The 72,089-nt window shown below is 34.7% G+C and overlaps 1 protein-coding gene, 1 long non-coding RNA gene and 1 other non-coding gene across 8 annotated transcripts; 2 read left to right on the top strand and 1 right to left on the bottom strand.

Moving 5' to 3' along the window:
- Nucleotides 1-16,819: 16,819 nt before the first annotated feature.
- Nucleotides 16,820-16,901, bottom strand: Trnas-uga (transfer RNA serine (anticodon UGA)). The gene has a single exon. It is a non-coding gene; the product is annotated as a tRNA-Ser (tRNA).
- Nucleotides 16,902-25,760: 8,859 nt separating this feature from the next.
- On the top strand, nucleotides 25,761-28,267 carry LOC127865270 (uncharacterized). The gene is made up of 3 exons (XR_008042560.1): nucleotides 25,761-25,821; nucleotides 26,972-27,108; nucleotides 27,923-28,267. It is a non-coding gene; the product is annotated as an uncharacterized LOC127865270 (long non-coding RNA).
- Nucleotides 28,268-45,189: 16,922 nt separating this feature from the next.
- LOC127865246 (uncharacterized) lies at nucleotides 45,190-67,793 on the top strand. 6 transcript variants are annotated; one of them, XR_008042524.1, is made up of 4 exons: nucleotides 57,524-57,602; nucleotides 59,935-60,089; nucleotides 64,046-64,171; nucleotides 67,336-67,793. XR_008042524.1 is itself a non-coding variant. In XM_052405286.1 (3 exons), exons 1-3 carry the CDS (start codon nucleotides 45,447-45,449, stop codon nucleotides 67,402-67,404), a joined length of 321 nt encoding a protein of 106 aa, XP_052261246.1. In that variant the 5' UTR covers nucleotides 45,190-45,446; the 3' UTR covers nucleotides 67,405-67,793. The 6 variants fall into 6 exon arrangements, 2 of the variants coding, with proteins under 2 accessions (XP_052261246.1, XP_052261245.1); XR_008042522.1 differs by lacking the exon at nucleotides 57,524-57,602 and adding an exon at nucleotides 57,609-57,823; XR_008042525.1 differs by lacking the exon at nucleotides 57,524-57,602 and adding an exon at nucleotides 59,023-59,148 and having other exon boundaries at nucleotides 59,837-60,089.
- Nucleotides 67,794-72,089: the final 4,296 nt, after the last annotated feature.

Here is a 72,089-nt window from a genome sequence, read left to right as displayed (position 1 = left end):
TATCAAGGAGGAGCTGTGTCCCAGCAACCCGTTTCCCTAAAGTCAAGCACTCCTCGGAGTTTTTTTTAAGAACCACATATAAAGCTCGAAGCGCAACACGTATTACTATCCAGGTGGTATGGGCCCTTTAGCATTATCCGACCATTACGTCCATAGTTATCTTCCTTAGAATTTGAGAAATTTTTAAATCGTTGTTCGAAGTCCAAAATTTTCATCCGATTGTTCCCAAACTTGCACAGGTTTTTTTTTATCAATGAGGACCCAACCCAAACTCTATATGAGCAATATCGGACCATAAGTCCAGAATTATGTCTCTTTGAATTTAAAAATAAAAGTGAAAAACTGCTTGGTTAGGTGATTATGTCAACATTTTCATCAGATTCTTTTCAAACTTACAGTGTCTTCATATCAATGAGCATTTTTACCTCATTTAAAATGAGAAACATCGGGACAATAAGTCCAAAATGTTTTTCTATAAAATTTGACAAAATAAACAATTTCCACTTGTGTAAAAGATTTCACAACTTTCGTCTGAATCTTTCCAAACTTGTTAAGTGTTTTTATATCAGTATTACTCGAACCCTATTGAAAATGATGAATATCGGAGCAATAATTCTATTATGATCTTTTTACTGAATTTCAAAGTATTGTGAAATGCAGCTTCGTCATGCAATTTACAGTTTTCCTTCTTTTTTTTGAAACTTTTACAGTGTTTCCATATCAATGAGTACTCAACCCCTATCGTAAATGAGCAACGTACGCATAAGTTCAGAATCATCTCCCATTGAAGTTGAAAAAAAAAAATGAAATTACGCTTACAAGATGAAGCAGATTTTTTAAAACCTACACAGTTCTGTTCCATTAATGAAAACTGCACACGGATGCCAGTAAAAAAGGAAACCAAAGTAAATAAAATGAACTATGAAATATTTGGGGATTACAACACAAAATCATAGATAATGGTTATTTAGGGGTTATAACACAACATCATAAATAATGTTTATTTTGGGGTTATAACACAAAATTATAGATAATGGTTTTACCAGTATCTTTTTCTATTTTGTTTAATATAATCGACCAAAATATTAATATTTACAGTAGAAAACAAATCGTTCCATGTAACTTCACTGAGTGCCTTTTACACTGAAACTCCCGACGCCCTTTGATGCTTTGCATCAATACTTATCTTGTATCAAATCCATATGAAAAAATGTCGATGAACATTAATCCGGTGTTAATTTTGAAAATATTGAGGCGTTCATTAATTATGGATTTAAAACGGAGCATTAATCGGCATATAAAAAAACACCGGGCGTATTGCATATAGTTCGGAGACATGAAATTATTTTGAAAGAAAGCAATACGAGGTTCAATTCTATATGAGCAAGTCTCGCTGCGCAAGTTTACACTCTTACTTCTCGTATATATTTGACTCTTATGAATCTTGGCAAATACCTAGTGTTTTATCTTGCTTAATCTAAATTAAGTTATGCATCTATATGTACTTTAAGCTGCATAACATGACTTCCAAATGACCAACAGCTATTTCATATGTGAAAGAGATTGACACGAAATACCTACCCATCTATAATAAAGTTTATATGTGTACTTTAATATTAATGTTTTATAACATTTTATGTGGTGCAATGTAAGTGTTTTCTTAATCATTTTACTGTAGAATTATAAAAATGCTGTACAAAAAAAACTGCCGACCAACTGAAACAATTCACCAATTTTTAAAGAAGATGGGTTGTGGGGTAGCTGATGTACGAGACAATGGAATGTTTATCAGCCCTTTCAGTAATTTTTTTTAAATTAATTAAAGGTATTTTATGACGTGTCGACCTTATTCTGATATTAAATTTTCTTTAACCATTCTTTTACTGTCTTTTCAGATGATGAAGGTTAAAGGGCGATAATAAGTGCATCTTTCGTTGCAGTATATGTCATTAGGAATTTAAAATTAGCGGAGGACTGGGCTACCATTCCCCATTCATGGACCACATTAGTTTAAATGTAGAATATGCAAGAGAGAGTCCTTCAACAGAGCCGGACTAAAACAGCAAATAAAACAAACGAACCAAACAAAAAATGTACAGCTAATGTATTATGTGTTTTTTATTTGTTTTATTTTATTATTTCTACATAGACAAGTCTGACATATAATTGCTATGAGTGCTACTTAATTACACGTTTAGTTCCGTATATGTCATAATGCTAGTTTTTCACTTTTTTATGAAAATAAACCATTATCTGTGTTACGTCATTTCTTCCTACGATGTCTCTGCATATATTTTCAATTGTATTCAGCACTTACATACATGATACAAAAAAAATACATGTATACAGTATATTGATCACTTCTACTGAAATCATATCGTGTATTGCATTTGCACAAATCTTTCTATTCTCTACAAATTCCCTTTTTGCGATTATAATATAGTGACCAACTCAGAACTGGTTTAAAAGAAGGTCGTCCAAAATGTGTCACATCAAAGTCACATACATGTATCAGTATCGTTATGGTAAAACGCGTCAAATGTCATTGTATTAAATAAATAACTAATATTTAAGTTTTTATACAAAAACATCCACAGATATGCATCTTTTAAGCAGGTGTCAGGTATTCCAAATTGCTTCATGTATTCCAAATCGCAACAATGGCAGTATTTGGTTACAGCAACCTTATAGTAGTATCGAACCGGCTTTACCCTTTCTGTTTTTCATTACACTTAAAGTGCAAGTATATGTGATTGTTTGGCGTGGTACTTCGACGTAATCTTTTTTGTTTGATTGGTGGATTTTCATGTACCTATCGCTTTCTAGAGCAGTACACACTTCGTTACGCCGTCATTTTTAATCTTGGTATCCACAACATATATAACTGGCGTCTTTATATATATGGAAATAGTAAGCATAGTATTCCGTTTAGTAGGCATAGCATTCCGTTTGATGCATATTCAAACATAAGTATGCCCATATGTGTTAAAATAAACAGGTAAGAATTACACTGTGTTAATAATACCGTCGAATGTCTTATATTACACACACTAAATGTTAGATTTCCTCAAGTGAAAATGTTTTCCAAAACATTCGCACCAATGCGGAATTCATTCACGAAAGTTATTTCGCATAAAACCTTCTAACATAGGAAAGAGCTGGTTATCATTTGGAAGTCAGGTCCCAAAATGTGCTTAAAAGGAAGTTTAGTTCCAAAAATGGGGGTTAAACCGTTATAATTCGGCATCAAATGAATGAATAGACATAAAAACGATTAACATTTTACTTTATCATAATAATTCGGATGTATATACATCCGAATTACTATGATAAAGTAAAATGTTAATCGTACTCGTAATCGCAATGATCTGTATTTCTCTGTATATTGTAATGTTTATTTCGTCTCTTACGATGTTCATTTGTGGATGTAAATTGTTTCGTTGCGAGTCTACGTTTTGTAATGGCGTCTCTTTCAGATTTTGTTATATATTTTTCATTAGATTCACCTTGAACCAGAGGACAACGGCGTGATACAATCATCGACATGTCAATGTCCAATGAGGGAATTCAAATGTCATCATGTGGCTGCTGCTTTACTGTTTGGTAATGCATAAAATTACATATATTTGTATTGTTTATGTTTGAAACAGGTTGTTAATATACTAAGAGAAAATAATTATCTGTTTACTATTCATGATACTTTTTTCAGCTAACAATTACATTTGTCCTCACAGGGAATGTAGAAGCAAATGCTTATGTGTTACTAGAAGTATTAAGTATGTCCTGTATGTATTAAAGCTTTTAAAAGTTGTTATTAAATTAATTCAGATACAAGAGAGCGAGCAAAACTGACATTAAGTGTTCCTGGATCAAGCGTCTGAAATCCGCACCACCCAAGAAAACTGTGACGATGGCGAAAATGTATCCACCAAATCAGCCTGGATACAGGTAAAGAGCAAAATAATTTTAAAATGATTAAAAAAATGTCATCTCGAAGCTTTTATTTTGAAATAAAAAAAATTGTGTACTCTTTATAATTCTTATTCGAACCATACTAGATCTATTCATAAACTCATGAGAATAATTGTCTTCATAATTATTTCTTAATGCAATGTACCTTTTTTACACGTTACTCAGGTCTCTAAACAGATCTGTCTCAGAATATGACAGAACTTTTATTTATAAACAACTTGGACAGTTGGGTCGCTTTACAGGTTCGCATAAGTGGTCCCTGTTAGAATGTTTTGTTCCTGTTATCATGATTTTTTCCTGTTAGCATTTTGGGTTACTGTTGAGTGGTTCCTGTTAGTATGAGTATTTCAGGTATGTGCTTTAAAGCGTTTGAATATATATGTATATGTTAAGCAATGATTTTCATGTAAAAAATGATGCTGTACAAATAGTGAGATATTACTTATTAAGCTATCTCATTGGCAATTATGTAGTTGTGATAGTATGACTTATTATTAATAATTCCAAAAAATCCTTGGTATGTCAAAAATTATCAATACCACATGGTCTTGTTTATTTTTCAAAAATCATGAGTATTATTTTAATGGTCGTTTGCTAATATTTGATCTGTTCTTTTTTATGTTTGAAGCTCTGCATTGGGTTATGGCATAGGAGCCACAGACACCAGATGTACCAGTGCCTCTCCTGGATGACTTGATGATCCATCCTGTTTATCTGGGAGCTGAGGACCCCCGCACATGGTTGAGACGACAGTTGCTGGTGTCGCACGAAAAAGTCAAACCAAGTCAACTATTGGCCAGAGGGAAAATGCCTTATGGGCAGCTGTTCGCAAGCTGAGATTAACCGCCTCTTTCTTCGGAAATATCTTGTCAGCGTTTAACAAAAAAAAAATAAGTGCTAGTATATATTGTTATAATTTTAATATATATGACGCACATGTCTTCATGTTATGTGAGTTAATATAAATTTAAACTGGGTGGTCAATATGAACTCCTAATATATATTTCTCGACATTAAAAAATAGACTTGCTTTACTTTTTCTGCTATGTTTTCGATGCATTGCAGTCACTTATACTGTTGTTTATTTGTAAATAAACATACAAGATAAATAAGTGTTTTTATATGTTTTTCAAGACTGACAGTGTCTTTGAAAATAAAACTTCTGAGCGCGTATAACCTGGAAAAAAGGGCACCTGTGCAGTGGGGAGTAACACATGAGCAGGTGTGCATAGCTGTATACTGTGAGGTTGGAGGAGTCGCTGTACGCCCGACAGGCAAGTGGAAAATGTGTTTTTTATAAGTTTGAATTGATCTTTAGTTGTAACACATCGCTTGTTTTTATAAGTTTTCATTTGGTTATGTTGTAATTAATGCATGCCTTTCAACAGCAGCTTTATCATGGTCAACTGAGTTGCCATTATCAATAAAATGTAATTGTTTTTATTTGGTTCATTGTGTGTTATGCCCCTTGAATATACCATCTGTCCATCTGTTAGATGTTTATGAAACTTTCCATCTGTTAGATGTTTATGAAATAAAAATACAGAACAACAACCAAATGTGCATGATTTGTTATTTAAACAATACACACAAAAGTTCACAAAAATACAAGCATTCCATATACAATCGGCATAAGCATATGCTAAAATTAGAAATACAAATTATGCCTCCGATAGGGTGGAATATACCAGTCATACTTTCTGTCTGTTAGATGTTTATGGAATAAAAATACAGAACAACCAAATGTGCATGATTTGTGATTTAAACAATACACACACAAATTTACAAGCATACAAGCATTCCATATAAAATTGGCATAAGCATATGCTAAAATTAGATATACAAATTGCCAACTAAAATGTAATAACCATTCCTCTGCACTGTCTTCAGAGTGTCTGAAGAGGATCGCTACTTTCAACTTCTATGCTAGCTAGACTGAAACTTGCCTCAGCATAAAGGATCAACTCTTTATGGTACATACAAGTCACAACTAAATCCATTCTTTTTACAAAAAGATTGAGGAATACAGCATCATATACACGAAATATTGTTTGAAGGAATTTTACAGGTACACAAAGTAGGTCAAGTAGTTTTCATCCGATCTTCACCAAACTTGGTCAGAAGTTGTATCTAGATGATGTCTAGATCAAGTTTGAATATGGATTATGCCGGATCAAAAACTAGGTAATTGGGCCATTTAGTGCGTTTTAAACATTCATCATGTTGTCTGCTCTCTAATTCAAGTAGTTTTCATCCAATATCTTTACCAAACTTGGTCAGAAGTTTTATGATCTCTACGCCAAGTTTGAATATGGGCCATGCTGAGCCAAAAACTAGGTCACAGAGTCACTTAGTGCGTTATTTAACATTCAGCATGATGTCCGCTCTCTTATTCAAGTAGTTTTCACCCGATCTTCACCAAACTTGGTCAGAAGTTTTTTCTAGATGATGTGAAGGTCATGTTCGAACATGGGACATGTCGGGTCAAAAACTAGGTCATTGGGTCACTTAGTGCGTTTTAAACATTGAGCATGTTGTCGGCTGTTTTTTTGTGAAGACAAGAGGCAAAATAGTCTGTGTCAATGCGGCATGTGGGGGTATTCGTAACGTCTGTGACACAGCTCTAGTTTGAATCAATTTCATATTTATCTGCTATTTCCTTTAACAATTGTGCCTGAAGATTAACAAGACAACACAATTGAATTTTTTTTTCGTCGCTAAATGTCTGTAATGTGCAGGAATATGATCTTAAATATCATAACTTTTTATCCTTTTATTTGCCTTTTCTACGTGAATTCGGCTCCTTCCAATTTTAAAGCAAAGTAAAGCTTCCTCTTTTGTGAAATGACCTTTACTTGAAAGAAAAGGAGGAATGTTTAAAGAAACTCCAGCACGAAGTTTATCAAAAATATTGAAGCCCTTATCAGCCAAAATCAAGTCACCTGGTTTAAGTTGCTCTAATATTTTCGAGTGATCAACAATAGCTGCATCTGATGTAGAGCCTAGATAAAGATCTGAACAAAAAACTAATGCACCATTTGGAGCAACACATGTAACAGCTTTTACAATATGTCTACTTTTATAATTACTATAAGAAGGTGTTTGATGGTTCATGTTACAAGGAACATCCTGCACAATTTCTGTAGCATCCGTTGCAATTCTTGCAGAACTAGAGTCTTCAAATGACTTTCGCATGGATGCCTTGCATTTGATTGGCTTGGAATTCCTACTTTAAGTAAAATTCCTTCAAACAATATTTCATGAAGCACAGAAATATATGTATTTATAATGTTCGAAACAGTTCCTCTGCTTGTATCGAATCTAAATGCCAAATCTAAGTCCTTACAATTCAGACGTAATTTCATAAGGGTGAATAATAGTTGATCCTCTAGGCTGAAGCAGGCTACAGTGCAGCCAGCATAGTAGTTGAAAGGATTTAACCTCTTCAGAACACCCGCCATGACTTGGAAGACATCGACAGGAAAAGATGTGTAGAGCAGCATCTGAAATAAAACAGTGTGACATGAACAGATTGAGTTGTGAGTGAGCAATGTTTTAACTGCGGTAGGAAATAAAAAGGATTAGAAATTATATACAAATAAAGCTACATTAATACAATCAACATTACATAGTTACTCCACTGACTTTACTCCATAATTTGTGTAACAAAAAATCATTCGGATTCAGTGATATAATTATTCTATATGTTCCAACTTAAAAAGAAAAGCAATTAGCCACTTATAAGTATACAAGAGATGTGTTCGTCAGAAACACAATGCCCCCTACTGTGCCGTTTTGAAATATTTTATTTATTTTTTACCTTTGACCTCGAAGGATGACCTTGAACTTCCACCACACAAAATGTGTTAACAATCCGACACGTATCATATCCGAAAGCGTTCACACTTATCAAGGGTAAACAAACTGGTTTGTGATTGTGCAAACAAAATCACTATTCCTGCATCTATCAACCCATTTCTTCTTCTCCTTTGGGTTTATGGGGAACCTGAACAGACGTCAGGTTCCATTGCCCCCAGTCCTGTGCACACAATGAATGGCAAAGTAATACACCATTTCAATGCTATAGCTGATGTACCCGGAAGTTCAAAAGCGAAAGTGAAAGTAAACGAGACTTACATACCCTGAAACAAACAACCGAGGGGAGCACAAACACCGTAGAGCCGAAAGGGCTTATTTATTTAAAAGAAATGTAAATATAACTGGCTTACCGGGTGAAAATATCCGCTACTTCTTCAAGAGAACACTAAAACGACGCCATCTTTGAAGTTTTGCTCCAACTTTCTCACTTAAACGCGGTAAGCTCCCGTATGCGCATGCCCCTCTGTCTTGTGGTCTCTAGTTCTTCACGGGGTGCAGGATCACGTGACTTTTGAAGTTCCACCTTTTAACTTTTTTGGATATACATAAACACGACGGTAAGTGGTGCTTTATGTCAATTAATTTTAAAAACAAGTTAAGAATTTCAACGAGTGCATAAGACAGATTTCTATGCTGCTTATGGCAATGTGAAATACATCAGAATTACTTAATAAGCATGTGTTCTTGTTCAGAAATTCCATTTTACAGCATCCATTGATGCACTGTGTGTTTTGACAATGTATTTCAATGACTTGAGTTATTTGCAAAAATTAAGTTCTTAACGGTGTGTTTACATGCTGTCCAACCCGCGTGTAAATCCCTGAAAACACCGTCGATTATGCACCCGGTCATCTTGAATGCTTTGGGCTTGTATGAGTACATACGAAGGGTTAGAAGGTCGGAGTTTGATCATTGCAACTATTGTCGTGTCTGCATTTTATACAGCCCCATCTAAAAACTCTCAGAGCTTAATAATGTGATGTTTACTCTTAAGTGACTGCTGTCTACATCGAGGGAGACACAGATTTTTGTATTATTTAAATTTGCAAGCGTTTAAAAATTATGAATACGCGGCAAGCGAGGCGCATTTACATTAGTCGCACTTTATGCTTACTAAAAGAGATGTAATATGATACACTGGATATACCTTGTATGACTCCGCTCTAAGTGTTCATAATCCTACATATTACACGCTTCGTTCTACGCTAGGGGTACATGTTATTCGATCAGTCGTATAAAGGTGTCACAAATACATAGGTGATGTATGTTTTTCTTGCTTTTATGTGTAATTGTAAATGGATTTATTTGAAATTTTAGTAAATAGTATCTCTTATTATTCTGAATTTGGTAAAGTTTTTGTTGCTGGCGATCTCAATAGTAGAGTTGGTAATAAATGTGATTATATTGTACATGATAGAATTAATACTGTTAATGATGATGTAGATTACTACCCAGACAACGCCTCTGTTAGGGCCTCAGTAGATAGTTCATTGAATAATCATGTAGTAAAATTACTATATTTATGTAAATCCACATGTATGCGTATTGTTAATGGTAGAGTTGGGAATAGCTGTAGGCTTACTTTTTATTCAACTAACGGTACTTCTGTAATCGATTATTTTTTGGCAAATGAATACAGGTTTACAAGTATTTCAGATTTTACCGTGCATGATTTTAACGTATTTAGTGATCACGCCCCATTACAGTTTTAATTATTATGTAATAACGCATCGTCTGAGTATAAGTCTTACACCGATGTTAAATATAATTGGAACGATGCGTTACGTAGCCAATTTCGTTCAGGTATTATTTGTATGTTACCTGTATCTAATTCTATTGTAGAAAATATTGATTGTTCAAGTAGAGCGTCAATTAATGACATTTTAAATAGATTTACTGAAACAATCCGCAGTGTTGCTGATCCGTTATTCTTTAAAACATGTGTTTACAAAACAAATCCTAGTTTCCGTGCAAATAGAACAGAACAGAACAGAACAGAACAGATATTTATTACGACTTGTACATAGTACATCGTCAGTGTTAACCATACTATAATAGATATATCAATAGGTCACGTGAAAAGTAAGTGATAATACAGAATTTAGTAATGAACATATATAAAACATAATACATGACAGTAGTGGGAATACCTTAACAAACGGTGATCACATTTTACAACAAAAAATATGCGAAAGGGTGGCAATCAGCTATTATGCTGTTAACATATATGAAAATGGACTAAATACAAATTAGTCATTTTAAGTATTTAATTTGCGCTGTTATGCTATTTAATAGAAGGAAATAGCCAACATATATTGCACTGGCTATATAAGGCAGCAACATGTATAATGAAACATGTCTGTTACACATTTATAGAGATACATTTTTAGTTCCGTACAATAAATGTTAACAATAGAGTTTCTAAAAAATAAATAACATAAAGCTATACATAGGTATTGAGCATTATGCTTATTATATTAGAAGTATTTGTGCAAATTTGATATAAAATATTATATACATACCATTAAACAAACAATTGCACACACAAACATACAATAGAACCGGAGGATATTGGCACTCAGTTGGTTGTATTTGTATTCTGAACAATATTCAATATGGACTTTCTGATCAACAGTGCTTCTTTAACAAAAACAGATAATTTAATAGCTTCTTCTTTTTTACACAGTCTCATAAGGCTTAGGAATTTATACACTGATGGTCGCTTGAAAAAATAAGGTTTTATGTATTTTTTCCTGATATCGTTATAACAAGGGCATATTAAAATTAAATGATATTCGTCCTCTATATCACGTGAGCTACAACAAATGCAATATCTTTCTTCCCTAGCAATTCGATTAGTACTAAACCTACCCGTTTGGATTCTTAGTGGGTGACTAGACATTCGTAATCTACAGAAGTAAAATCTGAGACTTTTAGGTAAAACATCTAGGTATTTTTCATATTCAAACGTTAATTTAAATTCTTTGTACAACATTAAAACAGGACTTTCAAGCGAGCGTAACCAATCTTGTTTAAAACAATCTATGACTCGGCATTTAAATTCAGCCAAGAAAGCGTTTTTGTTAATATACTGATAATTTTCGAACACGTATGCGAACCCATAATCATTTAGGAGATGTTTTACATTTGTTACCCAATTTCTTTTCCCGTTAATACAATCTTTGAGAGCCTAGTTATAAACAACATTTAATATAATATTATCACTGTGTTTGATATTAAACCAATATTTAATTATTCTAATGTATCTATGGATATAGAGTGGATATCTGCCCAGCTCACCATAGACTGCAGCAGAACACGTATTGCTGTTTACTCTTAATAGTTGTTTACAAAATTTAAGGTGAATTCTTTCTATTTCCTTTGATTTGGTATAACCCCAAACTTCACAAGAATAGTTAAGTATGGGTGTTACAAATGCATCGAACAGTTGGCAAAATATTTTGGGCGAAAGGTCAAAGTCGTTGCATTTGCAAACTAGAACATTTAAAGCTTTTAACGCCGTTCCATTGAGATGTTCAATGTTTTTACAAAAGTTTCCAGTGTAATTAAATACAGTACCTAGGTAGTTAAAATCATCAACAACTTCAATTGGTTGGCTATTATAGGTCCATTTTTCGTTTGCTAATAGCGCCCCACGTTTTCGAAAGACCATTATTTTCGTTTTTGTTATATTTACAGTTAGACCCCACGTACAGCAATATGAATACAAAAGATCTAAATGTTTCTGAGTTTCATCAGGAGTTTTACCTATAATAGCCATATCATCAGCAAACAACAACAAAATCACAATTAAATCATCAATACTTAAGCCTGCATCAATATTGTACTGCAAATAAAGCTCTAAATCTTTAACAAATAATGAAAATAATAGAGGTGACATAACCTCTCCTTGGCGTAAACCAATAGCGTAATTAAAGTATTCAGAAAAGGAAGAGCATAATTTAACACAAGATTTAACTTTTTGGTACATGTCTTTAACAATTCTAAGTAGTTTTCCATCGATACCAGTTTTGAACATTTTTAAACCACAGTGCATTTCTATAAATAGAATCAAAGCATTTCATCATGTCCACGTATATTACATAGAGCCTCGTATTTTGATTAAGATATTTTTGGACAAGAGAATGTAAAATAAAAATTGGGTCTACTGTTGAACGCCTTTTACGAAATCCGAATTGCGCATCCGAAATACTGTTATTGTCCGAGCAGAAATTTTCTATACGTTTATTCAATACTGTGGTAAATAGCTTAGACAGGCAACTAACGAGAGTAATACCACGGTAATTATTTACATCATCTTAGTGGCCTTTTTTATGTAACGGAATTATCAAGCCTTCCATCCAGCTTTCTGGGAAGTAACCTAATTTTAAATACCGTTAAAAAGATCACATAAATGACCAATCTCTTGCACGACGGTCACATTACATTCACCTCTGTGTTGGGCTCAGAACGGACTATTGTTATGAAAGCGTCTCATTCATGTCATGATCATTCCAAGCGTTCATCATTGAGGTTACAGTATACTAAACAATCTCTTGCACGACGGTTACATTGCATTAACTGCATTAAAGAAAACCATCTCATACCATGATATCTTATATCAGTCTTAATTAATTATTATAAAATTGATATGTTTTTTTATGTTAAGAAACCAACATACATAAATACGTCGAAACAATGCCTAACGTCACTCAATAAAAAATATGTACAATTGTTTACATTTGTGAAGTGCGTGGAATGATTACATCTGTGTAAATGGGCAATATAATAGTTCCAAAGAGTTGCATTAAAACTCACAAGTTTTTGCACGATTTATCGTACATTTAAAAGTCATATTTCTTAATTAAATGCATGCGATCTTAAATATCCACACAAATATACATTGTATGCGTGTGTTCGGTTTGAGCTATTTGGTAGACAAAATGGCGTGCTGAGCCTTATGCAGAGTTGTATGTGAGAGCAAGGAACGACAACTATGCGTGGAGATTGATAAATGACTAGCAAGGATATCAATACATTCCACGAAATACTCGTTTAATAATTGATCATTGCCAGGAGCTTTGTTACGCTTGAGCGATTTAACTGCACTGTGAATTTCACTTACGGTAATAGGCTAGTCAAATTCAGTATAAAATGTGGATAAATTATTAAAATCATGATGTGTACAAAAATATTCCGCGTCTTCGTTGTAGCAGTTAGATAAATCATTACTCAGATTAGCAAAGTGTTCTTTAAATGCATCAATAGAAATACCAGCATAGTCTGGTTTTTGCTTACTTTTAAAATATTTCCAGAATTCTTTGGGTTTACATCTTTTTAGACCTTAAATTTCTTTCATTTTTTGTTTGTAACTGGCATTTTTACATTTCCTTAAGATTTTCTTGTAAGATGATTTACGTTCTATTAGGAGTACCCTATTTGCGCTATTTTGATCTGAATTGAACATGCGTAGTGCTTGCATATGTGATTCTCGCGCAGAATGACATTCTTCATTAAACCAATCTGCGTGTTTTAGAACAGTATCCTTTGAGAAAAAAGGTTTGTTATTGAAAAAAAAGCACTTAGAAAACAACGGATTAGCCACGGCCCTAATAGTTTCAGAAAACTCTTCAACAGTTTTATTTATAGATTCCCTGCAAGAGATATCGATATTTTGGGTAATATTGTTAAAACGCGGTAAAAATCCTATAATGCCTATACGAAAGCGCTCCGCGTTTGCCTCGTTCCATTAGTATTTGATTTCGCACTGTGGATTATCTTTCTGAACAGGTTTTGGGCATAATAATGAAAAACGCAACGGTGCGTGGTCACTCCATTCATTAAATGGTTCAATAGTAAAATCATTGATAAGTGAAAAGTGGCGTTCATTCATTAAAAGATAGTATATAACAGAACAACCGTTATTCGAGCAAAACGTGTAATTACTTGTATTAAAAATTCGACCATTAACAATACGTAAAGACGAAGATTTGCAAAGATCTATCAATTTAACACCATGACTATTATGAACATTATCGGCCGAGGCCCGTACGGGGGTACAATCAGGGACATAGTCAGGGTCGTCAAATGAATTATTTACATAATCATACGGAATAAAATCACATTTTGTACCAACTCTACTGTTTAAATCGCTACATATAATTACACACCCAAGTGAATTAAATACAGAAATATCATGTTGAATAGTATCAAACAAATCAATGTTAACAAAATTATTGGCCGGCGATTCCTCTCCCCAAATATATGCCCCGCACAAATACACATCTTCAGCAGTATTAAAAAAACAGGTGATCTTATTTAATCCAAATAATGGTGTCATGGTGATTTTTAACAATTTTGATGCCATCTTTTAAATTATCTTTATACAACAAAATAATACCTCCACTATTTCTTTTTGCTTTACGATTTTGAAACTTTCTATAAAAATTGTGTGAAATGTAACCATTTAAGGAAATTTTACTTTTACAGTTGGTCCAGGATTCATAAAGAAAGCAAATGTCGGAATTAGCAATAATATTTACAAATTCATTAGATTGTTCTTTCTCCTTAGAAAGTCCATGAATGTTCCATGAGAGAATCGACAGCTCACCCTTAACGTCCCCCTATTCCCTGACCGGTTGGCCGTCCACGTATAGAGTATCATAAACCAGCCAGGCACTTTTCCCCTTGTCTCTAGCGTCCTTCATTAAATTAACAAGTTTCCGGCGCTTGTCCGCTACCGCCTTCGGGAATTGTTCGAACATTGAGTATCTCGTACCCTTCAGCTGCTTCCACTCCTTTCTCACTAGTTCTCGTTCCTGGAAAAATGTGAATTTTGCCACGATGTTTCTTGTTTTTCCGGAAATCGGGTGGCCAGGTGACCGATGCACTCGATCAAACCGGATTGCATCCACCTTTTCTGTTGAGAGCTTCAGGGCTGACTTCAGATGGTCTCTCAGTTTCTGTTCTGACACTTCTGCGGACTCATTTCCGGTCGAATTGTCTTCTGGAATGTTCGTAAATATAAGGTTATTCCTCATTGACTGCGATTGGAGGTATGTCACCTCCTCATGCAGTTTGTCTCGTTGCCTTTCCAGCTCGCTGACCCGGGTTGACATCAGGGTAGAACCCATATCGACCAACTCTACCCTATCTTCTAAACGGATTACCCGCTCTTCCGTGGCCTTAGCCCGGTCTTCGATTGCGACCCATACCTTCCTTATTTCCTTTTCGAAGTCCGTCACCTTTTTCTCCAGCGATTGGATACAGTCTAGTTTCTTCTCCATTTAACAAATAGCGGTGTAAAGAATGCTGATTGGTTTGATCACGAATGCATTAATGCACAACATTTGTACAATGACGCTTTACGCATTTTAAACTCAAGTAAATCAGATATAAACAGAGAACTTTTATGCACAAGTAAGAGGTATTATAAAGACTTAATCCGCAAGAAGAAAGCCTGTTGCTATCGGCAAAAAATGTTGGAGATAGAAAATTTAAGACAACACAAATCAAGAGATTTCTGCAATTTTTTCAAATAAAAAAATAATTCCATAAAAATAAAATATCTTTTGAAGAATTTACAAAATTTTTCGAAAAGCTCAGTAACAATGAGTCTGATTTGTGTAATTATGAAGCAGAAGATTTTTGTTTAAATAATAATTTTAACTTAGAAAATTCTGTATTCCCAGAACTTGACGTGCCTATATCTGTCGAAGAAGTTAACAATGCAATAAAACATTTAAAACGAAATAAATCGTCAGGTATTGATTGTATTGTCAATGAATATTTTCTTGAATGCAGTGATATGTTGTCAGCACATTTGTGCGATGTTTTTAACGGTATTCTTGTATCGGGCTTTTTTCCCGATAAATGCACAGAAGGTGTTATAATCCCTATGCATAAAAAGGTGCTGTTTATGATGTAAATAACTATAGAGGCATTACTTTAGTTAGTTGCTTTTCAAAATTATTTACTACGATCCTAAACAAACGCATTGAAACGTTTTGCAACGAAAACACTATTATTTCGAATGCGCAGTTCGGATTTAGGAAAGGATATTCAACTGTTGATGCTATTTATATCTTGATGTCGATTGTTCAAAATTATTTAAATGAAAATAAACGTTTGTATGTTATATACGTCGATATGTTAAAATGTTTTGATAGTATATACCGCAATGCATTATGGTTGAAAATGTTTAAACTGGTATTACAAGGTAAATTGCTTAGAATAGTGAAGGATATGTATGCAAATGTTAAGGTAGCGCACCTCTAATGGGCACATATCCAAATATAATTTAATTAATTATTTTTCTTATCAGCATCATTTCACTGAACTACATGCAAATGTGTAGGTAGGCTTTCCATGCTTTTTAAAAAAATATACCGATTTTTTCAAAACCACCCTCACGCTCGGCTTTTGTCCAGTTTATTTTCACCCCTGGGGTATATAAAAGTTCCATAATTCATTCAAATTTCCAAATATGGGCATGCAGTTGGTGTGTACAGATGCAGTAAAGGTGTTTAAAGTTTAAACAAGATGAAATAAGTATTATTTTACAGACATTTATTTTTTACAAATTTTAATCTATGAAATAGCGCCATGAAATGTAAGTGATTTCAGCCAAGTAAAAATTGGGTCGGTTAAAAACAAAGTGTCATAAAATTCAAAATAGTATCATTTAAGTTATATTTTAAACTTAGTTTTTATAGAAACACTATATACAGCAAAAATACCAAAAAATAGACAGATTTACCGTTTACTTTTTGAAATAAAAATAAAAATGCAACATGCATCATTCGTATTTTCAGCAGTAAATTAATCAATTTAGCCATAACGTTGTTTTAATTTTAAAATTGAAGGATGTGCATACAATTTTCAACATATTTAACAATAAACATAGCTTATGTGCTATATTAAATCAAATTACGTTAGAAAAGAAATAAAACGCGTCGCGAAAAGTATGCGATGTCGGCAGGAATCGAACCTGCGCGGGAAGATCCCAAAAGATTTCAAGTCCATCGCCTTAACCACTCGGCTACGACAACTTCACATACGTGCAACCTTAAATTAGATATCCATAAGTAAACAGGTAAAAAGGCTCGCTCGATCTTTCAAGAAATCGCGAAATCGTATTTTTCAGATGATAATTGGATCAAAGTCAATATTAAAAGTGAAAATAATGTATTCTAAATGAATAAGTTAAACATATATCAAAATTCGAAGTTTGAAAAAAATAAAATGCATCTCTCGGAAATAAGAGATCATTGAAGACCGGCAATGATCGTAAAATAAATCGCGGGAAATCATTAGAGGTGCGCTACCTTAAGTCGCATGTTAAATCATGATCATCTTATACTATGGAACGCCACAGCTGTCTTATGTTCAACGCTGGTGTGCTGTTTGCTTCATTCTTGTGTTGTTGGGTTTAGTGATTAATATTTTTAGTTCATAATACATCATGTTTAGTTGATTAAAAATGTTGCTGAGTCAAACTACATCATGTTTAGTTGATCAAAAATGTTGTTGGGTCAAACAATTATATTGCCCAGTTAAACATTATTTTGGTCGGTTATAAGCACATGGTGTTGGGTTAAACCAATATGTTGCTCAGTTAGTACGTTGACTTGTTATGTTTACTTTGACATTACGTCAGGTTAACACGTGCAGTTATTGAGTCAAATGAGCATGTTATTCGCTTCAATTGTTAGTTTTGGGGTTATTTGAACTTTATAATATGTTAGTTATACTTTATACCCAGTCAATAAACTAAGTTGATCAGTTAAATCCTTACATTATCCAGTTGAATGATGGGTTGGTTAGTTGAAAGTATGGAATGATGAGTGTAATGAACCAATTGTTCAGTTACTTAAGTGAGTAAACCCCATCTTGTTCTGTTAATTTTCATATATCGTTAGGTAAATGAATGCAGTTACTGAGTCACAGCAGCATGATGTTCACTCCAACCTCGTCTTGTTAGTTTAAATTACACTTAGTTAAGTGAATATTGATTTATTTTCAGTCATTTATTTTTCTGTTAAGTCGAACTTCTCAAATCTCAAGTTAACACTTGTTCTGATTAGTTAAAATTTCACGGTGTTAAGTCACACTACTGTGTTGTTCATTTAATTATTATCCTATTATGTTCTGCTATCATGTTGTTGGGTTGACTATCATTATGTTCATTCCGAATAAATCGGACAATATGAAATATCGCGCGAAATCCATTCTCGCACATGCGCATAAATAAAGTTTATGAGCGGTAAAATGTGCGAAAAGGCCGTAAAATATACCGGACAACAACAACATCAATGGCTGCATCACAAATAAACAGCGTGTTGTCTGAGATGGGCATGTCTGCACTTATACGTGCGTTCGAACAGGAAGACATCGACGAAGAGATTGCGGTGAGCCTTACAGACTCAGAACTAGCTCGATTGGGACTGGAAACAATCGGTGATAGACACCGTTTTCGGGCAAAACTAAAAGCATTAGGCCGCGTAGCCACTGTGAGTAACATCCATATTTCGAATACTAGCGTAACTTCGTGCAGACCTTCAAGATCATGTAGAAGTCTACTTTATTTATGACATAATTAACCTAGCATTGATCTAACCACTGACATATTTGTTGATGTTTAGAAAAATTAAGTTATTGGTTGTTTCCCCTTGGTTGCTCAGCCCCTTTTTAATGTGACGAGTTAGTAGTGGATCGTCATTATGAACTAGTGTGGCTACTAATTCAACACACAGGGGAAAGTTGCGCAAAAATTGAAAAAAAAAATATATATAATATAGCCTCTAAACCTATAAGTCCGTGCACATTAAATTGAAATGTGATACAGTCAAGTTACCATTACCGGATCATTACCTATAGCGGATCACTTTGATGTTCAAAAATGCGTATCGCGATTAATAGTTAACATTTTTAAATTATACTTTGCAAAAGGCATACTCAAGGCATTTTCTTCAAAACGCACTTGTTAAGTCGGAATCGGAGCACCCTTTCGCACAAAATTTATGCGTGTTTTGCTGACATGTATATACGAATTTGTTTACTTCCGTTGTATTTCGAGAACGAGGTTAAACATTTTACGCGGCTACAATTTAACACACTGTTGGTAAGTAAGAAGTTTATGCATATAATTAAACGTCATTAAGTAGTCGTTCTGCCCCCAAAAGACTATTTCAGTTTTGTCTCGTTTTTAAGATTTTGCACCACCATACAGGTAATGAAGAATTAGGGCAATAGCGGATCAAGCGTGTCATGTTTACATGAGTAAAAAGGGCTGTCTCAAACTTTTGTAAAGCCATCCGTTTATGTTACTGACATTAAATTTACTTGTGAAAGCTATACGGGCATTGTTAAATTTTATGTTATGCATACAATTTTATTGAATATACATGTAAGTTGCAATAATCCAAATCCAAGCGACTGTACTGATCATCCAGCTTTGAGCTGTACGTATGTATCATTTATAAAAGCTCAAATTTCAAAGCATTCAAGAAGAACTTGGATAAACAAATACCATTATAAAGATAAAAAAAATTATAACACAGTCAGTCTTGCAACGCTTCAAATGAAATGAAATCGTTTGAACTGTAAATTTGTTAATTTAAGTTAAAGCGTAGCCACTATTGAATTGACTGTATTAATTAAGAGAAATATTATTCACTAATCTTTGCTTAAATATTGTATTTTTTCCTTGTATCTGACAATGGGTCCAAAAAAGCGAAAACCTCTTGAAGTGGCAGCCCTTTCCAAGAGTCCGTCGCAGAAATCGGCAAGAAAAATTGCAAGGAAGTACAGAGGCAAGCGCACAGGCTAATCGGGGATGACACTTTCCGCCTAAGCTGGATTTTCGCTAAGAAGAGACATCATTTAAACCATAAATTCCATAAAAGCGGAAATTTTCGTCCCTGATTAGCCTTTGCAGACTGCACAGGCTAATCTGGGATGACAATTTACGCACAAGCATTATGCCCAATTTTCTCAGAACACGACACATATATGTGTTACAGATTTTAAAAGGAGAACCTGTTTTACTTTTTTCACGTTGATCTTTGTTGTATAATATTTATGACGTTTATATGACCATCCATACATTAACCTCCTAATTATGTAATGTTTGCTTCATGACCTTTAGGACGTTACAAAATATAAATGAGATACTACTACTAAAACTAGTGTGGTAACTGTTACATTGAAAAGGATGCGCTAAGAAAAAGTTGCTTTTATAAATGTAGAAATCCCCTTTCCTAATACTTTTTTGCACCCATTGTTAGTCTGATAATGTGTAATGGATTTTAAAATGACCACAGTTAACATGTTTGTCACCGATGTTTTCGACTTCTAAATTGTATGTACCACTATTTTAACTTAAACTCGACTACTATTTTCGCACGTTGAACTTTGTCATATTTATTTATTTGTTTTGATTCTCGACGTTTATATGTCTTTCAATGCAGGCAGTCCCTGATAATATAATGTTTATGTTATGACCTTTAAGAAGTTGCTTTAATACATGTTGGATTCCCTATTCCTAATCAACGACTAAATTTTTTCTCCCTCTCTCTGATGTCTTTATATATATATATTATATATATATATTTCATAATTAACACAATATATACTTATTGATGCTGTTAAAGAACTCAAATAGTAAACTCCCTGATCATCTTCCCCAAATAATGACTTAATTGTTGTTTATTCAAACTTTTGTTTTGGGAAATAACTTTTTGTGAACTATATGCTCACCCGTTGTCACTATGTATGTATAATGCATTATGCGTCCTCCAAAACAAAATAAAGATATGTTCTGTTCTGTAAAGCATGTTTCAATAAGTCATTTTGTCTAATATAATTATATTCTTGACGTTTTTTTTTCATGTGATCCCATTTTACATTTGATAGTTTTGTATTATGCGATGTGATTTAACGTTCTTGTGTTCAGTTGTTTTGTTTGCTGCTGTTTTTATTAGTTTAGTAGTTTACTGATTTTTATGCCCCCGGTAGGGTGGCATATAGAAGTTGAACTGTCCGTCTGTCCGTCCGTCTGAAAACTTTAACATTGGTCATAACTTTTGCATTATTGAAGATAGCAACTTGATATTTTGCATGCATGTGTATCTAATGGAACTGCACATTTTGAGTGGTGGAAGGTCAAGGTCATCCTTCAAGGTCAAAGGTAAAAATAATAATCAAAGCGGTGATTAGGGGGCATTGTGTTTCTGACAAACACATCTCTTGTTATTGTTTACTGTTAGCATGATGATTTATCTGTGATCCCATTGATTATACTATATATTGTATGAAAATGTATGCAAATCTTATTGAATCTTCCAATAAATGATCTCAAATATTTGTTATCTTCATGTTTTCAATATTTATAAGATGTGATTCTAGCAATATACCTGTTTTATAAGATATTCATATATGTTGGATATATTAAAGAATTTCAACAGGTTATTCACACTAAAACAATATTATGTATCCTCAAATGAGCTAGCCTGTGGAGAAACCCACTTATTTTCTGTTAAAACAAAGCAGACCTATTGCTTATTCTTTTCAAAATCACATAGCATTGCAATTATTATTAAAGTAATGAAACTACAATTGGTGGATAAAATGGGCAAGTTGTTTGTTGTTTTGAGGGATTAGTGTGTTTGTTAATAGTCAAGCCCAAACCGAGATATACCTATGCCTATTTTCACAGCTTGCAAGTTGTAAATACAAGATAAACACTACATAATCACTTTATAAGCATTCACTGTTTATTAGCATATCAACATGATACAATGTTGTGTTGTCACAATAAATAAAAACACAGCGCGTAAAGAATAAATACAAGATCACATTAAAAAAAAGTTACGAAAAATGAATATCATTTTAACATAATTAAAGACAGGATAAACATTAAAAAACTAACTGGCAATCTTAATTCGTCATTGTAAACAACGTAATTCATGTTTTTGACAGTTCAATTTGCGTTCGAGATGCCCCCTAAGTGGTTTTGATCACGTGATCCGCTATGGCCACAACCGGTCCGTTAATGCTCGAATTCCGCTGCGCAAAAAAAGTACCACAAAAAGTCATTGTCTGCATTTTAAAACATATTTTTTTTGCTGGAACAGTAAGAAAAGGTAATATTTTATTAAACTGGTGTAAAAGAAGTCGCAAAACATGTATTGCTTTTCACCAGAACAACTTATTTTCGCTACTGATCCGGTAATGGTAACTTGACTGTATATCTACATGAAAATGATCAAAAAAGCAGAAGCAATTACTATTTATTCAAAACCATTCTTTTGTTTAAGTTATTGTGAATTTTATGCTGATAGTATAGTTCAACAAGCGTGTGAAAAGATGAATATTTAAACATTTTTGTAGAAAAAACTAGAAAATGTTATGAGAAAAGGAGAAATATGGCAACTAGCTTTCCCCCTTTCCCACAATGTTTTCTATAATTCACAGATCAACAGTGGTTTTTCATGTACTTTGCCAAATGCCTATTTTTTCCAAGTCATACATGTCTTATACATGATAATAAAAGCGAACTTAAAAAACGAATGATTATAAAATAAGTTTCTTCAGATTAACAGCATCTTATTCTACACATGATGCATCATGTACATGTATGTACATGTATATGCTTTCAATTTAAAAAAAACGGTCAATTTTATCATCACCTGCTGTTTAAGTGTGTTTTATAACAATAATTATTTGAATCTTTGAATTATTTGAATCATTGACCTTTGTTTAGTACACTGTTAAAACATTTAACATTATATGCTGTACATGTTCCTGGAAAAATCCCAGCATAAAGAACAAGTTATTAACCATTTAAGATCCATACAATTTCCTTTGATTTTCTCACCCCCATTTTTCTACTTATACCCCCATTTTCAGTTGTAGGGGGTACAAAACCCCCAAGTAAAAATCTCAGTGGGAACACTTTCCTGTTGATATATAACAAAGTTATGCCTCTTAGACAGTTCCTTTTTTCATTGTATATATAGTGCTATTTTGTGACAAAAACCCTTTCAAGGAGCATCAACAGTCTCAGACGGTTTCTTGTTTAACATTGCTATTTGTTTCGCTGCAGAAAAACTTGGTTTTGTCACATAACTATCCCTTATAATAATATGTGTGTGTGTGTGTGTGTGTGTGTGTGTGTGTGTGTGTGTGTGTGTGTGTGTGTGTGTGTGTGTGTGTGTGTGTGTGTGTGTGTGTGTGTGTGTGTGTGTGTGTGTGACTGTATGTATATTATTTAAATGACAGAGATGAGGTATATTAGCTAGTCCCTATATTATTGGGTGACTTTGTTCATTAGTATCATTCATACTTTATAAAGGAATTAATGTATGTTTTTGTTGCATTTATTGGAACATAAAGGAAATTGCCTGATCAAATTGCAATAAATTCCCAAAACATACATTAATTACGTTTAAATTCAAATTTAAAGAAAATGCAGTATTTAGAATGACAAAGGATTTTTTTTCATTGTGATATCAGATATGAAGGATCATGTGATGTGTTTATACCAATGAAATCTGTTGATTTGACAGTTGAATGTTGTGACTGCAATTATGTTTTTATGAAAACTACACCAACAGAACTTTAAGATAATTAACTTTTCTAGATCTTCAAACATTTTTGTTGGGTGGGGGGGGGGGTGGGGGGTATGTAGTTGCCACTTTGTCAGTTCTTCCATGCACAATTCGTGTCCTGGCTATTCCTAGGATTACATTCAACTTTTAACTGTAGTATTGTTATTATATTTTCAGGCTGATTCAAGTGAACCAAGCACTCACTCAAATGTGCAGCAGGTGTCAAATTTTAGACAGCAAAGGAATATTTTGTTTGGACGAAATACATTTACTTCAAAGAAGAAAATAAAGTCTAGCAAGAAATCGGGATGGACTGCACAGTTTTATTGTTTAAGCAGCACCACATGTGAAACTATTCCATCTTCATCGGAGAAAGAGAACCACACACAGGCAGGACTCGGACTGAAAAAGATTCGCCTTGAAAACCATGATAACGAACATACGGTACATGACAAAATAATGTCAGAAAGCGTAAATGAGCAAAATGTGACTTTGGGATTTCCACAGTTGAAGGATTCTGGAGGGGTTGAACTATTGAGAACAGGACAAAATTGTAGATATCTAAAGATCATTGGTTGTAAATGGAACTCAAGTGAACTTAAGAGTTGCATTGGTTCCCAAGCCAGAATTTATATTAGGCCTGTACAAAAATCATTATCAACAAAACCAATAAATGCTGTATCAATGGAAGAAGAATGCAAAAGTGAATGTGAGAGTTGTAAGAAGGAGTTTCCTATGAGAGATCTTCGACACCACCTATTATATTGTACAAACATAGCGTCAGATAAAAGTGTTGAGATTGCACCATCTACAGTAACAGGTGAACTGTTCATTAACAGAAATTTAATGTTAACTGAAGACTTGCCAGACTTGTCAAAAACTTATATTAGTGCAGACGACCTTCAGGAACTTAGTATGGGCATTATACTACCATCAAATCATGGCACAGATATAATTCAATCAATAATAGAAGAGGAGTTTATAACTAGCGATACAGACATTGCAATGATACAACCAATTGCACACTCATCCAACTTGTCTGTAAATGGAATTGTTGTGCATTGTATAGAAAATAATATTGCCAATCCAGTGGAAATCCTAATTGTGCCAGCAAAACCTGGTGAAAGGAAGACCTCTTGAGATTACAGATATTAATGAACCACTTTCAGAGGGAAACAAACTTCATAATTGTTGATAGGGTGAACATATTACAGACCTCTTTTGAGGAACTTTCTGACAAGACAACAGAAGAATTGGGGAAAACTTTAGAAGTCCAGTTCTATACAGAGGTAAGTTGTTTATGTTTTCATTTAACTGATTTCACGTTACAAGAACTTTGTACGAGACAACTTTGAAAACAGATTGGCAAAATGACAATAAGCTCACAGAAAAAGTATAAAGACAAGAAAAATTGTGAGCAAAATTCTACTTTTGTCCCAATTTTTCAAGACATCTGCTGCAAACATGTCTTTAGGTAATAGCTTAACACATTACTTGAAAAGTTCATTAAAATACTACATGGACAATTATTAGAAGTCCACCTATAATGAGAATATTTGGGATTTTGAACCAGCCATCCCATATGAAACGGGTCCAAAGTGAAAGCATCACTTCAGAAGATGGCAAAAATAAATTAAAACAAATGGCAGTTTAATTTTGAGATAGAGTTGAAAACATCCATAAAAGAAAATGATAATAAATTGCTTGTCACATGAGCAATTTTGTTTGTAAATGTTTTATTGAGTCATCTGCTGCTGATAAAATAACCAGTCTAACTGCGTAGAGGTAAAATATTCCCTTTAAAATCAATGTTGTAGAAAACATGTCATTTTGACTTGAGTGCTCGAGTTTTGATACAAATCCTCTTTAATTCTTTTATGTATACCAGTTTTGTGAATGATTTTCAGTATGTATGAGTTGATTTTTTGGGCCAGTTTTATAGCCGTTATTGGGTCACATTCCAAATGGCAAAATGGAGAAAAATGATAATGTCTCACCCCAGGAATAACACTGATAACCATAAGCTGTAGTTGTGCATCAAGTAACAATTTATGGGATCAGTTTTGTCATTCAGGAGTTATGTACCCTTGATTTTAGCTTCCGGCATATATTGTTACACTTTGCAAAACTGGTGTTTCATTCTCATAGTTCATTTTTGTCCATAGCATAACTCTGGAAAGAATGCTGTATCCCATTGAATTTATAAATATGCAAATTTGGTTTTAGGCAGCAGAAGACTATGGTGGGCCTAGAAAGGAATTTTTCAGAATCATATTGAGAGCCACCAAGGAAAAGTTATTTGACAGTGGATTACGAGAACTCTTGCAAGATGATTATCGAATGGTTGGGATTGTATTTGGTAAGATTTTTATCTCAGTATGTATATTTTAACCTCTTGTCAACAGTATTTCAGTTATATTACGGCAACAGTTCACTAATTCATGCTCTTGTGTATTCTACCACTACTATGGCTAGGTAAAAACGCCTTGCCCATAAACAGTCCACACTGGCAAACCACTGCCAGGGCTCTAGATAAGGGAAGTGAAGAGGTTTTTACAAGGCATTTGCATGCTTATTATTAATTAAATCCTATGTTTTTGGTGCTCATAAAATCCTATCTCCTAGACGATTCTAATGAGCACCAACAATGTAGGGTTTGCTTTTAAAAAAAGAGTTAGGGTTTGGAATGGCCCTTTAATCTAGAGCTCTACACTGTGAACGGGAATCAAATCCCCTTCTCAAGCTCAAATCTCTGATGCTAACCATTTAGCCACCATGGTCGTCCTTTTTGAAGTGAAAAAGTGTATATAATTATAAACTCCTGAATACTGTAAATACGCTGAAATCATACATTGAATCAACATTATTGAAAAAGAAGTTGTGAAAACATTTTTAGAAAAAGGAGACATTTTTCCTGATTGAAACAACAGAAAATTCCACCTGAATCCAAGCATAGACCAGGTGAAATATGTTACTGAGGCAGAGTTCGGCAAAGCATTGCACTTTAAAGAGATTTCGAATGATTGCTTCATGAAAAAAATGTAATATGAGAAATGCAACTGTACATTATTGTAAAGGAATAAATGCTTGACTTTAAAAGAATCATCTGAGCCCAAGTATGGAAAAGTTGATTGAATACTGTACATTTGTAAAATGCCTAAAAAGGTTAATAATCAATTTAAAATACTAGTTTTCCATAACCATCTCCCTTATGCAGACGACCTTTCTTGAAGTCAACTTATGGAAACCTTGTGACAATTTCACATTTCGTAACAATGTATTCATCTACCAGTATAGTTAAGTAGTTAATACAGAGAATTGCACAGCTGACAAGGGCTGGAAAGCGATATTAGCCCACTACAAGTAAAGGCATGCTTTATGTAGTTACCAATTTTTTGCAAGAACATGGTTTATTATAAATAAAGCAGTGAGAAATATTAATAAGCGAGTATGTTTTCAGATAATCAATGTTTTATCTTTGAATTCATAATAATCATGTTTAATTTCAGCTCTTACCATACTACAGAATGGGAAATTGCCAACATTCATGAATGCAACTGTTTTGGAGGAATTATGGAATTCAGCTTACCCATCTTCCTGTATTAAACAACTTAGAATAGGACTTGACACCCTTGGAATATTTGAGGTATTTATTGATGAAACCCAGGAGTATTTACAGTGGTTTTTATGCCCAAAGTAACTTTTGGGGTATATAGTTTTTGCACATAATGTCGGGGTTTTATGATTTGGTCAAGGTCACCACAGCTAATATAGATTGAATTTTAACATTTTCTTCCGAGCCCAACTCCTCCTACATTTCTCAATGGCTTTTGATGAATATTCCACTCAAATAATTGTGTCCATGTGCCCTGGCGCATATTGTCAGGGTTTTATGATTTAAAAAAAGAAGTGCCTTTCGAAAGGGGATGGATAATTAATGTTAATAAGAAATTTAGTTATTCTAGAGTTATGTGCCCTTGATTATGCTTTCAGGCATACATGTGCTGCTGTGAAAAAACCTGTTAATTTTGGGCCAACCTTTCTACTTTTCAACTTTCAAGCATCTAAAAGGCAAAAAATGTGTTTTCTGAACATACAGTTTTGTCACAAATTGGTGAGAGCCCAGCTTTATATGTGCTTTTTATCCCAACCGAAACGAAGTTTCCGAAGGGGATATAGTAATCATCTCTGTCTGTCCATCCCTCTGTCAGTCTGTCTGTCCGTCTGTCCTTCCGTCCCAAACTTTGTCCAGAGCATAACTCAAAAACTATAAGAGGTATCAACACCAAACTTCATGATAGGTAGATAGATCCTGATGAGATAAACAGATAGCAAGTAGGAGAAGTGCTGTGAACATAAACTATAACTCTATTGGCCGTAGTTTTTTAATAATCTCCCATACAAGCAAACACATTTTGGTGGGGATGGCCTGTTAACATGGCTCTTGTTTCTTTTTACAGCTTCTGACCCGGCTGCCTTCATTACAGTTTCTCTTTCATGCAACTCCTGTAACTCTAACGTTGAAGAGGCTTATGATCATTTTGAAAGCTGTATTTAGTGAGAATGGGTCCAACAGACAAACCCTAGAAAAGGATGTGTATGCAATATTTGTGAAATATGTAAGGGAAGTGGCTAGTAAGTATTTGCAAATATATGACATACTTTTCAGTTCTAATGTGCACCAAGTGCTCTCCCCCAACTGTTTTATGTATGAAAAGTTAAAGAAAACAATAATTTAGCAAAAGGAGCAATTGCTCACCATTTATAATTAATCCTTTTTCTATGCAGTAATAATTGTATGTTATGGCGTGTCTGTCTGTCCATCCATCATTTAGCAATAACGTAGATGAGTACAAATAATAACCATGATGTGTAGATGCTTTTGGGGGAACAAAATCACAGATCAGTTTAGTTATAATACAGTTGTGTGCCCTTGATTATGAAAGTTCATGCATATTAAGTATACATCTTTTGCTGATGAGTACTCATACAGTTTTCAATGAATTTTATCCGAACCTCACACAAATGATAAACATGATGTCTTTCACAAATTGGTTTAGTAATTAGGAGCTATTGATTACGTAAATACTTGCAATTGAGTACATGGCTTTCATGTGCTAATTATACCCGCCGAATAGAAATTTCTGAAAGGGATATACTAATAGTCTCCGTCCATCCGTTTGTCTGTCCTTCCATCCCAAAACTTTGTCCAGAGCTTAACTCAAAATCAATAAGAGGTATCAACACCAAACTTCATAGGTAGATAGATCTCAATAAGGAGAAGTGCAGTGTACAAGAACCATAACACCAATTTGAAAAAATTGGGAGTTATTGCTCTTAATTAGATCTTTATAAGCCATATCCCATAGAAGTCCGTTTAGAAGTGCAATACTTACAGCTGTTTGAAAATCTGAATTGCTGTATAAATTGTACCTTATGTTTAAAATTGAAGTAATTTAACATCACAAACTTTGTCGTATGGATAATTGACACTGTGAATTATTAAATGCCCTGGGTTTTTGTAGTGATTCTTTCACTTTAAGTTGAATTATTCTGTCTGTTGCTATTGCTGTGTCTACTATGTGTAGTAGAAGTTTTCAAAATAAAATCATCTATTGCAAAAGGATGAAATAAAAACAGTACAGCAATTCAGGCCTAACTGTACAATTTGCACACACAAACACACACACACAAAGACAAGCATAATTTCTAAAGTCGACATTTGATGGCTTTCAGTAAACAACTTTTGAAAACATTTTGCAGTTTCTCCAATTGTTTCAATGTTACTTTATTGAAGTAGTCACGATTTAATGTTCTGAAAGAGAATTTCTTACCAGATTTTTTGACCAGGTTTTCCGAAGGAAAATTTTGGTTATTAGATTGGTGAATGTCGGCAGGGGGCTTGATTTTTTTTTAAACAGGAACGCAACTCCTCCTTCATTTCTCTACGGATTTTGATGAAAAATTCACAATATGATTGTCACCATGTGCCCTGTTGCATATATGGGGTTCTATGATTCGGTCAAGGTCACCACTGCTAAAAACAGATTGAATTTGAACATTTTCTTCCGTGCGCAACTTCTCCTTCATTTCTCAACGGATTTTAATGAGACTTTCAGAAAATGATTGTCATCATGTGCCCTAGCGTGTATTTTGTTTTTTTTATTATTTAACCAAGGTCACCACAGCTAAAAATAGATTGAAATTGAGTATTTTCTTCTAAGCACAACTGCTCCACCATTTCTAAACGAATTTTAGTGATCTTTCACTCAACTTATTGTCACCATGTGCCCTGGCACATATTGTCGGGATTTTGTGATTCTGTCAAGGTCACCATGGCTAAATACATTTTCATACTTTTCTTATAGAGCTGTTATATTCGGACCATTGTCTTTAATATTTAGAATGTATATACCTTTTATTAACCTCTACACTTTGATTTGAGTCAAAGATCACATTGTTCAAGGTCACTGTTGATGATCTTTTAATGTGTCCTTAGCAAAGGGAAGGAAACTAGCATCATACTTGTATTTATTACTTTTGGTTTTACACTTGCTATTACCTCCCTTTATTACCATTAATATGTTCTTTTAATTATCACATCTTTAAATACATCAAAACAAATACAGTTAACTAGGTGATAAAGAACTGTAATGCCATGAAGTAGATAATAGAGAAGAAGAAATCATTATTAGAATGCATGTATAATTGTCCAGTATATAAATATAGCTATGGTACAAATTCCTCACTGAAATGCATGCTTTCATCAAAATGCTTAATGCTGCATAAAGAAGTATTTGACTAAAGCTTTGCAGAGAGAATTGAAAAGGAAAACCAGGTTTTGTGACAATTTTGTCCATTGTATAACCAATGTAAACACAGGGACCGACTCCTTAGTCACACCTGCTTGCTAGAACAGGATCAATGGAAGTGTACATCAACCAAATACTGGTTCCCTACTTATTAAATAGTGATTTGATCTAAAAACCAACACACCCTTGATGTATTGACAGCAAACTTACAGAGCCATTTCAAGTAAATAAGACAGAAAAATAATACACAAATGTCATCTAGCTGTGGTAAAGCATCAGTCCAGACAAGCTTTATGTATCCAACATAACATCACATGCATAGTTACAATATATTTTAAATTGTTTATTTGTTAAAGGTGGAAGGAGAGGCTCTGTATCTCTAGGACATATCCTACAGTTGCCACAGGGACTGATGAAGAACCTATGCTTGGCTTTTCCATTCATCCGTCTATAGAATTTGTAGAAGTCCAAGCAAACTCCTCCTTCATTCCAACAGCCAACACCTGCATAAATTGTATGAAGTTACCAAGACCATCTTTGGAAGTTAAGCTACCTGCTGATACAGAACTGTTTTCATTGTATGATTATGCATTTATGAATTCATTTTATGGTCTTATCTAATAAAAAACAAATTATTGACAAAGTGGAGTTGGCAGAACAACATTTAATTAGCATACTGAAGTCTCTGTTATATCCAGGAATAGGAGAACAAAGTGCTCACTCAATTGCTCTGGTGAGCTATTGGCAAACAATTAGAAATAAAGAAATAAACTTATGTTCTTGGTTCTATTTTTTCAGTTAGTTCATGGATTTTGAGTCAAACACTTATTCCCTCTGGGTCTGACTTGATCAATTGTGAATCAAATAGTCTAGTCTCACTTTGCCAACAATTGACTTTCAATTATATGAGACACCTATAGTGATAGTTCTAGTTTATATGTTCAATTGTCTCCCATACAGACAATGACTCCACATGATTATTGAATATTGCTGCATGAGACACTGTTGACGATATTTCCAGAAAAGCATGTACACATTTTTGTACAAACTGAGATTTGTTTTAACAACTGTATAAGTAGACTTGAGTCTCCACTGTTAAATAATTGCAGTCATAAAACTTTCACAGAAAGACATGGTTTTAATTAGTTCTTAGCAGTCATATGAACAAAAGTTATTGCATTTAGTTTTAACAAATGCAATTGATCACTGAAATACTTTCAGGAAAAACTAACTTTTTGCCATTACCACAGATAGCATGTGTTATGAGCAGGTTAATTTTTAACCAGGTTTTCCTAAGAAAAAATCTGGTTATTAGATTTGTGAATGTTTGCGATGGATGGGTGAGACCAATTTCTTCTGAGAGCAACTCCACGTTTATTTTTCATGATGAGAAAAATCTTCTCTTGTCTAAATGTTTTCTTGAATCATTTTAAAATACAGTTTTTCATAAAGATTCTAGCTTTTTGTATCTTTGAAATTCATGTTGTCTGCTGTATATTTTGTAAAATAGGGAAAGGGTTAAATTTCAATTAGTTCTTTCCCATGAGTTTAATCAAGATAAAATCTGTTGAATACAGTATATACAGCTTACCAATTTATGGATACAATGTCAGTTAACTTCCCTTGCCTAGGCCGATGCATCTCTCATTATTATTTTTCATTCTTTGTAGGGAGAATTTGTAGATGAATGTAGGTTAGTCTATTGTAATAACCTTTTTTAGCCAAATAATTACAGATACTTGTATATGGCTTTTCTTTCGTCATGAGACTTGTGACGACTAAAATATTGATCGTTTGGGGGCTTGAGCTGATCTTAAAGTTTAACCCTTCCCATGTTTTACAAAATCTGCAGCAGGCAACTTGAAATTCAAGAAGCAAAATTGTTGTAATCTCTATGAAAAACAACTTTTGTTGAATAATTCATGTGTAAAACATTAAGACAAAAGGGGAATTTGCTTATCTGGAGCAAAATATCATTTTGTAACAATATTTTTCCAATGTTGTCTGCTACACATGTGTCAGAAGGTATTTGTATTATGGAAAGGGTTAAGTTAACGCATCATTCCTATTTTCTTTTAAATCTGCAGCTAATGAGTGGAGAAATTACTGTCAGGAAAGAAGACATTTCTTATATTGATACATTTTTTGTTCTGTACAACATATATTGTGATATTTATTCTTCCAAATATTAACCAGTACATATATCTTCAGTCTCCATAAAAAAGGATGTTACTTCTGCTTGAAACAAGCTGCAGTTACTTTTTTTAATGAGACGACAATGGATATTTGTTGATCTTGACATATCATATTGGTAGGAGTGAAAAGAGAAACTGATCTAGTGTTCATCTTATAATTGAAATGTGTGGTTTACTGAACATTTTTCATCCCTGTTTAAACTTGCAGCAGACAGCTTTAAATTAGTTAATTACCTCGCAGATAGCAATTTGGATCTGCGTTTGCTTGCAAGGTTCAAAGATGAGTGTGCAGGTACCAAAGAGTTAGGTGTTTTCAATGAATCCATTCTTTCATATATTTTCATTTAAAGATTATGCAGCTGACAATTTGAGAAAAACAATTATGAAAAAAGAAGACATTGCTCACAACTCTTTGATTCTGCAGAAGAAATTTTGCGGCTTGTAGCAGACTGCATTTGAAAATCTAGTGACAAAAGGAAAAATAGCTCATGGTGAGCAATTTAACCTGTTGTCAACAAGGTTTTCAAGGGCTAATGATGTATAAAACAGAAGGTCTAAATTGACATCTGCAAACTGATTTAAAGTTTGCTGCTCCAAATTGTAACAAAAACAAATAAGTCCGCCAATAACAAACAATAACAAGATTTTACCAGTTTATTGTGGATGGCTATAAATCATCGTGGAAAAAGGAGAAATTGCTATAAATGAGAAATGTCTACTTTTCCAACAATAATGTATACCCTACTAAAGCAAATTATTCATATTCTATTACAATTATAATTGTCATCTGCAACCTCTTTCAATTTTGGAAAGTCCAAAAACTGTGGTTCTGTAAAGTGTTAACTCATTTTAAACCAGGTTTTTCCGAAGGAAAAAACTGGTAATTAGATTGGTGAATGTTGGTAGAACCGCGGCGGGCGGAACATTTCTTTCGGGCGCAACTCCACTCATTTCTCAACGGATTTCAATTTAACTTTCAAAAAGTGATTGTCACCAAGTACCTTGGCGCATATCGTCGGGTTGTAATTGAGGTCTCCACACCTAAATATTGATTGAATTTGACAGTTTCTTCCGAGCACGCATCTTCCTTTATTTCTCAACGGATTTGCCTGCTATTTTCACAAAAGTGTTTATTATCAAATACCCTGACACATAGCAAACATGTTTTTGTTCTGGTCAAGATCAAGGTAACTTTGCTAAAATACATTTTTATACTTTTCTAAAGTGGTTAATTCTTCCGAGCGCAAGGGTTGGTGGTTAAAAACCAACTAGATACTAAAAAATGGCTCCTATTTTTCTCTCTCTTTTTTTTCTCGTTTTTCTTCTTGTTTACTTTTAATATTTTTTTTAAATCCAGACACTCCTGAGTTACAACCCTTGAATAATAAAAAAAAAGTGTATTTTCCGTTTCCGCTCAATAACTCCAGGAATTGTCATTGTATCTTGATAATACTTGATAAAAATGTGAATGGAAATAACATCTAGGTCAAGTTTGATAATCAGCCAAATTTACCCAGTTATAAGTTTTTTGAGTAATATTTTGCAGAGAAAACCTGGTTTTGTGACAATTTTGCCCCTTGTTTATCACTATGTCTTCTACACAATATCAATACGTAAATGCTACGTGTAATGATTTAATTTTACCATCTGCAAACACTTGAATTAAAAAAAATATCACAATTTCTTATCAGGTAAATACTTTCAATTTTTAATTATATTTAATGCATTCATTTCTTTGAGGCTCAGTCAAGCAGGAAATTTGAAATTTCAGACTTGACTGCACCTTTCTTTTTCTTTTTTTTGAGCTTTTATTTGTTTTAGTTCTTTCTTTTAGGTCACTTGAGTATGAAGGGTGAGCTTTTGTGATACCTTGTGCAAAGAAGCAATGTTGAGAGATTAATGTATGTTATGTTGCATTTAATTGAAAATATATGCAATTGCCTGGTCACATGCTGGCAATTGCATTTGTGTTCCAATAATTGCAACAAAACTTACATTTATCCTGCAAGAGGAGGTGTGCATATTATGAGCATGTCTAGATCTTACAAAAATTTAAAGAGATGGGCCTTTAAATTCTTTAAAATATATGTAAGAGTGCTTCTTTTCTGCTTTGTTTCTGTGCTGATTCTTATTTACTACTGATTGGACTTATTGTCAGCATGACCTGGTCTGATGATTTTCCATATAATTATGGCCGCTTTATTATTTTTAAATAGGGGTATTATCCGTATACTAGGACTTTTTTCTACACTCTTTCTCAAAAACTACTGCTTGGATTTCAAATAGCTGTTTTGTGACAAGGAGCTGTGGGTTACAATAATAACCTTTAGTTTAGAAGGCTTCTAATCCCTGTTATGCTATGGTCTGTTAATAGGCCACAGGGAAGTGGCTTAACCCATACAGAATTTGGTGACAGATCCAACTTGAAAGCATTAGCAGACAATAATAGTAAGTTACATCAAATGACAGTTTAATTTTGAGATTTTGAGTAAACAAAACAAAAACCATTGTGGCAAAAGGAGAAATTGCTCTTTTCTTTTTGCACAATGTTTTATAAAGTCATCTGCTGAAAAAATGTTAGAATGGGTTTTTATGAAGTAAAGGGTCAAGATAAGTCCAAATTTTATCCCTTGATTTACGTAAAAATATTATTGCAACAAGTTTTTTTGCACCCAGCATCTATGATGTTTATGACCTGTCTGTCATTGTATGTGTCTGTCCCAAAACTTTAACCTTGCTAATAACTTTTGCAATATTGAAGATAGGAACTTGATATTTTGCATGCATGTGTATCTCATGGACCTGTACATTATGAGTGGTGAAAGGTCAAGTTCACCCTTCAATGTCAAAGGTAAAATTGAAGGTCAAATACCTACTGGGGGCATAGCTGTTTTACTAGCGCATCTTGTTTCAAATAAGTCTTACGTCTTATGGAAATCTGTTATTCAATGTTTTTCACAGGGTACTATAAATGACTTAATTCATGACAAATTTATAACTATGATATATTTGTGAAACGAAATTGACCATTTAGTTTGATGTTACTAATTTAGAGGATAGATCTTCACCTCATAAATTCAACATGAACTTCGTTTGAAAACATTATGACCAAATGAGAAATTTCTTCTTTTGTCACAATGTTGTAAGACTCTCTATTTCATCAATTATATTATTAGAGATGGTTGCTATTTTATTCTCATAAAGATATCCTGCAGCAGTATTCTTGTATATGGAAAAGGAGGAAAGGGTTTAACTATTACGTTCTAAGGAATAGTAATCACCCTGAAAACAGAGGCCTCTTGTGCAAATGTATTTTGCAGACAGCTTTTGAAAAACTTTGTAGAACAATGTAAACAAACTTGTAGTTCTGTTTGATATATAAATTGTATATGGAAACATTTTGACAAAATGAGAAATTGACCATCATGAGCAATTTCTTCTTTTGTGGTCTGCTGGAAAACACCTTTTTGTAGGTTCACCCGAGCATAGCTCAGGGTGAGCTTTTGGGATACTTGAATGTCCGTCATCAACAATTAGCTTTTGACCACACTAGAGGTCACAATTTTGGTTCAATCTTCATGAAACTTGGTCAGAATGATTGTCTTGATAAAATCTTGGCCGAGTTTGAAAGAAGATCACGTGGGGTCATAAACTAGGTCAATTAATAGGGAAACCTTATGATCACTCTAGAAGTCACAATTTTCATACAATCTTCATAAAACTTGGTCAGAATGATTGTCTTGAAAAAAATCTAGGATGAGTTTGAAAGTGGGTCACATGGGGTCAAAAACTAGGTCATTAGGGCAAATAATAGGAATATCTTTTGACCACTCTAGAGGTCACATTTTTCACCCAATCTTTGTGAAACATGGTCTGATTGTTAGCCTTGAAGAAATCTCGGACGACCTCAGGTCAAAAAGTAACTCACTTGGTTAAATCTTAGAAAAACCTTGTGTGTGTTCTAGTTGTTCAATCAGAATTTTCCAAGTCAGGTGAGCGATCCAGGGCCATCATGACCCTCTTGTTTTCTTTAAGTGTAAATGAGTTAAAATGTAAATGTTTGAAATCAATAACTGAAGCAGAAATAAATCATTCAAATCTGTTAATTCTTATGGCGTTTATTTGTTTTATATAAAACCAACCTTCAATTATGATACGTCTATGGAATGGAAGAGCCTCTCGTGTATTCATAGATTTGCATTTGCCCTGTTATATTTGAAAGAGTGAATTACCAAGAAACAAGATATATGATTGTCATTTTGTATTGATTATGTAAGACACATTAACACATTTAGTTTCTTCTTTCATCAAGATATGTCATACTCCAATATGGACACTTTTGTTGTTGCATAACTAGCCTGTACTCGTATAAACTGAAAGCAGTTATATACCAATTACATGAGGCTTTTTAACAATTAATACTTTAACATAACTAATGAAATATCTTACTACAAATACGTGATTTTAGTAAAAGAAATATTGTAGGGAAAATTACAGAAATTACTTATTCCCTTGCAACTATCTAGCTCAACCAAACGACTTTTGAATGTCTAAGGGTTAAAATGTGTTTCTATAAATAGCCAGTTTTCCGTCGTGCGTTTTATAGTAACACTTTTTAACCAATAGACATACAGACTCCTGTATTTCAATGGGTTATTGAACTCTTTTCGGAAAAGGATACCTGTTCCGATTTTACAATCAGTTCAAACATAGTCTAAATGATTATCGAACTTTGGTTAAATTTGATTGACTTCAAGAATGGAGATAGCTTTTTCAAATAATTCTATTCCGTAGTTGGAACTTGACCAGTCTTTAGGGCATTCACGTGCAAGTGCACTACTACAAGTATCACTTATTTGTACTTCAGTCCTACCAAATATAGGCCGACTGATATCTGATACAATACCCATATCGTCGTTATCTGCAGAAACGGTATCTTGTGAAGGAACTGGACTGTTGATCATACCAGAAGTCCAGAGTTTCAGTGGTGATGCTCCAACTGTTCGCAGTCTATGAGTGTTCCATGCATCTTTCCATATTTTAAGTTTCTCATTGATTTTTTGCATGTACACATAATGAAGGGCATATATGTGTAATGGGTTCATTATGTTTAGTTTACCTTCATCTTCAAGAAATGAAAACAGTTCCGAATAAAATCCTAATGAGCCTTCGTATACATCCCTCCACATGCGCTCTACACGCTGATTGTGAACACTTTTTCCTGTTATCATACTACTATTGCCCCTATTTTCGAGCATGAAGTCTGCTATTTTAACGTTTTCCATTCCTTTATCAGTTCTCACTCGCAGTGGTATTCCAGACTCGGCGACACCTTGTGTGAATACTTGAAGTAATGTATCTGCTCTATTATTGTCTAATGCACGGATAAACATAATCATTGTACTGAAACCATTAACTCCCGCGGAGATTATAAAATACCAACGTATTAGTTTGTGGTTAGTGTCCACATGCCAAATATGATTTGGCCCTTGTACGTGATATACACGTTTGTGAAGACGCCGCAGTGTTCTATTCTTTATCCCAGCTTCATTATGTGTATTTTAAATATCTCGAAGACGATATCTTGGTATCTGAAATGGTAAGCAGTAAAATTTCAGACAATTTCAGAAGCCTGACTTTGTGGAAATCGGGTTGGGCTTTGATAGCTTAGACCTCTTACTTACCACTCCAGACACGACAAATAGTTTTCTCAATCTTTAATGAACCAATTGAATAGAGAAATGAAGAATAATATAGACATATACTTATTATCGGTGTTTTAATTGTTTATCAGTCTATGATGGATGGAAAGGTATGGTATATACGCGGTAACTGAACCCGGAGTAATTCAATTATACGTACTTGGTTGACTAAACGCTTGTAAACACAAAGGTTGTAACTTAATTACCCAATTAGAAAATTTGTATAGTGTAACGGTTCGGTCTGTACAGTCCGCACAAACTTATTTAGGACGCCATTCCACAAGCGAATCCGTGACGGCACATTCCGCATTTATAACATTTGCTGTGTTTGTGATCATGATATAGCGTTGCGTCGTTTGAGAGAAAGAGTTAAGCTCCTTTTACGAGCAGAAGCATATTATAAATTTAATTCGAAATCGAAGTACACAGACTACTTTCGACAATGTATTTTATATAGTGGCCTTTGACACTAGCTTACGGTAGACTTATTCAATCAGCGAAGATCCTGACCTCACAAAACGACAAGTTTGGGTATTTTGATCAAATGTGTAGAACGGCTGTCCTGTTTGTTTGGTATTTTTCCGGATATCGGGTTCAATTCCCGGTGGTGGTAATTATTGAAATAACTAGACCCCTCTTCGCTTTGAGATAGAATCCCGACTTGTCCAGATGCTTGACCGAGCCCTTGTGGAGTCAATACAAGTAGTTGGGTTCTCCCTCCATTTCTACTGAGCGGAGCATCGCAAAATAAATTAAATACAGTCGACAGATGTAAACAAACAAACAAATAATGTAATCATCGATCATAGGTCATGAATGATCTATATGTGACATATACCCATAGTCGAATACAAGTTTGAGACACATGGATTATTATTTATTTTTATGTATTGTCATTTTGATATTTATATATTTAAGAAAAAGTTCTGAAAACGGAGTCGTGATAAATGATACATACATGTACATGTTTTTGTCGAAGTATTTCTTTAAACATCTTTTCGCCGCATCTGGGAAATTCTTTTGAGACTTCATTCACAATATTAACAAGCCTTTCATCACTAATTTCTGTAAAATTTAGTTTTTTCAATTCATACATCCTCATTCTTCTGTATACAGTGCTCTCGGAAACTGACAGCAGTTCCGCTATTTCTTTCACCTCGAAATCAGATTCTATTAGACCTTCTAATGTCTGTTTCGAAATCTGAAATGTAGATCTCGATGATCCTCCATTTGATCCAATATCACGACGAACCTGGCTATTCCCGAAGTGAATACAAGCTGTCCTTAAATTCATGATCTCAGCTCTGTTATTTAATCCCAAACAAGCCATATCATACAGTGACATGTCACAAATAATGTCTGGGGAAATCTTTTCCTCGCTAAATATGTTCACGTATTTTTGCAAGCCAAGTTTATTTAAGATGCTCTCCATAGTTTAAAAATGCACACACGTTAAAAAGTAGTTGACATATAATTTGTAAGAGCGTTGTTTACTGCAAAAAGAACGACACAGTTTAAAACAGTAGATTCTTCCTTGTCCATAATGCAAACAATGATAGACTTTAATAAAGCCTAGGGAAACAGTCCGATTTATTCCGAATGAACATAACAACTTGTCACGGCAACCCCACAACATTATGGTTTAACAGCAGTGTAAAATACTAAACATGTATTTTAAATATACATAATATTAGAGTAGCCCAACAACACAGGGTTGAAGCGAATTTGCTGCTCCAACCCATTAACAGTATTTGATAACCGAACGTAAGGCCAACATTAACATAACAGAATGAGTTTATGACGAAATAATATAGTTTTCAACTGAACAATATATTCTCTTTACTTAACATCATTTTACCATAACTGATAAACACATATTTAAACAAGACATGTTTATATTTTGACATAGCAAGTGAGTGTACCTCCTTAACATAATGTAATACTAACTAAACACAATGTTAAGGTAACTTAACAACATAATTTTCGAGCGAATACATTGCTTCTGTGACCCAATAACTGCACGTGTTAACCTTACGTAATGTCAAAGTAAACATAACAAGTCAACGTACTAACTGAGCAACATATTGGTTTAACCCAACACCATGTGCTTATAACCGACAAAAATAATGTTTAACTGGACAATATAATTGTTTGACCCAACAACATTTTTGATCAACTAAACATGATGTAGTTTGATTCAGCAACATTTTTAATGAACTAAACATGATGTATTACGAACTAAACATAATAATCACTAAACCCAACAACACAAGAATGAAGCAAACAGCATACCAGCGTTGAACATGAGACAGCTGTGGCGTTCCATATTATTCAGATTATTTTAGTTATGCGGTTGGACTGAGGCAAGGTGAAGTTATGTCGCCGATTTTGTTTTCTTTATTTGTTGAAGATCTTGAACTGTACCTACAAGACAGCATTAACTCTGGTTTGAGTATAGATGATATTACGATGATTTTACTATTATTTGCTGATGACATGGCCATTTTAGGCAAGTCACCTGCTGAAGTCCAGTCACATTAAGATAGATTGTATTTATACTGCAATTCTTGGGGTTTAAATGTTAACACTGCTAAAACGAAAATTATGGTGTTTCGGAAGAGAGGAGGTTTAAAACAAAATGAAAAATGGGCATACAATGGTAATTATATTGAAGTTGTTGATAACTCTAATCATTTAGGCACAGTACTACATTATACTGGAAGTTTTAAATTAAACCAAGAACACTTGATTGGTAAAGCCCTTAAAGCCATGAATACATTGTTGATAAAATGTCATGACTTCGATATTAAACCAAAAATATTATGTCAGTTGTTTGACTCCTTTGTGGTTTCCATATTAAATTATTCCGCAGAAGTATGGGTTTTAACAAGTCAGATGACATTAAACGCATACATTTAAAAATTTGCAAACGATTACTTCAGGTTAAAATAAATACATGTAATGTTGCTGTTTATGGAGAATTAGGTAGATATCCATTGTATGTAAACAGGTTTGTAAAAATTATAAAATATTGGTTTAAAATTTTAACCAGTGAAAATTTTATTATGCAAATTGTTTACAAACAAGCTTTAAACGATTGTAATACAGGTTTTACAAATTGGGTCACACATGTCAAAAACATTTTAAATAATTATGGATTTGGTTATGTATTTGATAATCCAAATGTTGTGCAAATAAATAGTTTTATTAGAGAATTCAAATGTAGACTTGTTGACAATTTTAGACAAGAGTGGTATGGTAAACTGAATAGCAGTCCTGTATTAGATATGTATAAAGTTTTTAAAACCTCTTTTGAATATGAAGAATATTTGGACTTACTTCCTAGACGTCTGCTTTTTTTTTGTAAGAATAAGAGTCTCTGCACACCCGTTGAGAATTCAAACTGGCAGATATGCCCAACACAATATTCCACGTAATGAACGATATTGTTTATGTTGTAATGACACTGATTTAGAAGACGAATATCATTTTATATGTCTATGCCGAAATTACATTTGAAATTGATTTTAGAATTTTTTTTATAAGTAATACATTTTATATTAACCCATCTGTATATAAATTTCACAAATTATTAGTTTCTTGTGATAGATTAGTAATTTCCAATGTATGCAAATATATAAAAGAAGCTCTAGTTGTAAAAAATACTATCCTAAATAATACTGTTGAATAGATTTCACCACCCCTCGTTAGAACTTATGTGTTCTTACCATATATTATGTTTATTTGTATTGATTTTATGTTATATAATGTTATGTTATTATTCGCATTCACGTGACAGAATATGATGTGTATTTTTAGTATTAAGACGATGTACTATTGTATAAGTCTGAATAAACTATGTCTGTCTGTCTGTATTATTTTAGGGTATCAGACATTTTATACGTGGTTGATAGAGCGTGAGTTGTTGTTTTTCTGTTTAAGTGAGTGCGTGCGGTCGTCCGGGTATTGTGCGTTTTGTGTATCGACTGTCCATCTTTGTAAAGGAGACAGTTCTTTAAGATTTGTGCGCTATGATTCTGAACGGGTTTGACGAGAGTTATGCCGGCAAATGGCAGCAGGTGAAACAAGAAGGGCTTGATGCGTTTTTAGCAGCAAATGGTAGGCTTTATGTTCATACTATATTGATGCTTTTGCTTTATATTTTACAGCATGTGCCTTTTTGATTTAAAACAAATATCGCGATAAACCATGACTTCGGAAAAAATGAAACAAATAGTAATTATTAATAATTGTATTCCGATTGTGAATAAGTGCAGGTTAAACTTAATTTTTAAATTTATAGTATACAGTGCGGGTTTTAATTCATCTTACAATCAATATTCATCTGCATAATATGTATAATATAATATGTATGTATAATGTGTCATTGTCTTTATGTGTAACCTTCTGTAAATAAAGCTTTTTATTATTATTATTATTAACTTTATTTATTAATTTTGGCATATTTTTGAAAAAAAATGGTCAAATTTTGTGACTTTTTGGCATAGGGAAACAGCCGAAAATCGGCGGTAATTTTTGGCAAACAAACAATAATTGTATTGTAATATAATAAATAAATTATTATGTAATCGATTATAATTCATTCATGTGCTTTTCCTATATTAAAGGTGTGTGCATCTACACTACGTCTGACGTTAAGTTTATGGTAAAATTTACTTTTGCCTATCATTTTTAACTCATCTATTTTTTGAAAAAAAAATTATGAGCTATTGTCATCACCTTGGCGTCGGCGTCTGCGTCGACGTCGGCGTCCGGTTAAGTTTTGCGTTAGGTCCACTTTTCTCAGAAAGTATCAATGCTATTGCATTCAAACTTGGTACACTTACTTACTATCATGAGGGGACTGGGCAGGCAAAGTTAGATAACTCTGGCGTGCATTTTGACAGAATTATGTGCCCTTTTTATACTTAGAAAATTGAAAATTTTGGTTAAGTTTTGTGTTTAGGTCCATTTTATTCCTTAAGTATCAAAGCTATTGCTTTCATACTTGCAACACTTACTAACTATCATAAGAGGACAGTGCAGGCAAAGTAATGTAACTCTGACTGGCATTTTGACAGAATTATGTGCCCTTTTTATACTTAGAAAATTGAAAATTTGGTTAAGTTTTGTGTTTAGATCCACTTTATTCCTACAGTATCAAAGCTATTGCTTTCATACTTGCAACACTTATTAACTATCATAAGGGGACTGTGCAGGCAAAGTTATATAACTCTGACTGGCATTTGGACGGAATTATGGGCCCTTTATACTTAGAAAATTGAAAATTTTGTTAAGTTTTGTGTTTTGGTCCACTTTACCCCTAAAGTATCATAGATATTGCTTTCATACTTGGAACACTCGCAAACTATCATAAGGGTACAGTAAAAGGACAAGTTGCATAACTCTGGTTGTCATTTTTACGGAATTATGGCCCTTTTTTGACTTAGTAACTTTGAATATATGGTTAAATTTTGTGTTTCGATCCACTTTACTTCTAAAGTATCAAGGCTATTGCTTTCAAACTTCAAATACTTTCATGCTATCATGAGGTTACTGTACCTGGAAAGTCGAATTTTACCTTGACCTTTGAATGACCTTGAATCTCAAGGTCAAATTATTAAATTTTGCTAAAAATGAAAACGCCATAACTTCTTTATTTATGATTAGATTTGATTGATACTTTGACAAAACTACTCTTACCTGACATACCACAATAGACTCCACCCAAACCATCCCCCGTGCACTCCCACCTACCCCCCCCCCCCGAATCCCCCCCCCCCCGAATCCCCCCCCCGCTAATTTTTTTTTAAGATATCTCACAAATGACCACCACACCCTCACACTATACTATACCCCCCCCCACCCCACCCCCCCCCCCAAATTGTTTTTTTTTGAAACGGTTAAAAAACACAAATATTTATTTTTATTATTTTATGTTTGAAATACCGTCCAACCATCGCACCCAAGAATACTCCGCCCACCCCCCTCCCCCCCCCCCGAATTCCCCTCCCCCCTATTTTTTTTTAAGATCGTCTCACAAATGACCACCACACCCTCACACTATACTATACCTCCCCCCGAATCCCCCCCCCGAATCCCCCCCGAATCCCCCCCGAATCCCCCCGAATCCCCCCTCCCCCTATTTTTTTTTTAGATCATCTCACAAATGACCACCACACCCTCACACTATACTATACCCCCCCCCCCCACCCCACCCCCCAATTTTTTTAAACGGTTAAAAAACACAAATATTTATTTTTATTATTTTATGTTTGAAATACCGTCCAACCATCGCACCCAAGAATACCCCCCCTCCCCCCCCCCTTCCACGAATTCCCCCCCCCCCTAATTTTTTTTTTTAAGATCATCTCACAAATGACCACCGCACCCTCACACTATACTATACCCCCCACCCCACACCCCCCAATATTTTTTTTTGAAACGGTTAAAAAACACAAATATTTATTTTTATTATTTTATGTTTGAAATACCGTCCAACCATCGCACCCAAGAATACCCCCCCAGCCCTCCTCCCCCCCCCCCCCTGAATTCCACCCCCCCCCCCCTATATATTTTTTTTAAAGATCATCTCACAAATGACCACCACACCCTCACACTATACCCCCCCCCCCCCCCACCCCGCACGCCAATTATTTTATTTTTTTTGAAACGGTTAAAACACAAATATTTATTTTTATTATTTTATGTTTGAAATACCGTCCAACCATCGCACCCAAGAATCCCCCCCCCCCCACCCCCTCCCCCCCGATTTTTTTTTGCATTTTTTTTTCCGCATTTTTGGAAGATAATGTAATAAATATCCACGCCCCCACACTATACACCCCTCTTCACTCCACCCCTCCCTCCTTTGTGATTGAAAATGAGAGGCCCTTCGCCTTTAAAAAGAAAATAGATGAGCGGTCTGCACCCGCAAGGCGGTGCTCTTGTTTTATTTAAAGATTACTACATTAACCCCAACGTGTATTTGTGTTGCCCATTATGATAACGTATTAAAGAGAGTTACCTGTTATGCATGAATTTACCTTCATAGTATAAGCTCAATAAATTATTAATATACGAAGTGTCTTTACCAATCATTGTGTAGTATATAATCAAACATACCAGATGATGATGAAATGAAATCAGTCGGATCCTGTAGGAATAAATAGCTTGTATTACAGGATTAGTAAATTATCTTATTCGTTAGTACTTTTCATTGTACCAGGACTTAATTTCGTGATCCGGAAATTCGTGCTGCTGTTCAAGACGACCATGGAGCTGACCCGCGAGGGTGACAGCAAGGTCAAGGTCGTCATGAAAACAGGAAAGACGTTAGAGGCCGTCATGGACTTCTCACAGGAGTACGAGGGCGATGACGGATTCGATAACAAAATTATGGTACACGTTAAAAACGATTTTTTTAGTCTTGATAAGATGTGATATGAGAGAAGTAAATGGTGTGTGTGATGAGCTCGCCCTAGCGCGAAGCTACCACCGTAACGAAGATACAGTTGCTTCATGAAACTTGATCAATTGGTCATCTTGCCAACATTTAATGGTCAAACGTAAATTGAAGTAATATAGATAAATAGGTCAATACAATATAAAGGCCGCGTTCAAATATGAGTTAAGTAAGGCTAAAAACTAGATGCCATGTCAAACCTTAGAAAACCTGTTGCTACTCAATAGTCAAAATCATTGAATTGATGAATGCAAAACATAAAACAGGGCCACATGAAGTCAAAAAATAGGTCACAAGGTCTATTGTTTTACCACTTGAATTTAGTTGCGCTTTTAACGGCAATCATTACCCTCTATTTATCTTACCGACGATAGAACGAGTGTCATTACTATTAAATGCCCATCTGATTATTCGTTTGAGAAAATAGTTAAACATATTTCGGATTACAGAGCTTTATAGTGTCAAGGTCTCATCTAGGTCTCTAACAGGGTAAGCAAATCTTTTCCTCAGTTTCATGACAACTTAACGATTCTTTTCCGTTCAAATATCTCTTATCTTGTCTAAGTAACTTAAAACTCCGTTCTGCGTTATGTATAAGGACAAAAAAATGAAACATTGCATTAATTTTTATGACCATCTTTTAGTAAAATAGATAATTATTTTCAAGATAAACATATGTGCATTTATTTTAAATATGTGTGGTGAATAATGAAGTTAAAAGCTGCAAAAAAGTGTATTCCTTTCATACAAAATGTGTTTAGTGTTTCAAACATAAACAATTAGTAATGTATTTCCTATGAAATGAACAATTTAAGTGACACAAAAGTTATACAAGTTCTATTTCAACTAATGATTTATTCCTCATACCTTGGACTTTTATTTACATATAAAATAGTTCTTCAATAGCAAATTGCTCCACTAGGAAAATGAACACTCGTTGATTCTACAAATGATTTTCTTTTTAATTAACTACGCGAATATGGTGAAAGTTGCCCGTTAAGTCCAGTAATTTTATAACTTCCATAAGTAAAAGCTAGAATTATGCCTAAAGCTAGCCGCGTCTCCACTAATTAGCCAAGTAACCACGCATATGCATTTTGTTTTGTATATTGGAAGATGTTAACCCAATTTCAAATACGATTTGCTCTCCTAAGTATTTTTTCAACTTTAATAGATTCGTTAATAATAATAAATGTTTGTTTTTATATACAATATTCAAAATTGAAACGTCAATATAAATGTAATTTGAGATTTTGAAATGCCAAATGTCATAATATGATTTTAATCTGGTGTGAACATGGTTTAGCAATTTATCTTATCTGAAATCTGTGGTTATTACATTTTACTTTGTTTTAAAAAGACAGAATATTTAACTAAAATAATTCAATTAAGATTCTTGTCGAAAAGCAACCGGTAGCATCTTTGCGAAACCGAAATTACGCAAATATAAGTACTCATTTTTCTTTAAGATTTGCCGCTTTGAGAATGCAAGTCTTACTATTTAATAATAATTGATTTTTTTTCTCAAAATGCGTCTTTGTTTCACTACGAAATGTATTAGCAACGTTGGTCTTCCGATGTGATATTTGCATCTTGCCATATGATTTATCGTTTCCGATAGGATTTTATGTTCAAATTTGATGTTTCCCCACTTTTTGAATTTTCGAAACAAAATGTTTATGTTTGTGATTGCTTAGTTATTGACTGTAAAAATCGTTTAAGTATTTTTTTTTTCGTTTAATGTTCTTTGATAGAAATACAATCCAATTTTTATATGGGAAAAAATCACAGGGAAAAACATGGGAAAACAAAATGGGTTTATTAAATCAAAGCGCTGAAGGCACTGAAGTTGTTTGCTGTTGTCGTCCTTGATTAGCTTGTGCACATTGCACAGGCTAATCAGTGTGCACAGGCTAATCTTATTTGACATGCATTAAGCCCCGTTTTTCCTGAATGCAGCCAATATTTACAGATTTCAATGATAAAGACTAGACTGGCCAATGTCGTCTTACAAGCTTGTAAATACACTCACTGCAGTAGTAAATGCAGACGCTCCTAAGCATTCGTCGTCTGCAGTGCAGACAGGCAGCGGTAATCGTTCCTAGCATAGTGAGTTACGGTTCTTAGCATAGCTAAGGCTTCTAAGCCACATACTGATTTGCAAAACATGCTCTGTAAATTAGTCGTGAGCTAACGCTCACTACTAAAAATCCCATGGGAAAAACTATTTTCAACGAAAAATCTTAAATGAAATTTATTTATATAATATCAAAACCACTAATAAAGGATTATAGAGAAGCATTTTTATAGCAAACATGATAAAAATTATCAATATGTTAGTTAAACGCCATTTCCACGGGGTTTGTAGGTGAAGGCCACGTGGGAACCGTCAACAAAGAAAATGATTGCCGAGACCACACCCATTGAGGGATCAAAGGCCAAACGATCCATCGTAGAGAAAAGTCTCATGCCAGACGACAATAACATGATGCTGGTGAGAATAATAGGTTTACATTTGTTAAAGAACACACATAACAAAGACAGCGGTTTTAATATGTGCATAGTGGAGGCACCATGTTAGTGCGTATGTAGGTTTATCGGTCCATTTGTTGGTTGGTTTGACCTATTAATGGTAAGTTGGTCTGTTTAATGGTGTTTTGACCAATATATTGGTTGATTTGTCAGCCTTTCATGTTCTGAAACTACTTTTTTATTTACTGTTTGATATGGATAAACATTATATTCAAAATAAGTGACAGTGCGTTATTTTTTGGCTAATAGTTTTCTTTTCAAAACAGTTTCCATGGTAAATTTAGCCCGAAAATCGACAATTTTAAAATTAGTTCGAACAATTATTGGCTTGGTTGTAACATTAATATTTACCCACCGGTGGGCTTCTTGGATTCGTTTTAGTTTGCAGAGCAGCGTGTTTCTGTCAAATCTGCAGACCATTTATTACCGTTATTATGCCCCTCTTCGAAGAAGAAAGGATATATTGTTTTGCTGGCTGTCTGCAGAGCTCCAGATAAGGTTTTGTGAAATTCTTAACGTTACTACCAGATTTTCAAAAATAATTCTTAACTCTGAAATTTTATTCTTAACGTTACTACTAAGTTTTGGAAAATAATTCTTAACTTTTCTAAATAACCTAAAAATAAATAATATTGGTTATTTTCATGCAAAAAATCAAAATAAACATACTAGCAACTTAATTTACACGAGTTCAACAGTATCTATTCAGTATTATACAATTTTATTTTTCAAATACCTTCATATGCCCAAACTGTGCTTAGATTGCATGCCTTCGATGAATTTTTACATATTTCATAATTAAAACGGGTCTCCCTTCAATCTTTTCAACGATTGGCCACGGGAATTGTCCCTTCCACTCGTTCAATGTTTTTTTTTGTTTAAGTTTGGACCCGTCGTGTCGCGTTTTTTTTTAGCTTTTCCGACTGTTTCGGCAACTGAACATACAACATCGTATAAGATCTTTTCTATAATGTCTTTCTTAACATTCAACTTCGGCTCACTTTGCGTACAATATGTTAAAAGCGTGTTTTTGCACGCTTTGCAGTTTTTTAGGCCGCTCTCTGGGCGCCGCCATTGTTTTTTGACAGATAGACTGTACACGCCGCCTTTATTGGAAAAAATGCGCTTTGTTAAACAAACTCGATAACCATTTTATATAAGCACCAAAAAGATCTTTAATAAAGAACTCAATAAAAATCGATACGAACCGATGTAAAAATAATATTCGTAACTTGATTTTGTAATTCGTAATGGTACGACAAGATTCAAAAATAAATACGTAACGGACTTGAAAATAATTCGTAATTACGAAAAAACGACCCTTATCTGGAGCTCTGGTCTGTCGGTAGACCTGTCAGTAGACCAGTCTGAATGTCGGTAGACCAGTTCGTTTCCGATCAATAAACTGTCAATGAATTGACCGATTGGCTTGATACTTCACATGTGCATAGACATTGGACAGTAGATGACCCCTATTTAAATTGGGGTCACTAGGTCAAAGGTCAAGGTCACTATCAAACTAAGTGTGAAAATTGTTTCCGATCAATTACTTGTCAACGAATTGACCGAATGGTTTGATACTTCACATGTGTATTGGCCTTGGACAGTATATGACCCCTATCGAAATTGGGGTCACTAGGTCAAATGTCAAGGTCACTATCACACTAAGTGTAAAAATCGTTTCTGATCAATAACTCGTCCACGAATTGACCAATTACCTTGATACTTCATTGGTTCATTGGCCTTGGGCTGTAGATGACCCCTATTGAAATTTGGGTCACAAGGTCAAAGGTCAAGATTACTATATTACTAATTGTGAAAGTAGTTTCCGATCAATAACCTGTCAACGAATTGACCGATTGGCTTGATACTTCACATATGCATTGGCTTTTGACAGTAGATGACCCCTATCTAAATTGGGGTCAGTAGGTCAAAGGTCAAGGTCACTTCCGCAATAAATGTGAACATAGTTTTCGATCAATAACTCGTCAACGAATTGACCAATTGGCTTGATACTTTAAATGCGCATTGGCCTTGGACAGTAGATGACCCCTATTTAAATAGGGATCACTAGTTCAAAGATCTGTTTGGAGGGGCATATGTCTCCGACCGCGGAACACTTGTTAAAAATAAATAAATCACATATTTAAATACATAATACTACAATGGTGATTTAAAATTTGGTATTTATATATTGTACTCCTGTCTGTTTTGATACTGTATGCCTCAAGACATCTTTAAAAAAATCTGTTTGCATTTATTCAAAATGATTTCATGGATTCATGCCAGAAATGTTACCCTTAAACAGCGGTCTTAAAGTAATACTTGAAGTGATTTGTTTTTCGTTTCAGGAAGTGATGATATTGCCCGATGACAAATTTTATGCAAGCGATATTTCAAGAAGGAGAGCATGCCGTAATCTGCTTCCAATTTAGGGTTACTTCATTTTAATAGCATTATGTTACGTCGAATGATACATGTATTGTGTTACGATTCAAGTAAGATTGTATTGTTAAAACGCGTTAGCATGTAATCAATAAAAAATACAAGTTCAATCATTCCACTGTGTTCTTAGATTTAATGGTAAAGCGGTCTGCAAAAAGGATGTTTGTTTTTAAACTGGTATTGCGTAATCGAATTTATGACATGTCGATGACAGCCCGTAGTACCCCAGAGTCCTGTTGTCTGAAAATACAATAACGAATTATGTGCAAGTGGCCCATTACATCAACACCAGAGATTTAAAATAATGTATTACAGTCAATAGACATTTTCAACACATATCGTGCGATAAATGTACTTAATATAGTCTTTTGAATTCGTCCTGATATTGCTTTCCTGGCGCTAGTCTAGATAGACATTGGGGAAGCATTTCGCATTTTCAACGAAATTCTTACTCGTGACATTCAGATTTTTTATCCATGTTGTCATATTTCAATATTTTACGTTGCAATCGACATCACAATCCTCTCCTTTGTCGCAAATTCACCAACATCTAATAGGGATACATAAGTGGTACTGGGATACACACGTTCTATTCGTAGTAATTATATCACTCGTTGGTGTGAATTACTTTGGGGGTCGAGTTATAATGCTGTGCAGCAAGAAGGAACGACTATTAGGTCTACTCGTATATTCTGATACTATCAGTGATGGCGACACTTTCATTATTACTGCTGAAATTGTGTTTTGATGAGTTTATATGTCATTTAAATAGTTATCTTGCTTATACCATACTTTTCATCACCAAGTTGAATAAGAATTTATTTAATCTGCTATTACATGTCTAATGTATGTTTTTTAACTATGTACTCGCCAATACAATGAACTTGACTTGATAAAAAAGCACAACAAACTCGACCGTTATCTTCCGACATGTGGATGGGCGTTAATAATATGTTTAGAATAAGTCCCGAATGGACATCATTGCAGAAACACTCAGTTAGTGTGATGCAGAATGGGGAGGTATATTCACTTGAATTAACATGAACACTACACGTTTTAGTGAAGACAAGAGGAGGTAATATTTTCAGTTCGTTTTTCTTGAATTAAACAATGTTTAAATGACGGGTTTAGGGAGTTACGGCGTTAAATTACCATTTGACAATGATATAGTTTTAGCGGTATTACCGTAGAAGCACCTAACTTGTGGCACATGGTTTCCCTTCCAAATATTGAAGCAATAGCAGTTCAATACAAATGTCAAATGTACGCTTTTAAGTGTGTCCATGGTCAATACTTAGAAACGTTAGCCTTAATTATAGTCAAGATTGTAATTACAAGTTTCTAAATTCATACGAAACTTCCGTTGCGCGACACATAAATAAGGCATTTCTTTAAATACTATTTCACGCATTTAATTAAACATTGCGATTTATGTTTCTGATATATTTATGGCATACTCTATTTTATTGGCAAACTTAAACAGATTTAAAATTGTTAATTGATGGTTTCAACCTTTATTCTCTTTTGTATTTATTAATAAATGTTCAATCTGAATCAAGATAAGATCCTATATGAGCGTTATGAAGTCGGAGTTGTTCCCCTTGTTACTTATGATCTCGAGTTATGCGTTTTCGAGTACATTTCTCCGTACTGCTAGCGAATAACTTCTTCTTCTTCTTAGTTTCGAGCGAATACTTCTCACGCACAACAAAGCAGAAGCTACAATTCATATTGACAACACGTGTGTGTAACAGAACGTTAGAAATATGGATCGATGTCTATGTCATGCACATTAGGCCATTGACATTTCTTCCAATATTGTGTTTAGTTTGTTGTTCATGCTTTCATATATTTGTTATATTGTTAAAGTGATATTATGGGCATTTTTCACTGTTGAATTGAGCTGAAAAGAAATAACAGGTCAAAATAATTCGTTAAAATGTGGTAACTGACAAATTATCTACAACTCATCTTGCTACCAGTTGTTTATAATACATATATATTATTTTCGATATTTTACATTACTCACCCAGTCCTATAAATCGAAATGATCCGTAAAACAAAATTGTGTCTTTGTGTCGTATGAACGCATCTGCATGAAAACTACATTTAGACTCACATCGTACATCGAATCATTTCTGCCGTCAGTTGTCAAAGCGAAAGTACGGGTGATATTCAAATGGATTATTTTTCTCTTTCCGGGATATTGTTTTAGTATGTTGATGCTGCATTAACAAATATAAGTGTATATGAAGTGAAAACACCCAAAAATAAACAGCGGTTGCGATAGACACCTATATATTGTTAGATGCCCATAATATCACTTTAACACAATGCGCATGTGTAGCATGGTATCTAATTATATTCATCCATAATCCTATTAGTCTTACACTTATAATGATGGATGAGAGATAGTCAGTTCGAAAGTTGTGCATCACGGTGTAGAAGCATATCGGTGGCCTTTCTGTCAAAATGCTGCCTCTCTGTTCATTCTTCGCTGCCTCTCTGTTATAAACAAGAAAAATGGATGATCGTAATTCACAAAACCGGTAAGAAAATATAAAATTAAAACCCGTAAACACATTTGTGCATAAAAAGAGGTGGTCCGTGAGTTGAAGCATATATCCAGCTACAGGTACACCGTATTCCGCAGGTCCAAACACTTCTCACAAACTGTATCGAAGATGGAATGATGACGAGGCTTGTGGAACATCGTGCATACATGCCACTTTGATAACTTTTTAACAAAGCTTTTCCGTAATAATACATCAAGTGTCATTGATATCATCTTTATGATCAAATCTTTACATTCCATGTACGCTATATGGTAATTGTCATCAATTCTACTTAAAAATTGTGGCACGGAAAGCCTCTCGATCGGCTCACTTTTCTGGCACGGGAAGTCTAGTCATCGAACTAAACCGCTTGATATATCATACGGCACTCTTTATCAAATAACAGTCGATTCTCGTTATCTCCAACTCGCTTTTCTCGAAACTCTGCTTATGTCAAAGTAAATCCCATGTCTCAACTTCGATCCTTTTTTATCTCATACAGATTTTGATTTTTACATTGTATATATCAAAGCGATTTTCTTGAAAATCGGTTATCGCCAACTAATTTTGAGATGAATTTTTATGTTCGTATATATGTTTTCAACCGTAACGGCCGTATGGTGTGGAAAGTAGGACCCCGATGACACAAATCCGCAATTGCCTAATCAATGTATTGTTGTAAAGGTGTGGCAGTGGGTTTCTGTCACAGGTTATTGTTTACTGCGTACATTACCGCCGGTAAATTTACCTTGTGTTACATTGCGGTTACTTTCGGTTTTCCTTTTTCTGTTTTCGTCTACGTTTTTTTTCGAATGTTTATCTTTAACTCCGGATATCTCCAACTATTTTTGTTATGTCCTTACAACTTCGAGATAATGAGAGTCGACTGTAAATCAAATCATATTGCATGCGTGCAGTTACATAAGCATCATACTTGTAAAATTTAAGACTCAAGAAGAGGTCAATTGCCAGTCTCTAACAAAAAGGCTCCACATTCACATGATTTGCATAATACGACTTTAAAAGTTGAGTAAAATCATACTGTGAAAAAATTCTTGTTTTGTTACAATGTTTCCCTACTCCTTTCATCGAAGGATCGTTTAAATTTATAATTAACACATTCGCCCCTGTTACAATTTCAACAGACTGTTTTAATCAGTTCAATTATATTGCAGATAGCAATTAGAATGTGAAGTGCGATAATACGATGACGACAGTACGATAACGCGATAGTACGATGGCGACAATGCGATAATACGATGACGACAGTGCGAAAATACTGGGACAGTGCGATAGTACGATGGCGACAATGCGATAGTGCGATAATACTATGGCGACAGTGCAATAGTACGATGGCGACAATGCGATAGTGCGATAATACGATGACGACAGTGCGACAATACGATGACGACAGTGCGATAGTACGATGGCGACAATGCGAAAGTGCGATAATACGATGACGACAGTGCATCAATACGATGGCGACAGTGCAATAGTACGATGGCCACAATCCGACAACGCAATAGTGCGATAGTACGATGGCGACAATGCTATAATACGAAGACGACGGACGATAACGCGATAGGACGATAGAGGCAATGCGAAAATACGATGACGACAGTGTGACAATACGATTGCGACAGTGCGAAAGTACGATGGCGACAATGCGAGAGTGAGATAATACGATGACGACTGTGCGACAATAAGATGGCGACAGTGCGATAGTACGATGACGACAATCCGACAATGCGATATTGCGATAGTTAGATGGCGACAATGCGATAAAACGATGACGACAGTGTGACAATACGATGACGACATTGCGATAGTACGATGGCGACAATGTGATAATACGATGGCGACAGTACGATAACGCGATAGCACTGTGAAATGGCAGTCTGCGGTAACTGCATAATTTCCTTCGAAACAAAGCATTTGAATAATTAAAATATATATTCGTAACCTGTTTTGTATTTTAAAATGTTTAATGTACAGTGTATCAAAGTAACATGTAGTTTCATTTAAGTTAAATTACTGTAATTGGCTATTTTTAACAGAATAACCACCTTAAGCATTACTTAATATTTCGATTTTAGCTCAAAATCAATGTAAAGGTTTCGCATTTGTCAATAGTTTGTTTATATTGAAAATAGCTACCTACCATTACTGGATGTTCCGTTCGCTTATCCATAAATACCAGAACAGATGAAATTCGCCTTATTAAGTAGTGAATTGACACAATGTTTCGTATTAAAATATATACCCGACGTCGTAGCGAAACGGATTACAATTTGACCTCGTCATTCCCCATTGGTTACTTCACGTTGACTGTGGCAACGAACAAAGACACATCTACAACTTTCAGTTGTAGATCTGCATCTAATATTATATTGTAGTGAAGGCATTATATGTTTCCTGGTGAGTTTACTTGTATTATTGTTATAATTGTAATCATTGTTTTTTTCAATTATATTATATTGTTTCATTTATCTGATTTATAATTTATAATATTTGTTAAAATAATTGATGTAATTATATTTCAGACCATCATCATTACATCAGCATTGTGATAGAACTGTAAATAAAAAAAAGAAAATCAGATTGATGCGTTGATAGTTACGAATATCATATGAACCCAGCTTCACATGCTACCGATATATGAGCCGCGTTCTGAGGATAACTGGGCATAATGCATGTGCGTAAAGTGTCATCTCATATTAGCCTGTGCAGTCCGCACAGGCTAATCAGGGACGACACTTTCCGCTTTTATGGTATTTTTCGTTTAAAGGAATTCTCTTCTACACGAAAATCTAGTAAAGACGGAAAGTGTCGTCCCTGATGAGCCGGACTGCACGGGCTAATCTGGGACGACACTTTACGCACATGCATTATGCCCTGTTTTCTCAGAACGCGACTCATATTATATTCTATTCATACGCACAGCACACACATGAGAATAAGAACGCCGTGTCAGCTTGAGTCATATGAACTATGTGAAAACCAGTTATAAAACGCATTTGGAAGCATTTTGCATAATCGTGTTTTGTAAGTACTAATTCGCATTTTCTTAATATTTCGCAAAGCTGTTTTAAATCTTTTTTTATAAAGATATCTTCAATATATTTTACAATTAACACTAATCGTGCGTTTTGTAACGGTAATAACACTTACTTAATGACCCGGATAACCATAAATATTGCCTAATTATGCATGTGGTCTATACCATGCTCTGACGCCTTCAGACATTTACATCCAAAAGGGGAGTTGACTTATTCATATACCATCGACACCATAATAATGTTTGATTTTTTTGTTATTCGCTAATGTAGATTAAATAGCACATTATGAATTACTTGTATATTGAGCATAATGTATGCTTATGTCTTTGCGAAAACCGATTTGTTTACCAGGTTACCATGTACACGTAAAGGGGTCTTTTCACAGATTTTGGCATGTTTTGAAGTTTGTCATTAAATGCTTTATATTGATAAATGTTAACATTGGATATAAAAAGCTCCAGTAAAAAATCAAGAATGAAATTAAAAAAAAAGAAAAAAAAGGTAACCCTCATAAGGGCTCGAACCACTGACCCCTGGAGTCCTGGAGTAAAAAGTCTCCCACTTAGACCACTCGGCATCCTTTCGGACACAATGATAGGTGTATTTTATGCTTCATATAACCAATCCTCGTAGTTTCACACAATATAACGACAACAGAAATCTTCAAATTAATTCGTTTCGCGTTGCAACGCTGTATAATTTTCGGCGTTTTAAAAATTAAATCGTCAAAAGATGCATATAATGGCTATTTTAGAGCATGGTAAATGTTCAGTATTACTGTTTCCTCACAAATATCATGACTAAAACGAAAATTTGCGAATTTGAAACAACTTTTTTCAATTTTGTCAATTTACCCAAACGTGAAAAGGCCCCTTTAAAGTAGTAAAATACAAGACATTTTTAAACACAAAATAAAAATGTAGATACAATTTTGTTAAATGCTGAAATTGATGCGACGAAACAAAGAAGATTCATATCATACGCTGCGATTAACATATAACTTTTTATCAGGGGTGGTATTCCAGAAACATCTTAAGTCATTTCTTAAATATTTTCACTAATAAGTTAAAAACTACAATGTTTTGTATTTCTTTACTCAATAAAGACATGCATGTTTCTTCGGTATTCCTCAAATGACATTGACATAATGATGTTATTTTGGTGTAATGTCCGATGCCTAACTATTGCAGTATGAAATGAAACACTTAAGAAAAATTCCAAATTTAAGGATAAAAATAAAATTTAACTTAAGATGCTTCTGGAATACCACCCCTGAGCTATTCTGTCCCTTTAAGTTTTAACTATGTACATGATGGTGGGCAAACAGAAAATAGCATACACAGGAAACAGCGTAAAATACACGTGGTATTAAGAGGTACATGGAGAGGGTTTTTACTTTTGTTTGGGATCTAAAATTGAGTTCATTTAATGAACTGGAAGTAGTTTGTTGAATTAATACATTGTAAATATCAGGTGCATCAGTACGAATCAAAGCACACGGTCAAATTAATTGTGCATCAGCTGGAGTGTTATTGATGTATGCATTGATGTAAACGTCGCTTGCAATTTGTGAAAGGAGTAAACATTAAAGTACATGTAGGTGTTTGTTACTTAAGTATTCTTTTAAAATGTGGTAAAACACTCTTGCTTATAATATACAAATATATATTATAAATTTAACAAAAAACAAATGCACTTTCAGAGCATGGATTTTATAATTGATTATCTTGGATATGTTTTTTCTGACATCTTATGTGGTATAAATAAAATGTGTGTGCATATTTGTTCTTGATGGCCTTGCATTCTTATCTGGTATAAATATCATGCTATGAAAAGACTATACCTGCTTAAATTACCTATGTATCTGTTTTCTATGATTTAGAATAAAACATATGAGCCTCACTCTGTAACAGTTGTCGCAGTTGTTCATTGCACATACCAATAAATTATTTCGTCATTTACTAAAAGGGCCCTCGTTTAGCCGTTATTGGGGCCGAAATTCTGACCTATTCCCCCCCTTAAAATAGTATACTTTTTACCCCTATTTCAGCTAAAAATTCCCCCCTCCATTTAAAAAAAAACTTTTATTTCTATGTTGCCAGCTGTTATCGTGCTATTAACCTGTGATTAAATGTATATTTTTGTAAGTTACATTAAAAAATAGCAATTTTAAGTGTTGAATGGTTGGTGAAAAGATCTTCTAAAATGCCCTTTTTCGCCCAAAACGACGCGAAGTTCCCCCCTCTAAGGGCCCCGGCCCCAATCCCCAAAGTGTAGCTAATGAAATCCGCGTGGAGGTTGTGCCTATTGAATAAGCCGGCCCAGCCAAGGTACCTATTAAAAATTCGAACAACACACTCAGGAGATACGCAATTCGTCTTATTTTAACAAACTACTAATTCAAATGTTTCACTTATTTTTGAAAATTACTTTTAAATTCTACTAAAGAAATAATAAATAAATTAGAAATATTTTTTTAGATAAATGTGTGACATCACACATAGCCTGACCCCCTCCCTCCCCCATGTCAAAAATTGTCACACTTTCTTACACCCCCTCCCCCCTAACTGGAGCGTGACATACTTTATGGACTGCCCCGTTTTCGACCGCGTGTCGTTATATACAATACATGAACATTTACATTTCGTTTAACTCTGCATATCGATGTTATCAATACTGTCAATTGTGTCACAGGGGCATGCTTTATTGACTTAACTTAAATGTTAGTGCATGTGTACGATTAAAGTTTATTTTAAATCTGATGAGTGGTTGATAATGCGTCTGTTACCAGCTTCAGTTGTTCACGGCCGTTAATCACGGGCGGTACCTCATTTTTGCGATGCATAAATAAATGAGCCAATGCAATTCCGAGGTTGCGCTAAGGGCCAAATGTTTTGAAAGTTCAAGGATAATTCAACAGGGTAAATATATATATTTTATATGGGTGTTTTTCAACATATTCAGCATTATTTAAAAAATCGGGCAATGTTGTGCGATTAGCGAATATTAATTCATCCACAAATGTAAAGAAACTTACAAGCACAATCCTTTTGGAAACGTGGGGACCTTTTAAAATTGAGCCATGGTGGAGTTTTTGAAAGCAAATTGATGTTTTCTGTCTGTGTTACGAGAAAATGACTATGTCAACCAGATTGATACGCTAATGCCATCAAACGATTGCGCTCAACATATAGAAAATATTGCATATACGAACACATGAGCCTCTTGCGGATCTAATAGATAATTTTTGTATTTTTCCAAAAGATACGGAGCCAATTCAAATGAGGTGGCGCCAACTGCACGATATATGAATCAGCACATGACTTACATTTGATAGATACCGTTCCTTTTCATATTTCATTGGATGGAAATTTGCTCGTTACACAGGCCAACAACATCGATATGCTTTCCAAAACGTCAACATGACACCGCTCATAAAGGTCCTCACGTTTGCAAATAAGTTGTGATCGTGTGTTTATGTACATGTGGATGAATTTATTCGCCGAATCGCACTACATTGCCCGAATTTTTAAATAATGCGATATATTTGTTAAAAATATATAGAACTTACGGACCCTGTACAATTATCCGTGAATGTTCAAATCATAGAGTCGACTCGGAAGTAGCATTGGCTCATTTATTGATGCATCGCCAAGATGAAGTGGCGCCCGTGATTAACGTCCGTGTTGTTGTTCTGTGAACTGCAGAGTATCGTCAGGTGTCTGTACCTGATCTATATACGTGTATCGGAGGGAGTCGTAAGAGTTGTCCACCATGGCTCTGCAAGGGTTCGATGAGAGTTATGCCGGCAAATGGCAGCTGATAAAGCACGAAGGGCTTGATGCGTTCTTAGAAGCAAATGGTAGGTTGTACGTTGATATTAAATTATATACAATTGCGTTATTTTATTTATTACAAGTTAATGTGTGTGAGCAAAACGGACGTTTTTTTCCGAATTTTTTTTTTTACATACTACGTCTTACTTAAGCTATTCTGCAACCATACCTAAATTAAATTAACCTTTACCAATACGTTTTATTACACAATTATATTACGGACAACGTGTATTTTGGTTGCACGTTCTTATTTTGTATATTACGTCGCATTTGAACTGTATCGGTAAATTAAGTTATAATGTAAGTATATAATGTATCACTCGAGTGGCTTGTGTGATGACGTATCACACGAGAGGCGGAGCCTCGAGTGTGATGCGAAATAGCACAAGCCACGAGAGTGATACAAACTCTTGGAACAATTGACTAGCGTAATATTCCTTTTATTATATACAAAAACTAACGAAAACAGTTAACAAATGTATTTTTTACTTAAACAAAACTGACAAAACAATGACTATAACGGTACGCCATAGTTTATTTAAGACGCGTATGAATACAGTTTATGTAAGTTAACGTGTAAACATTCGAACCGGGAAAACACAGGTTTCCGACACGCTTACCACAATGCCATCGTTAATCCAATTTTTATAACAATTAAGTTGACAGCTTTAATCCGATGTTTATAACAAAAACGTTTAAACGATATGCACTTCCACTTCTATCTTCCATGTCTTTATCGAAACTTAGTTTAAACCACACTATTTCATTGAATTCCTATCGAAATATACATTTATGCATGATAAACACACACTCCAAAATACGTTTTTAACACATAGTTTACTGCTAAAAAAACACCACATCCGACATGTCCTTACAGAGTTTAGACAAGAGTTCCGCGGTCGGAGATGACCGCATTGAAGCCGGATTTTTGATTTAAATGACAGGAAAGTACCTTTCGTGTTTTTGTCAATGCAATACTTAAATTACTGAAATATTGTTCAAAGGTCAAAATGAAATGTAAGTACTTTTCAAGGCATGAGCAAACCTTGTGTTATGTTTTGAATGCATGCATATACATAACAATTTTAACATTTTAACATTGAAGGTCACAGTGACCTTGACCTTCAAATGAATGACATTGAAATGAGCAGTGGTGATCTTCTAGTACTGGCCAACCTTTATGTCAAGTTTGAAGACTCTAGGTACAAGCATACCAAAGTTATAACATGGAATAAGAACTTTAACATTTTTACCTACCAAAGTTATAAGAACTTTAACATTTTTACATTCAAGATCACAGTGACCTTGACCTTAGAATGAATGACCTTGAAATGACCAGTGGTCATCTAAGTGTGCTTGCAAACCTTCATGTCAAGTTTGAAGACTCTATGTCCAAGCATACCAAAGTTATAACAATTTTAACATTTTAACATTTAAGGTCACAGTGACCTTGACCTTCAAATGAATGACATTGAAATGACCAGTGGTCATCTTCTAGTACTGGCCAATCTTTATTTCAAGTTTGAAGACTCTAGGTACAAGCATACCAAAGTTATAACATGAAATAAGAACTTTAACATTTTTACATTCAAGGTCACAGTGACCTTGACCTTCAAATGAATGACCTTGAAATGTCCAGTGGTTACTTACTAGTTCTGGCCAACCTTCATGTCAAGTTTCAAGACTCTAGGTCCAAGCATACCAAAGTTATAACAACTTTAACATTTTTACATTCAAGGTCACAGTGACCTTGACCTTCAAATGAATGACCTTGAAATGTCCAGTGGTTACTTACTAGTTCTGGCCAACCTTCATGTCAAGTGTCAAGACTCTAGGTCCAAGCATACCAAAGTTATAACAACTTTAACATTTTTATATTGAAGGTCACAGTGACCTTCACCTTCAAATGAATGACCTTGAAATGACCAGTGGTCATCTGTTAATCCTGGCCAACCTTCATGTCAAGTTTGAAGACTCTAGGTCCAAGCATACCAAAGTTATACCATGAAATAAGAACTTTAACATTTTTACATTCAAGGTCACAGTGACCTTGACCTTCAAATGAATGACCTTGAAATGACCAGTGGTTACTAACTAGTTATGGCCAACCTTCATGTCAAGTTTCAAGACTCTAGGTCCAAGCATACCAAAGTTATAACAACTTTAACATTTTTTATATTGAAGGTCACAGTGACCTTGACCTTCAAATGAATGACCTTGAAATGACCAGTGGTCATCTGTTAATCCTGGCCAACCTTCATGTCAAGTTTGAAGACTCTAGGTCCAAGCATACCAAAGTTATACCATGAAATAAGAACTTTAACATTTTCGAGCACGCCGCCCGCCCGCCCGCCCGCCCCCCCGCCCCCCCGCCCGCCCGACAACATCAATCTATAAGCCGAGATTTTTTCGAAAAAAATCCGGCTAATAAAACTATTGTGTTTTGTCAAAAAAATGACGTCACACGATGTGCTACGTAATATATTTCGTAATATAAAATATTTCTATTTTCGGTGCGTGTAATGTGACGTCATTAAATGGGTCAAAGTAGTCCGGCTAGTATGGAAATACGGAATTGGAAACAGCGAGTAGCGTAATACGGGATTTTTTATTTCAACGATTGATACAACCTGTATTTTGTTAAAAGCATTAAATAGGTATATAATAAATAAATAAACTTTGTCCTGATGGAGTTGCATTAACGTTGTGTTCAGTCCCTTGTGCAAGTAAATACAGCAGTCCTTATGTTTGTGAGTGTTCATATATCTAAGCTCTTGTTATTGTATGCGAAATCTGTCAGTCACTGGGTTATCTACATTGGTCGTTTTCGACTTTCAAGATTTAGTCATTAAAATTATGATCTTTAATGTTTGCCATATTTCTTTCTGTGTTGCTTACAGTGCAATACGTTTACCTAATTCTACGACATTTAACGAATATTGTTGTATTTGCACGTTGTGTTGACAGTTATTTTGGGTCAAAAATTTTATTTTGTTGATATTAAGCGTTCGGTTAATCATGGTTTTGATCGTTCGATCCTGAACTGGGTCGAGCTCTTTGAATATATGGGTCAATTCTCCGATCGGAATCAGTCTGCAATTTGCCATTTTGAAAGCGATTCATTCACATTCGAAAGTTAAACTATTTCTTGCATTATAAGTAATTGAACCGAACTTAAACCTATTACTTAATAATGAGTATTGCTTTTAAATAATTAATTTTATTTATGTTTTCAATTTGAATTGAAATTAGGATGATTCATATATAGAACACATATTTATATTATATGAGTCGTGTTCTGAGAAAGCTGGGTATAATGCATGTGCGTAAAGTGTTGTCCCAGATTAGCCTTTGCAGTCCGCACAGGCTAATCAGGGACGACACTTTCAGCTTGTATGCCATTTTTCGTTTAAATGAAGTATCTTCTAAATCCAATTTAGGCGGAAAGTGTCGTCCCTGATAAGCCTGTGCGGACTGCACCGGCTAATCTGGGACGACACTTTTCGCACATGCATTATGCCCAGTTTTCTCAGAGCGCGACTCATATATTGAACGTCAAACAATACGTAAACTCTTACCCCGTCGTTTGTTAAACATGTTGAGGCTGCACTTTTTCGAAATATACGACAACGCTATGAACGGAACACAATCTCATACTAGCTACTATATTTTGTATATTGGAAGATTTAAGGCACCCTTACGTTTTCCGAACAAGCCATTCTTTCACTCTAATGTGTTACACCTAAAAATGATAAATACTTGTATTTATATTGATCTGTTACGATAAACGTCGATTTATGTATGCTTTTCGAAACCGATTTATATCAAAATTGATTTTAATCTATCTATTTGTTAACATAAATAACATCTAATTGTCATCTGTTATCTAAATAATACTTAAATGAAATGATCCCGTCAAAACCATATTTGATCTTATAACCCTGTAATATAAATTCAACGCCATTTGCCCGCGGGTGTGTAGGTAAAGGCCACGTGGAACCCGTCAACAAAGCAAATGAAAGCCGAGGCCACACCCATTGAGGGGTCAAAGGCAAAACGATCCATCGTAGAGAAAAGTCTTATGCCAGACGACAATAACATGATGCTGGTAAGAATATAGGTTTCCCATGTGTGAAAGGGCGCGAGCATTTCTTAGACCCCCATGAACAAGCGGTATAAAGGAGGGTATACTATAGTCACCATGTTTGTTGGTGGGTCTGTCGGTTAATCGGTACATTTGTTTGTGGGTTGGTCTGTGTAATGGTTAATGTTTCTGTTGATTGGTTGGTCCGTTTAAATTTATGCATTATCTGTTAGTCAATCTTGTTCTTAAACGACTTTATTGTTTGTTTGATCCAGATATACTTCATATTCAAAACAATTAGCAGTGCATGATATGTTTTCTATTCTGTATTCCTTATATTTGAGTTGACATTCAACTTGTTCCCCCATCATATTCATAAGAAGTAGTTTGAATCAAAGTTTGCTCGTTGGTATCATACATCATTGACAACTAGCGGTCGTCTTGGATTCGAGAACTATGAAATGGTTAACATCAAATGGTGTATTCCACTGACTGATTTTATTCAACTGACCGCCTATTTGCTTATGTTATATTTAGCGAAACATTCCCGTGTAGCTGTACACAACTGGTGAGCATAAGTCATAAAGCATTGTTTGTTTTGAGATTATATAAAATTTAAATAAGCTGACTAGTCGCATTTTCATTTTGAATGTTTGCCTGGCAGGCGTACATTGTGTCAATCGAACGTTATCTATATCGATTGTTATCCCCCCCCCCCCCCCTCAAAGACGAGGGGGTATATTGTTCTACTGGATGTCGGTCGGTCGGTACACATGTGCATTGGCTTTGGACAATTATATATGACCCCTATTGAAATTGGGGTCCTTAGGTAAAAGGTCAAGGTCACTGTCACAATAAGTGTGAAAATTATTTCCAATTAATAACTTGTCAATTAATCGACCGATTGACTTGATACTTCACATGTGCATTGGTCTTGGACAGTACATGACCCCTACTGAAATTGGGGTCACTAGGTAAAAGGTCAAGGTCATTGTTTCAATTAGTGTGAAAATCGTTTCTGATCAATAACTCGTTAAAAAGGTTGACCAATTGGCTTGATACTTTCCAGGCGCATTGCCCTTAGACAGTAGATGACCCATATTGATATTCTCTCAATAAGTGTGAAAATCGTTTCCGATCAATAACTCGTCAAATAATTGAGCGATTGGCTTGATGCTTCACATGTGCATTTGCCTTGGACAGTAGAGGACCCCTATTGAAATTGGGGTCACTAGTTCAAAGAACTGTTTGGTGGGGCATATGTCTCCGACCGCGGAACTCTTGTTGCATAGTGACATGAAGCTTAATACAAATCATCAACACGATGATGAATACTGCGGTACTTTTTTCGATAAAATTAACAATTGCCGAATGGCTGCTATCTTGGATAGAAATCTGAGTTTTTCAAGACTTTCTGTTTATATATTTTTCTTTTGACATCAATCAAAGAATGTTGAAATAACGTTCACAGAAATGTTCACGCATATAAGGACCAGTATGCTACCTTCAAGGTCAAGAGTATACTATGAGCTCGAAGCAATATAGCACTGTCAACGTCACACTTTTGGAGCACCTTTGTCAAAACGATATGTGGTGTAATTACTCACCGGTAGCGATAGCTCTTGGTTAAACCACCATTTTGAGAGGTTACCCTTATGTAATAATAATAATAATAATAATAATAATAATAATAATAATAATAATACCGATTACTTAAAATCTTTGCTACATGATACAACCGAGCTGTTAGCAAGGTACAATTTGTTTAAACCTTTTAAAACTGTGATTAATATTTCGGATCGTTTGATTTCTTTCTCTTTTGCACTACCTGTTTGTGGGGTTCCAATTCAATCATACCAAGACCAAGGTGGTGAGCGCAAATGATAAACGCGCGCTTTTTATTCCTGTGCTTTAAACACTGCCCACCTGTGTTTACATTTTATTATATTTCTATTCAAGTGTACTTACGTGCTGATGAAGGGTGTGGTAAATAGAAAGTCATAGTACACAATAGTATAATTAAACATGTTACAAATGTCAACGAAATGGCCATACTGTCAACATAGACATAGGATTCACTCTTCAAAATGTTAAAAATTCCTTTAAGTACGTTCCATTTAGCTGGATTGCTTGACAGACGTATGGGCAGACAATTCAATTACGATAGGCCTTGCTTACTAAATTCAGGCCAATACAATACATACACAAAAAAATAAACATATCAAACGTCAGAATGAATACTACAGAAGATGATTCATGTGTATTATTAGCTCGGCTATTTTCGGAGAAACCCCAAGCCAGCTCGTCGTGTTGTCCGCCGTCCGACGTCCGCATCGTGCTAAAACCTTGACATTTTGCTCTATAATCAAAGTGCTTCCACCTACAACTTTGAAACTTCATATGTAGATGCACCTTAATGAGTTCTACACGCCACACGCATGTTTGGGTCACTAGGTCCAAGGTCAAGATCACTGTTACCTCTAAAAAATATAATACTGACAAGCTTTAATTTATTCAAAACTGCACCCGCAGCCGAGCGTTGGCACCCGTTATTCGGTGCTCTTGTTATTATCCCCAGCCATAGGCGGAGGGATATTGTTTTGGCGTTGTCCGTCCTTCCGTCCTTCCGTTTTTCCGTCCTTCCGTTCGTCCAGCACTTTTGTGTCCGGAGCCATATCTTGGAAGTGCTTTGGCGGATTTCATTAAAACTTGGTATGAGTATATATATGGATAAGAGGATGATGCACGCCAAATGGCACTGTACACCATCGAATAATGATATAGTTATGGCCCTTTGTATTTTGAAAAAAATGCTTTTGTGTGTGTGTCCGAAGCCATATCTTGGAAGTGCTTTGACGGATTTCATTGAAACTTGGTATGAGTATATATATGGATAAGAGGATGATGCACATTGGCGTTGTTTATCCGTCCAGAATCCTTTTGTGTCCAGAAGTATAATGGCGGGGGATATCAATTCAACGAATTTGATTGTTTATAGTACTGTCCTTTTCATATTTATATTGTAAGAAGAAGCTTACGACTCATGCTAAATATTTAGAATGCATACTAAAGAAAATACTATATTGAAAACCATTTGTTTGACTGTTTTTTTAATGATTTAATTGCAGAAATTCTAACCTTAAATAGCTGTCGCAAATTTACACGTTTACTTATTGTCCTTGTTTTAGGAAGTGGTGACATTGCCCGACCACAACGTAACATGCAAGCGATACTTCAAGAAGGAAAGCATGCCGTAATCTGCTTCAAAACTAGATTTACATTACTCGTTTTTGAATTGCATCATGTTGCGATTTATTATAAGTTTAGTATTGTACAGTTGAACGTGCAAGGATCCTACTTATCATGATAATGATATAATACTTTAATTACCCCACCGTTTTCTAAATGAACTAGTATAATGTTATTTGAAGAAATGTTTGCTGATAAACCGGTATAGGGTTATGACTTTCAAATACAAGCTCGAAACCAGCCACGTCTTGGAGGTTTGTTTTTACCTACAAGCAGATCTGTGGGGTGGGTTTTGTTAATGTTGATTTAACGGCAATTCTACACAAAAAGGTGATTTCTCGACGCTTTTTAATTATAACATTGACATGAATTAAGAAATTAAAACTTAATTTTGTTATGAACTTTTTTATTATTTTTTTAAAAGTCGATGAATATATATTGCGGCACTGTTTTGGAAAATTCGTTTTGGGCAAATAGAATCATCACATAGCAATATATACATAATAAAACACATACCTTGTCACGCAAATGGGATGGCCTGCAATTTAGATAACAGATTTACCACATGGAAATCCCAACTAAACCGTGCACATCTGTTCAAATGACACATACATTTTGTTGACATAATATTTGGTTCTTTAACAAACAGGGGTACACATTTTTGTATTGTCATGTGGCGTTTTGAATTTCAGTGAAATAAACAATATCGGATGAGATAGATCTTATATACAAGTAGTAATGTTTAACATTCCACAATCAGATTCATTTATTGCGTCATGTTTTTTTGGATATTTTTAATCGTACATACTCGCTTAAATATATCAAACGAAAAAACTCCAGGAACCCTTTCCAGTGAAAAAAATCTTGTTATGCTCTTCTTTCACAACAGAACACCAAATTTAAATATACATAATACAACTGGGATCAGCGCCATGGAAAGATCAATTAAAAACATTGGAGCTAGGAGTCTACATAATTAAAACTAATCAAAGTACTGACAGTACTGGTGTGACGATGCTTTTGAAAAGGATGGATATAAAAGCATCAATTTAAGTTTATCTACATCACCACAATTGTGTATGTGGGTACGAAAATTTGAGTACGAACAAAATTTGGGTACGAAAATTTTGGGTACGAAAAAATTATGCTGGGTAAGTAGTATCCGTGGGGAACTTGACCCATTCAGCGAAACTGGGAGGCGGGTTACATTCTCGATCAAATCTAAAAATAACTACATTTGGGGTGTTCCCAGCGTCACAGCGTTTGAAGTTCAGATCCGTGTCTGGTTCCTGTCCCGAACCTCTCGATAAATTTGAAAAAGGACGGGAACCAAGCTGCCTTTACCGTTATCAATGATACTCAGCGGGGTATGCCGATTGAGAAAATGTGTCTGTCTGTCTTTTACATAGGTCGCCATTGTGGAGAATTTACAACATATGTTTGGTAAAAGTATATCTTGTACGTAATTAATATTTGTTTGTGTTGCATTTACTTTAATATATACGTCTTTGCGAACACGTTTTTTTTCAAGAAACTAACGAAAGTTGGTCGTATTATTCGATTAGAGCTGGGTTTTCTATGTGTCCAACCGAAATCAATTACAGCCATACAGTAGCGTTTCAGGCAGTGGAGCCGACAGTGTAATATGTCCGATGCATATTGGCATAATTTTAACGATTAACAACACACTAAGGGCTCCAGTAACCCTAGTGTGTCCTTCCGTCCGTCCGTCCGTCTTTCTGTCTGTCTGTCTGTCTGTCTGTAGGTAGGTAGGTAGGTAGGTAGGTAGGTAGGTAGGTGGGTAGGTGTGTGTGTGTGTGTGTGTGTGTGTGTGTGTGTGTGTGTGTGTGTGTGTGTGTGTGTGTGTGTGTGTGTGTGTGTGTGTGTGTGTGTGTGTGTGTGTGTGTGTGTGTGTGTGTGTGTGTGTGTGTGTGTGTGTGTGTGTGTGTGTGTGTGTGTGTGTGTGTGTGTGTGTGTGTGTGTGTGTGTGTGTGTGTGTGTGTGTGGTGTGTGTGTGTGTGTGTGTGTGTGTGTGTGTGTGTGTGTGTGTGTGTGTGTGTGTGTGTGTGTGTGTGTGGTGTGTGTGTGTGTGTGTGTGTGTGTGTGTGTGTGTGTGTGTGTGTGTGTGTGTGTGTGTGTGTGTGTGTGTGTGTGTGTGTGTGTGTGCGTGTGTGTGCGTGTGTGTGCGTGTGTATGTGTGTATGTATGTATGTATGTATGTATGTATGTATGTATGTATGTATGAATGCTTCTGCTGCTGCTACTACTTCTACTACAACTACTGCTACTACTACTTTTACCACCACCACCACCACTGCAACCACCACCGCCACCCCTGCCGCCACAATCACTATACCTCGACAACCACCACCACCACCACATGAATATGAAAAAATGGATGCAAAGACTTTTAAAGAATGCGCTTAAATATAACAACCTTGAACGAATTTCTTTGCCCGAATATTCCTCAGGTCTTTTCTTAATTATCTTAATCAATGATATTCAATGCAATCGTCGTTTAGGAATTAGCATTGTTTAATAAAATAATTTGAAGAGAATGAGACAATTAAACAATTCACGTGAACACCGTTAACGACCAATTTATTATATTAATCTTAAAATACACAAGTCACTATAAGACTACATTTATTGTAAGATTGAACCATCACACATTTTGAATATGTTTTGTTCTTAGAGTATTTGTCAGAATTAGAGGTCGTATTTCTGATTGTTTCTCTTCTTGTGCTTTTTTTGTCAAGCATATTACTAAAATATTATAGTATACATGATATAAATGTCGGAAACCCTAGTTAAATTTTAAAAAAAGGACAATAAATAACGTTTGAACTCAAGCCCATGTTGTTTTTCTCTCCGTTCGCCTCCACTAGTAACACTATTTGTATATTTATACTTATAGTTCTCTCCGAATATGATACATGGTACTCACAGATGTTTTGTTTATGGTAATTGCTTATGCACTCGTGCTATCCAAACTCAGTGTGACTGTGTCATTAACATAATTGTTCATAAATCGGAATGAAGACAGCGCAGAATAAGTGCCGTATACAAACCAACAAAATTGACCACTTAGCAACACAAATTGCCTTTTAGTATTAACCGAAATAATATCATACGGGATTAGGTTAAAATTTGACTTTTTTCGATTAGAATGTTGTTGCGATACTTATCTTTCCAACGCATGTTAAGTTTGATTAATAAAATGTTGTCTATTATGATTTGTTAAACATGGATTAAACGTGTTAGAAGCACTTTAGAACTGTATACATTACCTTGTTTCTTTTAGGGGTTTGGTATTTTTTTATTAAATGGTATGGCTCTTTATACAAGTGTGTTTTATTTTAGTGCCGTTCCTTGCAATTAATGGCCAGCCAGTTTGACTTATAAGACACGCTAATGAACTGATGAACTTATTTACTAACGATTCCAATCATGTATGCCAGGCGCTTGATAGGAATGCAATCGGTTTTCCTCGGGTTATCATGCTCTAGGGCCATCAACCAGCCATCGTTGATCGTGCCACGTGTGGGGATCGATACCTCCCGCACAATAAGACGAAGACTCTAATCACTAGGTCGCGTAAAATTAAGTGTTTTAAGTCAGTAAATTTACATTTATCAATGTATTTCACTAATTTAGCTTTTGTTAATTGTGACTTTTTAAACGATGGTGTTGTACGTTAAGTAATGTTCTGTTACATGACTTCAGTGTTAGTTTTCAAAATTAATACTACATATATGGATGCACGACTTGAAAATTCGGTCCAATCCTGGATTACAAATTCTTAAATAACAGTCAAATATAACTTGCCCTGTTGCATACGAAGGATTGACCGTGACACCTAATCCACGTGATAAACTCAATGTGTATTCGTCTCTCCTGGTGACCAGCCGTTTGCAAATACGTGAATATTGGTATTAACAATTGTTTGACATATACTGGAAATATCCGATTCAGAAATACGTTCTGCGGTAAACGCTCAAAACAACAATAATAGTCCTAGTTTAGATGAGCTTACAGAAGAAATATTTAAGTCTAGTATTGATATTGTAAGTACATTTCTAAAAGCTTTATACAACCGGAATTATTTTACTCATGAAAATCCATGGTCATGGGGTAAAGAAATCATTACCCCTATTGTCAAGACAGATGAAGCAAATTACAGAGGTATACCATAAACGAACATTTTCGGACGAATATACAATGAAATACTTTTGCATAAGTTTAAGGAACTTGTCCACATAACATGATCCATTGATAACCAATCAGTTTGCATTCTAAAAACAAAAAATCAATTTGTGATTGAATATTTATATAACATTCAATTATTACAAAAGATCTTATCTCAAATGAAATATTGTATTGTGTATTTGTAGACTGTCTGCAATGTTTTATTGACCATAATGTGAAACAGAAAAGTAAGCGGTCATTTTGCGAACGCTCTTAAATCTATTTACAACTGTGTTAAAAGATGTGCTAGTCCGCACAGGCTAATCAGGGACAACACTTTACGCCTTAAATGGCTTTTTGCTAAGAAGAGACTTCATTTTAATGACAAATACATAAAAACGGAAAGTGTCGTCCCTGATTAACCTGTGCGGACTGCACAGGCTAATCTGGGACGCCACTTTACGCACATGCATTATGCCCAGTTTTCTCAGAACAAGACACATAT

Source organism: Dreissena polymorpha, chromosome 1, assembly GCF_020536995.1.
Source record: "Dreissena polymorpha isolate Duluth1 chromosome 1, UMN_Dpol_1.0, whole genome shotgun sequence".
NCBI lineage: Eukaryota > Metazoa > Mollusca > Bivalvia > Myida > Dreissenidae > Dreissena > Dreissena polymorpha.
The sequence above is the reverse complement of the archived record's forward strand: the minus strand, read 5'-3'. Positions and strand labels throughout refer to the sequence as shown.

What these genes read in the sequence shown, in the direction of transcription:
- LOC127865246 (XM_052405285.1), top strand. Translation starts at nt 45,447, where the DNA reads ATGGAGCTGACCCGCGAGGGTGACAGCAAGGTCAAGGTCGTCATGAAA. An exon ending in GATTCGATAACAAAATTATG is followed by an intron (nt 45,573 to 48,004) that starts GTACACGTTAAA and finishes CGGGGTTTGTAG; the next exon opens with GTGAAGGCCACGTGGGAACC. An exon ending in ACGACAATAACATGATGCTG is followed by an intron (nt 48,131 to 50,519) that starts GTGAGAATAATA and finishes TTTTCGTTTCAG; the next exon opens with GAAGTGATGATATTGCCCGA.